Here is a 69,428-nt window from a genome sequence, read left to right as displayed (position 1 = left end):
TCGACTTGTAAACTCCATGCATATATTTTGGAGTGAGAGATCAGCAAAACTAAAAACAACTCTAATCGTGGGGAAAACGAAATTTTCCACAATGGCTGCAAATCTCTCTGATATCATCTTATCATTTTTTAACACTATATTTGTGTTATCTCTTTAATAGAGATGAAACTCAAATGTACTGATGGGACATCCTCTATTAGAGAAATGTTATAAATGTAGTATGAAAAATATAGTAAGAATAAAATTACCCAACTAAAAATGCTTACAATGAAAATTTGTAACTTGCGTGATTAAGAGAATTTATTTATGTACTTGATAACCTAGATTCAATTGGCCCCACTCCCCCTCCTAACACTATTGCTTGTACAAGAAAAACAAGTAACAACTTGAATGCAAGCTATGTGATAGGATTTTTACCATATGCAAAAGTAGGGATAAAAACACTTAAAAATACTTGCAAGAGAACAAGTAGTTGTAATATAAACAGCTCAAGTAAGGTTGTTTCCACATGGATTATTTAAAACAATTTATGCAAAACCAAAATCTTTGTTAATTATTTGAAAACAATGATCAGAAATGGTTGTTTTTGAATTTAAACATAATAAAAACGAATTTAATAAAAGTAATCTAGGAAAAACAACTAGTAACCAATTAAAAAGAAATTAGATCAAAAGAAAAGGTTTTGAGCTTAACAATCATATGTATATTTACTAATTACTTATGAATTACCTATGCAACTCTGAAGGTTAGGTTTTCCTAATGTATATTCTACTTATGGCATTCAAGTTAGAACATATATCAAACATGTAATACGTCTGTGGCATTCAGATCAAATATAAACATCCATGACTAATTACAATTTGTGAAAACCCTTTGAAAAATCATGCAACGCCTAAGACGTGGCATTCACCTTAGGTGAACTTACAACTATCAATCATAAGAAGCAATACTCAATCCTCTGGTGGCATTCTGACCGAATTGCATCCGATTATTTATCTAAACATCATAACGGTAGCTAAGCATTAAGATATAGAGACAGTTTAAATACAATGATTAATAATTTAAAGTATGCATGCATAACATCGTAAGCAATTAAATAAAGACTACATATTCATGCTAAGGCTCAAGGCATCGCCCTAGCAAACGGAAATTAGTTACGAACAACCATAAAAGAAAAGATTATTAAGAACATGAATAGAAAACACCCTGTAGGTAAAAAGTTTGAAATTCTCCAAAATAATGCATGTGTTCCCCTAATGGCTAAAAAGCCTTATTTATACTACTACAAAATAAAATCCTACCTAGAAAAGGTCATCTAAAAACTAGGAAACATAATAGAATAAGATAACTAAGAAATAAAAGATTTCCTATTTGAACTGAAATTCAGACTGCAGAGAAAATCAGACTTTTGACTGACCAGATTAACTCCAATTTGACCTCAAAAGGTCTCCTTTGAAAGCTTAAGTCATCCAAAACAAATCCTCAAGATGAATTTTCCTCAAAATATGTCATATTGACCTCCAAAAATACCCAAAACGTCTAGAAACATCAATCTGGGAAAGCTGCGCACTGGCCTTCTTTTCTTAGCCACAGTCAAACAACTTGGTACAAAAATCTGAAACTTTGATATAATCATCTTGAAAGGCTCACGAACATCCTCCAATTGGAATCATTCCAAAATTTGTTTGATCACTTTTTACTCAAGAGGAAGTCGAATATTCTACATTGAAAATATAATCCAAAGTATCAAAATCTCACAAAATAACCAACAAATTAATACTAAGATTAGGGTAAAATATATAGTATAATTTGGACTCGTCACTATGAACTTTAATTACGCCTGTATTATAATGGGACGTTTGTTTGCCCTCGCTAACTCTCACTGGACTAGACTGGACTAAAGGTTAGTCCAATCCCTTGTTTGTTACCTGTTGGGACTTTTTTTAATGGCACTAACATTCACTCGCCTTGACTAACCATGGGATTAGCCAATCTTAGCGAATCCCCTAAAAACCATGGGATTGCTAGTCCTGTTTCCAAAACTGCGTACGATGTATGCATTGCAAGTCTACAAACATGCTTCTGGGCAACTCTGTTTGCCCACCCATGCCTGGATCCGAAACCCAACGCCACCCACAACCTAAATTTCAAAAACCAGCAACCAAAAATTGAAAAAAAAAAAGAAAAAAAAGCAAGACAATAACAATAACAATCTCAATAGAAAATTCCCAAACAATTTTTCTTTTTCCCAGAGGAGTAACTTTGGGGACAAAAAGAGATGGAGAGACGGTGAGGGAGGAGAGAGTTGCTTTGGGGACGATTTTGCAGAAAAAATTATTTTGAAGTGTTTTGCAGGAAAAATGGATATGAACTTTGAAGCGTTTCGCAGGAAAAAAGAGGGGAGGAAGGGAAATAATGGCGACAGAACTGAAGAGGAAGAAAGTACTCTCTAGAGAAAGGTAGAAGAGTGTTCAGAATTTTAAGAAGAAAATAAAAAGGTTGAATTCATAATAAAATATTATTAGATATATATATTAAATATTATAATATATTAATTATTATGTTTTTTAATCCAATACTGCACCAAACGCTTCACTAAGTTAGTCTGCTTTAGTCTAATCTAAGCCAGTCCAACTTAATCCCTGAAGCTAGTCCAGTCCGACATAGTCTGGTGCAACAAACGCACCATAATACCATTGCTTACTATAACTAGTCCATATGTTATAACATGGGCGAAATAATAGTACGTAAAGGAAATATTTTTTTCTCACCACCCTTTAGTCATGGTGATGCTCAGCCCCTATTAATCATTGTCGGATGAATTTAAATTTTGAGATTTGTATAATAGATAGACATAGATTTCAAAATTAAACTCATCAAACGATGATAAATGTAGATGAATATTACTATCACTTGAGGATGATGTGTAAAAATGCAATCATGAGTAAAACATGCGTTATGATGTGACACCATAAGCATTCTTAATTTGCTACCCAAAAATTAACCATTATAATAATATGTGCGCTACTTTTACTTAACTAGCCATTCTATTGGGGCCTTATGGGCTACAACTTTTTTTTACCTTTTTCTTGATCAGATGGGTTACTACTGCTAAGGTCTATTTTACCAGATGCGCTTATGATAAATTAATTTTGCGTCGGATGCTCAATTTATCAAACTAAGAGTTTAATGTTGAATTAGGAATGTGAGAACAAGCCACGTATGTTCAACGTCACGTGAGATTGGACACACAAAAGACTATAACATTTCTACACATGCGTGAGACACGTGAAGGTCGAGTTTTGTTTTCTTATACAATGATATATTTATAGTAATAAGTGAAGGAATAAGTTGATTTCAAACTTGCCATTCACAAGATTCGAATCTAATACTCCACACTTATAAGTGAAAAAAAAATATCATTCGACCGTAGTACTAACTGACGTGTGAACATTGAGTTAACTTGATTGGAATTGAACATTTTACCAAACTTGATAATGAAAGTAAATAACAAGGGTAAAACTAACAAAACTAAAACCAAAAGGCTTTTTAGCCAAAATGATCCTTAAGATTTGCATAACTCATTACTTTGGTCCATGAGATTTGAAATCAATAGAAGTGGTCCCTGAATTTGTCCGCCATCAATCTTTTTGGTCATTCCTTGAAAACTTAATGTAAATAAGGACCAAATGACAAAAATTGAGGGTATTTTTGTTATTTTATCCTTATTTAATGAAGATTTTTCAACAAATGACCAAAATGATTGATAGTGGACAAACTCAAGGATCACTTATATTGATTTCAAATCTCAGGGACCAAAGTAAGGAGTTATATAAATCTCAGAGACCATTTTGGCTAAAAAGCCAAACCAAATGTGTCAGATATTCAGAGAGAAGGATCACTAGCCCACTCTTAACCACATCGACATTTTGCCAACTTAACCACTTATTGCTAGGTGTTGAATTTTATCACAAAATGCCTCAGTCTAATGACCCGTCTCTTTGAATATCTGTCGTTGTATCAGATTAGGCTATTCTTTCGAAATAGGGGCAGACCTGAATGGGCTTATAAATTTTATCAAAATGTACATTGAATGGTTACAATTTAGGTAAATACTTAAATGCCCATATATGGGCTAACTCCAAAACGAGGGTTTAGGTTTCATGACTCAACCAAGTAAGGATGACAAAATGCCCTATGCGTTTAGGTATCTGCGGATACTCAACCCTAATGGGGTGGTCATGGAGGACAATAATCTACTATGGGACGGGTTTGGGAGTCCTCTTTATTTGTCTTATAGTGTTTCTTATTTCCTTGTTATTACTAGTTGATTACTAATTAGCTTGTCTTGCATAATCAAATTGTAGAGATAAATTTTTCATGACAGTCAGGTTGGTGGGTGCGAATTTGGAGGATCATCCCTTATGGAGGTGAGGATGTGAAATTACCGTTTAAAAGAAGGGAGTTTTAACAAAACACTTCTGGTACTATTCATTTTTAACGAAAAACCACATTTTTACCTTTAACTGACACTATTCACTATACCTTTAAAAAGGGTTTTTCCGTTAAAAAAGAAGTTTTTTTGGACTTTTCATTAGTTTTCCTTTAAAAGAATGGTTATAGATGCGGTTATGAGTTAAAAATAATTGATGGATGTGGGGATAGAGATGGCACCCCCTAATCATGCCTGCCCCGCTGCCATCACTACAACCAAGCTTAATTATTTTGGTTGTACCATACTTAGGACCTCCGTATTTAGACCTCGTATAAATACTCAGGGGACTCAAATGTAATTATGTAATAAATGAAGGGGTAAATATGTAATAAGTGAGGAACCATTATTCTATAAAAGGACTCCTCACTCTCCTCATTAGGGGAGGTCAAGATTGAGGCCATGGGAAGAGAGCACACAGAAAATAGGCTAGAGAGCACACTGCCTCTAGCCTTCTTGTATATTCACCATTCAGAGTGAAACAATATCAACATCAGTGTGGACGTAGCCCAAACATTAGGGTGAACCACGATACATCTTGTGTTCTTTACTTTCTTACAGATTCACGATCAGATTTACATTGTTCCAAGACCCCTCCAGTTTTGTGCACCAACATATTTTATATTATTTATCGAAAAACTTTATTTGAACCTATACAATCTCTTTCTACACACAACATACTCTCTATTTTCTATTTGGTTTTTATGTGTCTTTTTTCCTACTCAAAAGCGGGATTTTTCCTTTCGAACATTAATTAAGTTGAATAATTATTTACAATGTATCAGTTTTGGGAACAAGAATAATTTCACTACCCTAAATAAACACATGAAAAGCAAGAAATTTCACATTTCAAGTAAATAAACATGTTCCTAGAGCCTAAAATGTTTCATAATGCTCACATCTTATGGTTATATTCAGCATTTCCAATCAATAAAATGTGAATATTTCATTTCATTAAAGAAAATCATGTTCGTTGTCGGTGCATGCATTGGTGACAAGGCAACATCTCCCATAAATGGATACAAAATTACAATCCGAGAAAATACAATTTTCATGTTACCTTCCCATTAAGACGCTGCGATGCGCCAAATATTTCTTTCCTAATAATGATTGGTAAATATGGGAATGAGTGACCCTAATTCATGAACCAAATGAACCCTAAGACGTTGCATTTCATACTAATGTATCAAGTGTTACTTCTCAATATATATGAATTATACCAAATAAGGGAATTGATGACTCTAAACCACCAACCAAACAAACCCTAACACTTTATGTGTCGAACTTTTGAGAATGAATAAAGCTCGACAACGTGGCAAGCGCCGAAATTCACCTACTCAAATTTACTCTTGTACCACATATTACTTTTCCAATAAGAATTACACCAAACGAGGAAATAAAGAAGTCTAATCTACAAACCAAACAAGCCTTATGGATAACTCTGATCCGCGAACCAAACAGGCCCTCAGATGTTAGAGAATGGATAAAGCCCGACGACGACGTGGCACCAAGGGGCCAAAATCCAAAGAAGAAGAAAAATTGGGGCCAGTTTTTCAATTATCTGTTTTTCCACACCTCTGTAAAAGCCTGCCCCCTGAGGCCCAAAGCCGAAACCAATTTTCCTTCACCTACATTCCAGAAATCAGATATCACAAACTGAAGCTCTCTCTCTCTCTCTCTCTCTCTAACCCAAAACGGTGACTGCGGTGGCCATCTTTTCCCACATATCAATCCCCCAATCAGCTCAACTAAGAGATCAGAAGCTGCAAACCCAATTATTCTTTGACGAACAAGTACGCCTTAGTCTCTTTCTATTGATTTTTGCCCCATTAGGGTTTGATTTCTCTGCATGTCATCATATGCATATGAATATCCTCTCTGATTCCTCTTACGATCATGGTGATTGTATGTTTAGGGTTTGTTCTATTAGATTCCCTCCAATATTTCTTCACTTCGTAATTCATTTCTTGGCAAGTTATAATTTTTTTTTAGGGTTTTTTCCCCCTTTTCTTCATTGTTTAGGCTGCCCTAGAACTATAGGAATTAGGTCAGCTAAGTTTTTTTCAGTTTCTTGGCTGTGTATTTTGTATTTATTTTGTAGTATTTATCACTTTAAATTTCTGGGTAATTGATTAAATGCTGAAGTTTTAACTGGAATATCATTAGTGAAACAAATTCAAGTAGCAGAGAATCTGAAAATATCATCATGACTAGTTTATGTTCTGGTGTCATCATTAATTGGATTTGATCATTACAATGAGAATATTTCTTTCGTTGTCGGTAGATAATGATTTAGCCTCAGATTTGGGGTTTCGATTTAATTGTTGGGGTATTGTGCCCATCTTGAAAGATAAGTTATGTTTTGCACAAATTTAGGTGATTTACATGCCAACAGAGTACATTGTTGGATAATGGCTGTTCAGACTTCTACTAAACCGAATGTATATGAAGACGAGGATGATGAACCTTTAGTTTTCAAACGGTGCAGCACGAAATCTAAACCCAATCAATTAAACGCCGAAGCAAAGAAAATACCAGCTCAGAGGCAAGTTGGACAACCAGGGAAGCAGGTATCTGAACACCGTTCTTCAAATGGTCTAAACTCGAGTGTTCAAAAAGGTAAGATGGTTCCATCAACCAAATCACCACCAGTAAAATCTCCGCTAGCAAGCCCAAAAGCTTCAACTTCATCTGCTGGGGCATCAGCAGTGTCAAATTCAAAAGCTTCAACTTCATCTAGGGCATCACCAGTACCCAAATCACCACCGTTGACTACATTAGATGGTCATTCTAAACGGTTATCAGAACAGAATAAGTCTACCACAATTAAGAAGGAAATTAATTCTATTGAGCATCCTGCTCAAGGAAATAGTGATTCTGAAGATGAAAAACCGATAGGTGCCAGACTGGGGAAAGTGAAACCTTCTGAAGATTCAGATGATGATAAACCTTTATCATCAAGGATTGCACCAAAGTCCAAGGTGGGAACATCAGGCAGTCACCCTTATGATTCTAAAGAAAGGAAGCCCGTTGTTTCAAAAGTTCAGAAGAACGGTTCCAGCACAACAGATAAAGGCAAAGCTCCATCTGTGGTCTCTAGTAAGAGGCCTCTGGATAAGGCCAATCCTTCTGAGAACTCATCAGCTAAAAGGCTAAAAGTTTCAGATTCTTCTACATCTGTAAAGAATAAGCCGGTAGCGGCCAAACAAGAACCAAAGGAAGAAGATGATGATGATGACTTCATTCCAATTTCCCAGAGGAGTAAGAAAGTTGCATCGGATAGTAAATCATCTCTGACAAAGCAAACCGTAACCAAAGTTGGTTCATTCTCAATCAAGAAAACGATCAAGAAGAGCCAAAAGGCATCAAAATTTACAAAGTATTCTAAATCGACCACGAAGCCACCGAGCTCTAATGATGGGCAGACAAAATGGACAACTTTAGAACACAATGGTGTCATTTTCCCACCTCCATACAAGCCTCATGGGATAAAGATGCTTTATAATGGGAAGCCAGTCACCTTGACTCCTGAACAAGAGGAGGTCTGCTTCGAATATTCCACAATCTTAATGAATTAAGTGTTCTTTTTAATTTAGATTACTTTCCTCATAGTTTTGTTAAGTGACTATACTTACACTTAGAAGTTTATAAGTGCAGGTTGCAACAATGTATGCAGTGATGAAAGATACAGATTATGTGCAAAAAGAAACTTTCAGAAAAAATTTCTGGGCTGATTGGCATAAGTTGCTTGGGAAGAACCATGTAATTCAGAAATTGGATGCTTGTGATTTTACCCCAATATATGACTGGTATCAGAATGAAAAGGAAAAGAAGAAACAAATGAGTACAGAAGTAAGTTGGTGACTCTATAGTTTAATTACATAAAGTTAACCTTTTGAGTTTATTACAAACGAAAACATTATTTTGTATTCTTTTATTGGTTTTACTGTTGGATTTATTTTTCAACATGTCGGAGCTAGTTTTTGTAATAAGCAACAATGTGGAGCTGAGGGTCAGTTGTTTTGACAGACTTCACAGCTGTATTCAGCACTCGGTTTTTGTTTTAATTAACAATATAGTTCTGGCATGTTAGGACTTGTAGATGAGGACGAGACAAGGCATGCCATGGAGTTAAAACTCCCAGCCGCTTCCTGAAAGCTTCCTTAATAAAGATGCTGTCAAGGAATTTTTAAGTAGCAGTAGGGATTTTCAACCCCATGTAAATTAACTAGTTACATGTTTATTGATAGATGATATGATAATCTATATCACATTTCACAAGATAGGATTGACAGTCTTTGTTCAATTGCTTCTTTTCCAAGCATGTTTGCGATGGGCTTAAAGTCTGTTGTCATAAAGAGCCACAATATTATGATAAGTCAAGATGAGATAACGAGAATTACCAGTGCTTTCCTTTCCTGATACTCAGTGGTTTCCATATGAAAGATTCTTTAAGTATCACTTGACCATCCTTTATATTGTACATCAATTGTCAACCACAGCTTCATATATAATGTCAATGGTTCGTATATTTAAGTAAAAATTCATAGGTCATCTTATGTTATGTGCTCTGCAGAAGATTTTCCCTATGCCTCCTTTTTCAAACTTGTTAAGGCATTTCTGTTGATGCAGGAGAAGAAGGCCTTGAAGGAGGAGAAACTAAAACAAGAGGAGAAGTATATGTGGGCTCGCGTTGATGGTAACCAAGAAAAGGTTATCTCTAGCATTGCTTGTTTTTCCCCTGTAACCTAGGTTTCAATCTGGTTAAACCATCTGTATTATAGCTACAAAATATATGGTTCCCTTCTGATGGTTGTGAATATGGTAGATATGATGTGTCATTGTAATTAGAAGAGAGTAGCATATCTCTATTCTTTGCCTTTTATCATTACACAAAAAGTTTACCTGAGTGATTCGTGTGGTTGCAATATTAATACAGGTTGGAAACTTCAGAGTTGAACCACCTGGGTTATTCCGAGGTCGTGGAGAGCATCCAAAGGTTTGATATTATTTTCTTTGTGATACGTATTTCAGAGTTGTCCACGACAAGATAGTTTGATATGTAGTGGCTATCTGTTCAATTGTTTACACTGATTTTTGAAATTTCTTTGCATATGTTGCTGTTAATGCTTGCTGTGTGTGGTATCAGTCGGGAAAGCTGAAAAGACGGATTTGTCCAAGTGATGTTACAATTAATATAGGAAAGAATGCCCCAATTCCAGAGTGTCCCATCCCTGGTGAAAGGTTTGTCCTTCATGATCTCCAATTTCAGATGTTCAAAAGGATGATGTTTTCTAACTATAATTTTTTTGGGTGCTTTCCATTAACCAATTTTTATTTAAATTAACACGTGTTACAGCTGGAAAGAAGTAAGGCATGACAATACGGTCACATGGTTAGCTTTCTGGAACGATCCAATTAATCCAAGGGAATTCAAATACGTGTTTCTGGCACCTAGTAGTAACTTGAAGGGTTTAAGTGACATGCAGAAATACGAAAAAGCACGGAGATTGAAGGTGCTTAGATGGAGATATGCCCTTGAGCTTTTAGTAGTTTATTTTATTTTTGGATAACAGAGTAAATGCTTGTCATCGAATTGACGAAACCCTGCTAATTTTGAGTGCAGGACCATATAGGAAAAATCAGGGCTTCATACACCAAGGATTTTACTAGTAAAGATGTAACTAAGCGGCAGATAGCAGTTGCTACCTATCTCATTGATAAACTTGCTCTCAGGGCGGGTAATGAGAAGGTATAGTGTGTGAACTTACTTCAGCTGTACATAGAAGCTTTTGGCCTTACTTTGTTATGCCGTTGTTACTGAACAAGGTTGTTTACACGGACAAGTGAGCAAACATTAGCGAGGGCATGGACATTTACATTTCGGTATTAACAGAGTGATATGTACAGTAATAGGATCTCTTTAGTTAGAGCAAGCATGAGAATCATAGTTTCAAACCAATTGTCCACAAAGAAGTGGACAGAATTTTTGTATGCTTGAATTTTAATGGTCGTTCTCCTACAGGATGATGATGAAGCGGATACTGTTGGTTGCTGCACTTTAAAAGTAGAGAATGTAAAAGCAATTCCCCCTAACTCGTTGGAGGTAATGGCAATGCTTATTTAGAAATTTAAAATCATTGTATGGTAGTTTTCAGTGTATTTACCACTAGTAAATCACCGGTCAATCTTTTTTTATAATTTCAGTTTAACTTCCTTGGTAAAGACTCAATCAGATATGAAAATACTGTTGAAGTTGAGACTCCTGTTTACAAGGCAATTATACAGTTCCAGTCTGGTGAGTAGGTGGCTTTCTAATTTTGTTATTGCATTTGTTTTTTTTTTTTTAGCTGTTTGAAGCCCGTCAATGCGCTCAACTTTCTTTTTCAATTTGCTTCAGGGAAACGTGGCAGTGATGATCTCTTTGACATGTTGGATACCAGTAGATTGAATGCTCATCTAAAGAATGTGATGGATGGCCTTACAGCAAAAGTGTTCCGTACCTACAATGCATCTATCACATTGGATGACATAGTAAGTTGATGCTTGCCTTCAATGTCTTTGAACCTTGTATTGCTCTTATATATTTTATATCCTCTATAATATGAAAATTAAGCTTTTTGTGATTCAGAAGAAAATTCTGAGTCTCTCACCTCAGGATGTGAGAAATTCTTAATCATCTGAGATTTCGTGCAGATTAGAAAAATTATTGTTCTTACATATACAACCTGTAATGCAGAGATGATATTATGCTTGATGGCATATGGTTTGGGGAAATTTTAGAAAATTCACTTCTGTTTGCTGTCAAAGAAAATATAAGTTGATCTACATGCGTGCATTATTGAAACAGAGTGATATACAAAATTTCGTGAATTGGGTGCCGTATGCAAATTGTGATTTGGTAAAAGCTGAGGGAACCTTCCTAAACTTATTTCATCGCATAAGCATTTTGGAAATTTGATTTGACTTTTTTAAAGCATCACTAAAGGTCGTACCCAGTGCACAAGGCTCCCGCTTTACGGGTCTGGGAGAGGTGAATGTCGGCTAGCCTTACCCCCATTTATAAAGCATCACTAACAAAAAAAAAATAGTTTTACATGATTCCACAAGGCATATAAAGAGTAAATGGGGTATTGTGATGATTTGTTGGCTAAAAATCATTTATATATATGATGACACTGTTATTGTGAAATATTCAGTACCGTCAAGATGAGGCACCTTCTTCGTCGTATCCTGAATCCTAGTTACTTAGATTGTGGACCTCATTTGTATGTTATACAGCATTAACAGGGATATTAAGGAATTTCTTTGCTTTTGACTTCTACCAATTTTCTGGTTAAGTTATTCTTGTGCGGTTCCCTTTTCTTGTTATCTTGCCCCTCTCCCTTTTTCAGTTTCCTGACGATGATTCTTCTTATTTTTCCTTTCCTTTGCCTGATGGCAGTTGAACAAGAAAACCAAAGACGGAGATCTTTCAGAGAAACTCGTTGTTTATCAGCATGCAAACAAAGAGGTGTAGCAGTTAATCCCTTGAGAAATTGTGCTGAGTTAATAGTACTGTTCCTTTTGACTCAGTGGCATCTACAATATTTGGCATTTCATTGCAGGTTGCCATCATTTGTAATCATCAACGGACTGTCTCAAAGACTCACAGTGCACAAATGTCCAAGTTAACAGAAAAGATTGATGACCTTCAGGTAATGACCTTATCTGGAACTTAACTGAAATGTTAGATGGCGGCATTTGTAAAGTGAAAGTAAAAAGTAGGGTGATGGTGTAACTTGCGCCTTGGGAAAAAGTCTTGATTAATGATCTGGGAGTTAGAGTGTTAGACCAACCACCCTTTCTCTATCACGTTGCTAAAAAGTATGAGAGAAGTTGAGACCAGAAACCTCTTTGTCTGAGTGGGTTTGTAGACTGATGGTCTTGAAATGCATGTCTATTTCTTGCCGTGGAACTAATTCTCTTTTTTGGTTGTAGGGCATCGTGAAAGATCTGAAAATAGATTTGGACAGGGCCAAAAAAGGAAAGCCCCCACTGAAAGATGCTGATGGAAAGCAAAAGAAAAATTTGACCCCGGAAGCGTAAGTTTACTTGTTTGCTTATTTGGACCAAGTTTCAATCATCTCCGGATATTGCCTTTGGTAGTAATTTATGGATTGACACAGGTTGGAGAGGAAGATAGCTCAAACAAATGCAAAGATTGAAAAAATGGAACTGGATATGAGAACTAAAGAGGATCTGAAAACAGTGGCATTGGGAACGTCTAAAATCAACTATCTTGACCCGAGGATCACCGTTGCTTGGTGCAAGCGGCATGAAGTTCCAATCGAGAAGGTAAGGTCTTCTCGTGAGTTTGTTCTTGAAATGAATGTTATTATCCACAGTAATTCAGCCGACGAATAGATTACTTTCCATTTTGATAAGACACCGGTTCGTTCTTTGTTCAAGCTCCTGTATGCTTGACATTTTCCCAATGATACAGATCTTCAACAAGTCACTCCTCGCGAAGTTTTCTTGGGCAATGCCAGTGGAGCCTGACTTCAGATTCTGATACTTGGAGATGTTGCTCGCATTGCCGCCTTCCCCTCCATTCCAAATGGAGAAAGAAATCGAGGCAATCGACGCGACCCTTCCTTCTTTGTTCCATTATAGAACTTGACATTTTTGTTCTTCTTTCTTTTTCGTATTTCTCTCTTTCGGCGGAAAATTCTTGTTGTATGTTAATCTAATCTAATGACTGGCTGAGTAACCTTGCCACCACCTTGACCTTTCATTTGTGTTTTCTTTTTCTTGGATCCCAGTAATTGTTTTATTTGAACTCTGAAAACCCTCTGTACTGATTCTAAAGTTATTTAAGCTACATTCAACATGCACCTTTAACATTATGTTTTTGCTATTTACTTGTTTTACAAGATTATATCCTCTACCAATTAGTATAGCACAATGCATGCCACAAGAGCCTTGAGGCGTTCAAAACTCTTTAAGGCTTCGACTATTCGGGCCGGATCATTTTGACCTATAAGAATCATCGGGCCTCCATCTAGGGCATGCTTTCTTACTCGGAATGGTAAAGGACATGAATGAGAACGATGCATGATTATAAGTATGAGATGAACATTCAACCTTGATGATTTGATACATAGTTGTTCAGGTAATTCTAACATGAGAGGCACTTGCTTTTATGTACATGCTAAATATGTTAGGAACGAGAATAATACACATTCGAATTGAATAAACTGAACGAAAACAAGAGACATGATAAAACAAGATATGTGAGAGACTAAAATAAATGTGTTTTATCATTTCTCATTCATGACTCTCATGAATGTGAGAGCCTTCCATAGAACGAATTGGCCACCATCATAGTCCTCTCTCATTCAACATTGGTGTGCTATCCACACTCTTTTTTACTTCTCACATATCTTTTCAATTTCAAACCGTCGGATCAAATGAATTAAAGAATATCAAAAGACATAAATTAATAAAAAGTATGTAAGAAGTAAAAAAAAAGTGTAGATATCACGTCCTATTGAACAAAAGTGTGTCCAATGATTTCAATGGCTGATTAAAGTGCGTACAAATTTTGCTTTATAGATATTAAATCTTCCTCATTATTTTGAGCACTCTCAAAATAAATCCATTTTCCACCCATCATGAGCGTGTCCATTACTACTCATAATATTTTTTTTTTCAGATTCCTAAACCTTTTTTATTTTATTTTTCCAGAAAAATCAGTCTTTGAATTACAAAAATTTGTCAACTACATCCCTAAATATTATATGTAAAGCTATTATATTCAATTTTTTGTCAATTTAAATCACATTACTTGCATGTGATACACATTGAATGGTAAATTGGAAATTTTACATAAAGAAATAGTGTATGGATTTAAGTTTGGAGGCTAAATTAAACATTAGATTCGCAATCTATATGAAATGTTAAGAACTTAGGTACCGTTTGGTACGCAGATGAAACGGAACGGGACGGGACAGAACGGAATGATGTAAATATTGAAAAAGATAAGGAGAAATTTTGTCATAAAATGTTATAAATTTGTGTTCCACGGATGTGGAACGGGTCATTCAGGGGGAAAAAAGGTGGAACAAAAAATCAGCCAAATTTCATCTCATGGGGCAACCCGTTCCACAGTTTTTAGGTGCACCATACGTGGGACGGAACGGCTCGTCCTGTTCCGTCCCATCCCGTCCCACGTACCAAACGATACCTTATAGACGAGAAAAGAATGACATTTACACTCTAAAGCATGTAAGTAACTTAAGTTGACGAAAAATTAGATAAAGTAGTTTTTAATTTAATAGTAGGAATGAAATTAGCAATTTTAATGTATTTAAAGAATTATTTTACGAAAAAAATAATTCAAAGACTAATTTTCACTAAGATGATAATTCAGAGACTAAATCGATATTTCACTCTTTAATTATTTAATAGATGAAATAAATAAAAATATTTTCCCTTCAAATTACAAATCTCACAGCTAAGTGGAAATAAAACTAAAAATACGAAAAAGCATAAAATTAAGAGTAATCTTCTGCCCAAATCTTAACTTCCTTTACAACAATACATTATTATACATAAAAACCCACCTCACAATTTCCCAACAGAGCCAACCCACAAATCACATAATTACACTCCACTACTAATTTACCCCCACATATTACAAATCAACCCCCAAATTTCCCAATTTGTATTCTTTTATCTTCCATTTTCACCCCATTCTAACTTTTAATTTACCATAACAACCCCACAATATTTCCCTTCCGACAAAAAGGTCATAAGTCACCAAGTACCCGCAAACAGTAGATAATTTACTAATTCACCCCCGTATTTTCCCGGAATCCCAGATCAACCGCCGTTAAAATATTCACGGAGAGATTCGACCTCGAAACCGAGCAGACAACAAAGGACAGAACCGTATCAGATCGGATCCATTCAGGATCCTCTTCTTGGGGTCCTCGGATCCGGGTTTTCCATTTTCAATCGAGCCGGAGCAACCGCCTCAGGTCTCGAGTCGCTGAGTCGTCGACGACGACCTTCGACACCTGCTTCTTCCTCGAAAACGACGGCAACGGGAGCGAGCTCGGCTCCGGCGACACCGCGAACGCCGATCCGGCGTACATGTCGGTCTTACCGCCCACCGGAGACCTCAGATCCACGATCCGAACCTGCTTCTGCACCATCTCCGGCCCGGGCCGGAGCCCCGCAGTCCCGGTCCCGGCCAAACCACCCTTTTCATTCATCTTCGAGTCCAGCGACTCTCCGCGCCGCAAGATCGTGACTTTCTCCATCTTGAAGCCCCGAAGTTCGTCGTGGGAGCTGGACCTCTTCGCGACCGGCGCCGCATCCGCCGGCTGAGCCTGCAACTGGATCCTCCTGGATTCGGATCGCACCGCCGGCTTTCTAGATCTAGGGTTAGAAACGTAATTCTGGTTAGCGATGGGGTTCCCATGGTAGTAGCTCTTCCGGCGCGAAAACGACGCCGGACGGACTCTGATCCTTTCGATGAGACAATCCTGAGGCCGTAAGATCTCAGTCCCCATACTATCAAACCCTAAAATCCAAAAAATCACCTAAAAATACCAAAAAAAACCAATAAAATTGTATAAAAAATTTTGTTTTTGAAATTTTTATGGCCTCCTCTTCTTCCTCACATGGGGGGGGGGGGGGGGGTGGGGGAAGGAGGAGGTCTTTGACTCTTTTTATAGCTCTAAAATATTTTTTCTGCAAATCCGTTTTATGTGTGTTGTGGAGAAATGAGGGTTTTATAGATAAGGACCGGAGGGAAATGACGTTTCTACCCGCCTTCGCTACTTGCCGAGTGGGGGGCCCGCCACGTTTTGATTTTCCAAAGGCTATCCGTCCGAAGCTGACTGGGTCTTTCGCACCAGTCGGGCCTACTTCAAGTCTGTTTTAACGGAGTCGTTGAGGTCCTCGGTCTGGTATCCGTCATCTGTAACGGCGTCAAGTACATGGGCAAAGTTGGTGAGGGAAATGTTAATTCTTTTATTACTTTGTAACAAAATAAAAACAAAATGATATTGTGTGGAGGGAAATATAAAAATGTCTTGGCTTGGACTCTTGGGGATATTGGCATGTTGTGTTTATAAATTATTACTCTTGTAGTGTGATCATTGGGCGCATAAGCTAATTCTGATTATTTATGTTTATAAATAATTCTACAAATAAAAAATTTAGAATTTAGTCTTCTGAAGGCAAAAGTACTTCGAATATTTTCATTATTAAGCTTGTTTGCCATCGTTTATATTCCACACGTATTATCTAAAAAATTATGGTTTTTTTTTTATCAAAAATAGTTTTTAAGGTTACCATAACTCTTTATTTTGGTCTCTGAGATTTTAAATCGATACAATAGTCCCTAAAATTGTCTACCGTTAATCATTTTGATCATTATGTGAGAAATCTCCATTAAATTGAGGATATTTTGTCAAATAAATCTCCTCCCCTTGAACTAGTAATTTTCTCAAATTAAAGGAGATTTTTTGACACACCCTGTCCCGAAGGAGGGCATGCTGGGCGTCACGTGAAAGTGACGTAACCATTTACACAGTCCGGAAGCTTTAAAGATACAATTACTAAGATGTAACACCCGAGGGTGAGTCCTACTTTTGTGAATTCTGTCAAAACACCGTGGGAATCCTCGTGAGCCACCAACACTGCTAATTAGAACCTGGAGGGGCGCAAAACAAGATTGAGTGGGTCAGTAAAACAAAGCTTTTCGAAAATATTTCAATTAATAACATTTCTAACCCCTCGCTGTAAAACCTGTATACTTTCCCATAAAAATAATATATAATATGCATATAAATCTTCAAATATCTCAATTCACAAATCTTTATCAAAACCAGAAAGTATGCCATGATATAAGCGTCAATAACAGAATAAAGATGCATCAATATAACAGGTAACATAATGAATCAACCGGAGAACCTGCAGTTGGTCCTGTACGGTTAATTCTAAAGCTCGATATCCAATCCAACCGGAGTCACCACAGTGACCTGTACGGCGCTACTCTGCACATAAATCGGAACTACCTGAAGTAGTCTGTACGATAGGAATGGTGTAAGAATACGCTCTAGTGCTTCTCTCATCAACAGCTGTATAATAATCTAAAATCACCTACAAGTCGGAACCACCTCTCATGGTCTGTACGACATGTCGGAACCCTCTAATGGTCTGTACGACATGCATCTACTTGGATCCAAGGTGAGCGTGTGGTGCGGGGTGAATAATATAAGCACTAACACTAGGGTGCAGGTTATGAGCTCTCGACACAATTCACATCATCAATGATTCACATGAATAACATAAAACTCACCTAATACTCACTTGTGCGTCCACAACACCAATTCACATATATATATGCATCAATTACTAATTCATATAATTCACAATATGCATGCATGGCATTTTAAAAACATACTTTCATTTAAATTCAATTTCTGGGAAAAATCAATAGTATATAGGTAAATACAGAAAATACTGCCCACTCACCTGGAGTTCGCCATACAACTCCCTAGCACAACACATCAAGGCGTCATGACGATCGATGCCTAGAACAATCATCAAATCAACCTCAAAAATCATATCAATAGAATATATAACTTATATAAAACACGTCACTACGTAGTTCGATCCGGAAGATCTGCAACTCATATTTCCAATCCATAACTTCTAGAGGTCCACAATATATCTCTAGAACAACATCCTAAAATTTCCTTATCATCCAACAATCGGATCTCCGTCAATTGTCAAAACCAAGTGACGGTTAACATTCTATTTTATGAACTTACAACTCCGATATCACATTGTAACATCCCACATCGCTCAGGGGAGTGATCCTTAAATGTATATGTGAACACGGAAAATTCCTGAAACGAAAGAGACAAGAACAACGTGCACAAAATAATATTTGTGTTTGATGATTTTGGGTTACAATCTCTCTCTATTTTGATCCTCTGATTCGATCTCCGTAAGGTATTGATTTGTGGATGTTTCGTTGATCCAAGGGCCGTCGAGGCTTGATCTTGGATGAACTATTGGAAGTTTCTTCAAGGGGCGGTGGGCTTGATCTTTGAAGGTGGTTTTGAGCGGATCTTCAAGGAGCCGTTAGGGCTTGATCTTGAGGATGAGTGTTTCTTCAAGGGCCGTTAAGGCTTGATCTTGAATAACGGTGATGAACGGATCTTCAAGGGCTTTTGGGCTTGATCTTGAAGAATAGTGATGAATGGATCTTCAGAGGCTTTTGGGCTTGATCTTGAAGAACAGTTTGGATGTATGGCTTTGTCGACGTTTGCTGATCCAAATGGCCGTTAGGGCTTGATCTTAGGATGATCGGATGATGAACGAATGAACACTTTCTTCAAGGGCCGTCGGGGCTTGATCTTGGAAGAACGAAGAACACTTTCTTCAAGGGCCGTCGGGGGCTTGATCTTGAATCGGTATCCTGATTGTTGATCCAAATGGCCGTTGGAGCTTGATCTTGGAAGAACGATGAACGAATAACAAAGAACACTTTCTTCAAGGGCCGTCGGGGCTTGATCTTGAATTGGTGGTTGTTAATCCAAGGGCCGTCGGGGCTTGATCTTGGAAGAACGATGAACGAAGAACAAAGAACACTTTCTTCAAGGGCCGTCGGGGCTTGATCTTGAATTGGTGGATGATTGTTGATCCAAAGGGCCATTGGGGCTTGATCTTGGAAGAACGATGAACGAAGAATGAATAAGGCTTTCTTGATTCTTCGAGAACCTGGATGCTTGAGAGCTTCGGAGTTTCAGAGCTTCAGAGCTTCAAGGTGTAATATGAATTGGTTCCTTTAAATGAATGAATTAGCCTTCTATTTATAGAAATTTCCAATGCCTAATTTTGAATATAATATTCCAGATGAAATAAGTCGTTTCTGCCAGGTGTTGACACGTGTCCTGTTTGATGACTTTTCCAACTTATTTTGATTTTTTGTTTAGACACACGCTACGTGTAAAATTTATGTAATACATGAGCGTTGAAACTTTGATTTATCGGTCAACATTTATTTACCGAAATTTCGATATCTACAGTATATTCTCATCCCTACCTAGCACGAGGCCTTTTGGGAGCTCACTGGCTTCGGGTTCTGTAGGAACTCCAAAGTTAAGCGAGAGGGAGGCCAGAGCACTCCCATGATGGGTGACCTACTGGGAAATTGCTCGTGAGTTCCCAAAAACAAAACTGTGAGGGAATGGTAAGCCCAAAGCGGACAATATCGTGCTACGGTGGTGGAGCGGGCCCAGGAAGTGATCCGCCCTGGGCCGAGATGTGACATTTTTCACAGAAAGACCAAAATAGTTTATAATGGAATAGCAACCTTAAAGTTATATAAAAATAAAAAATTTGATCTCAACTTGGGCTAGTTATGTATTGGAATAAATTTCATATTGTAATAAAGTTATAATTTTTTTGTCCTATCTTATCGAAACACGTCTCCATATAGTTATAATAGTCAATGAGCATGAAAAATTAAATTACACTTTCATCCAAGGAATTCTATTTAGGAAATACAATATTCATTAAGGAAAAATAAATCAATAAATAATATTATTTAACTACACCTCGATTAAGTAATAATTTCCCTAAACTTATAAAATTAATTTGATCCTCACTATACAACTTTAACCACTTAGTACTACTGTATTATAATATTCATCTTCACCTCTAAATGAGAGGTTGATTTTCGCTAAAGACAAATAACTACATTATTAATAGATCATTATGAGATTAAACTCATCATTTTCTCCCTTAATATAAATAATATCGTATATTTATCATAACTAAAAATATAAAATCACCATAGAAATTGTGATGTCATTTTTTTTTTCAAGATTATTGAGCTTTGATTCAGTGCCCTTTACTTTCTACTTTCACAGTTTTGTTTCGTACGAGCATCCCACTAATCCCACGTCTCTATCTGCAATATCTAATTCCATTACTGGATTCTGAAACTTTTTACCATCCCATCATGCTTTTTCTCATGATTTTATTTACTAGCAATTACGCGCTACAAAATGTATTTTTTTTTAATTAAGACGTGCTACATACGACTTATACATTTTAAATATATTTATATGTGTAAATTGACAAAAGAAAAGTCAAATATTTGAAAGAAATGAATAATCTTAGATCATGCTAGAAGAAACCCCTCATAAATCAATTAAAGCAGTTGAATTCATATAATAAAATTGGTCTCTATAAAATTTACATTAAGAATTGAGAAAATAATATTTAATAAACAATTGATTGAATTATATTATTGTTAGCTCATTGTAAGGCCAAACCCACCCCCTTCTCCTTAGTGTAAATTATATCGTTTGTTAATAAAAATAATCATTTGACAACTAATTTAATCACATTATTATCTGCGTGCGAAAGACATTTTTTATAACCAATATTACACGCCTCTTAAGATGTTTTGAACCTATTTAAAAATAGAGAAAATAATATTTAATAAACAACTGATTGAATCACATTATTGCTAACTCATTATGAGGCTAAGCCCACCTCCTCCCTCTTAGTTTAGATAATATCATTTGTTAAAAAAATCCATTTGACAACTAATTTAATCACATTATTATTTGCGTGCGAAAGACCTTTTTTATAACTGGTATTACACGCCTCTTAAGATGTTTTGAACGTGTTTAAAAATAGAGAAATTGAATCACATCTTTGCTAACCTATTGTGAGGCACTAATTAAAAAAAGGCACAAAAAATTAATTATTAAAAACATTGTTAAAATGATGAAAATGCGCCTTATTTGATACATTATTTTGGAATGTTTTTGAAGTTTTTTGTCTTGAGGGCATTTTTGTTCAAATATTTTTGTTAAAGCTTAGCGACACCAAAAACACTATTCATCTTTTATTTTCTCTTTATATATAGATTAGTTTATATGCCTTTTTCTTTACCATCCCATCAAGCTTTTTCTCATGACTTTATTTTCTATTGGTTTTATATGCCTTTTTCTTTTCCCCCTTCCAATTGGTAAGTTTAAGCATGCAGCGTCACAAAGAGGGAGCTCATGAATTTGTTCCCCTTGCAGTGCTCGAAATAATCACATGTAATGTAAATGGTGAAAAATGCAAGGCTAATTTGCATGCATGAGTGACTGTAAGTTATTGATTTGTGTGCGTTATCATGGGTGATTGAAAGTTATTTATATATGCACGTAGATTTCGTATGCATCAACAACTCACAATCACTTATACAAGAATAAACGATTCAGCCTGTCGTAAGTGTCTTAACCTTGCATTTTTCAAGTCTAATAATTATTCATCCAATAAAAACAATGAGGAAAATGAAAGAAAAAAAAGGAAACTTTATAGCTTTGGAGTTGAATACTCTTTTCTTTTCATAAAGAAGTGAATTGCAAGGAAGCAATCCTACTCCTTTTATGAAGTCTCCAATATTCATACCTTTTCCTGGTTGGGAAGTTGTGGTGGAAACCATCATCCCAAATTTGATATATCACTAAAGCTAAAGCTTTGTTTATATTTTATTTTTTTGTTTATTATCTCAGGTAAAGTTAAAGTTTTACCTAAAGAATCATGTAAGATTTAAAATAATGTTCATTTTCTAATGCTTGTAGAGATGTTTGGGTCACCCCTGAGGAATGAAACTGCTGTCTACCACTTGGTCTGGTGGCTTTCCTCCATGAGAGTTCAATAGTTGACCAAACTTGTTGAGCAAATTATGTCACCTTGGGGTGGTTTTTATCCTTATGTGGTCACTATGTGACTAACCAGACACACCAACCCTGATGTTTTGTATAGTGATACCACGATATAGATAAACATAATTATATTATTGACCCAAAATGTCACATTGATAGTGTACTCGTGCTACGAAAGTGCTTCTCCACCCGACTTTCATAAAATATTTCATCACAACCATGATTATTTTGTGGCTGTGTATTAATAAGAGTTTAATAAAAGTGAAGAACATGCTGCAAATGGCTGGCCATGTCCAATTGGGCACTCCTTTCTACTTAAGCAAGAAGTCCAATTTCTTTAGTATTCGTTTGGTATATATCAAATATAGAAGGTTTCCTCATCAAAATGATTTCTTGTAAAGCCTTCAAGGCCAGTAGAAAACCGACATGCCGACGTGTCGACTTTATGTGGTTATGAAAATTGCAATTTCCAACCACACCACAATTATCAAGTGAATTTGGTTGGCCTGTATTCAACATAACAAGTTGCAGTTTCCAACCACACAAAAAGACATAGCAGCAACTCGAGGATGCCAAGTTATTCCCGATCTTAGTTACGTACCCTCGTGACCCTACCTTAATGAGACGGGGAATATATATATGCTATTGTATTTGTTTGTCACAAAGTTAGTGATTGATTGCATTGTGGGTCGATGCTCTACATCTTGAAAATTCTTTTAGTTTAGTTATGGTGTGGCTTTGTTACTGGTGTTTTGGGGTTCGCTTATACTTAGAACTGGTCTTAATATGATTGAATGTGTTTTTAAATAGAGTGCGTTTGGAACTAGTCCTTATTAAAAATACAAGTGAATCCTAGAAAAACACTTAAAGTGCTTCTTGCAAAAAGTGCAGAACTGGTGCTTCTTGCACTTCAAGTGCTTTTGGACCCAAAAACACTTTCATCAAAAGTGATTTGAGTCATTTTAAAAACGTTTCCAAACGAGCTTTTAATTGTTAGATTTGAGTTTCACAACTGTTTAAAGATTCTATTTTCAACCTCAAGAATTAATTTTTCATATCTTATCATTAAATGTTAAGTAGTACTGAAGAAATATCCCTATTTTGCAACACCTTGTTTTTAATAGAAGCAAACTATTGCTGATAACATGATGCTCTAATTGATTTTAGTTGCCAATTAGTATTATGATCTAGTGGTATTTCACTTCACTTATAAGTGAGAGATTTTAAGTTCAATTCTCACCAAAGAAAATTTTAAACCATATTATTGTTAGCCTATTGTGAAGCTTGACTCACTTCCCCACCCCCTTAATGTGGATAATACCGTTTAATAAAAACTGATTTTGTTTGTTTTAGATGGTGTTTATTTGTGGGATATAACCATTCCTAGTGTAGCTAAAAATGCCTATCTCCTTGGTTGTATTCACAATCGTAGTGACATTCGCGGTCTTGAATTGTCCGGCCAATTCTTTTGCTTTGTGATACAATAATATTGGGTAGTGATAAAGAACTAGGATTTGTAGAGAACTCGGTTTGCAGTAAACTGGTTTTCCAGGAAAGTAAATATCGCACAAGGTTTTTCTTCATTGTATTGCATACCTTCAACAACGTAGGGTGCAATCTATTTATAATCAACTTCAAATTACATCAGGACTTTCAAAATCCTATTTACAAGGTATAATTCAAAATTCAAAAATAACAAACTATCACCTGAACACACAATGGAAACTGATTACAACAACTTTGAAAAATGAAATAATAATAATAATAACAGAAAAGCTAGCCAATCAGAATTGCTAACCAAGTAAAAAAACTCAAGAGTTTGTATTGGAAAAGGATTCACGACTCAGTCTTTCAGCCCCCCGCAAGCTAACAGACAGAGGAACGACTGGAAGCTTGGACACAAGTAGTTTGAAACGTGCAGAGGACAACCCTTTAGTAAATAAATCTGCAATTTGGTATTGCGAACATATGTAATTCACAAGAAGTTCACCACGAACCATTTTTTACCTGACATAATGGTAATCTACCTCCAAATGTTTTGTGTGTGAGTGAAAAATAGGATTGGAAGCCAAGGAAATTGAAGAAGTATTGTCACACCATATCTTTGGCCGAGCAAGCCATAGTTGCAAATCCTTGAATAAGGATCGCAACCATGATAACTCTGCAGCTGTATACACTAATTATCTATACTTAGCCTCAGTACTAGAACGAGACAATGTCTTTTGCTTCTTCGAACTCTGTGAAACCAAATTAGACCCCAAATAAATACAGAAAACACCTGTAGAATTCCTTGTATCTGGATCTCCAGCATAATCCGCATCAGAAAAAGCACTAAGTTGCATACTACCAGGCTTATACACCAACCCATGATCATAAATGACCTTCAAATACCTCAATATGTGTTTTACAGCTGTCCAGTGAGTGTTCTTTGGTGAATGCATGAATTGGCAAACCTGGTTAACGACATAAAACAAGTCAAGACGCGTGATCGTCAAATACTGCAAAGCACCCATAACACTCCTATACATTTGTGGATCAGGATGAGGGTCTCCATCATGAGCACTCAACTTATGTCCAGAAGGTACTAGAGTTGAAATAGGCTTTACATCAGTGAACTTGGTTTTCTTTAACAAATCAAGAGCATATTTTGTTTGATTGAGATGCATATGATTCTTAAAATAAGTAACTTCAACTCCCAAAAAAATAATGTAGGAGCCCCAAATCCTTCATAGAAAACAAGGTGCCAAGCTTCGTGATTAAATTCTTCATTTGAACTGGACAGTTTCCTGCTATCAATATATCGTCCACATAGATTAATAAAATCAAGTAGAATCCACAATGATTAAACACAAATAAAGAATAATCACATCTCGACTCCTGGAACCCTAGCAAAAAATCTGAAAACCGTTGGAACCAAGCACAAGGTGCTTGTTTCAAACCATATAAACTCTTCTGCAACTTGCATACATGAATGGAAACTGTTGATCAATAAAACCCACTGGCTGCCTCATGTAAACATCCTCTGCAAGATAGCCATGCAAAAACGCTTTCTGAACATCCAATTGACGGACTAACCAGTTATTCGAAACTGCAAGACTGAGAACAAACCGAATGGTACTACGTTTGACAACTGGACTGAACATTTCATTGTAGTCAATCCCTTGCTGTTGGTGAAAACCATTAGCTATTAACCTTGCCTTATAACGTTCGATTGAGCCATCAACACATTGTTTGATCTTGTAAACCCATTTATTAGGAAACAAGTTCATGGAAAAATGATAAGGCACCAACCTCCAGGTTCCACATCTCTGCAAGGCATTGAACTCTTTCACCATTACATCCCTCTATTCCTGATGCTTCACTGCTTGACTAAAACAAGTAGGTTCAAGCATTTTTTGATTAGTAGTCATATGTAATGCATACTTAGGATTGGGTTTTTGAACATCGGCTCTGCTGCGAGTTGTCATGGGATGAATTGGAGTTTGTGCAGCAAAGGAACCAGTTGATGCACTTACTAGTTCATTTTGTTGGATGGACGACACTACCTCTTTCTCATTTAGGGATTCTAGAGGTGGTCTATTGGTCGTAGGATTGGAAGACACTATGGCAGACTGTCCTAGGATTTCATGTACAACATGATTTGTTTGTGGAACTATGGGATTTGGCACGGATTTAATGAGGGTAATGATCTCAGGGGAGGCAGGTTAAAAAGATGGGATACTAAAAAACAAATCATGTGAAGAGATCGAACTTGTTTTATCCACACAACCCTCGATAGGTGTGAGTTCCTAGAAAGGAAAAGAGTCCTCATCGAATAGGACATGGCGAGACAAATAAACTCGTATTGTGGATAAATCCAAGCATTTATATCCTTAATGGTTAAGTGAATATCCTAAAAACACACAAGACTTTGATTTGGACTCAAGTTTATCCACACAACCCTCGATAGGTGTGAGTTTCTAGAAAGGAAAAGAGTCATCATCGAATAGGACATGGCGAGACAAATAAACTCGTATTGTGGATAAATCCAAGCATTTATATCCTTAATGGTTAAGTGAATATCCTAAAAACACACAAGACTTTGATTTGGACTCAAGTTTATTATTAGCATACGATCTCAACCATGGAAAACAACAACTGCCAAACACTTTAAACATCTTATAGTTAGGCTTCCTTTGAAACAATTTTTCAAATGGTGAAATATTTGAGAGAACAGAAGTTGGAAGTCTATTTATAATATAAGTGGCTGTTTGAAATGCATCGAACCAAAGTTTATTAAGGACATGAGCATGAGACAACATGACTAAACCTGTTTCAACAATATGACGATGTTTTCGTTCAGCGAGACCGTTTTGTTCAGGGTGTTTAGGGCACAAAAATCATTGAGAAATTCCATGTAGTGCAAGAAATTGAGTAAAAGCATGACTCTTATATTCTCCTCCCTCGTCACATTGAAGAGTTTTAATAGTACAATTAAACATATTTTCCACTTTCTATTTAAACGTGACAAACACTTCAAAGACTTGAGATTTTTGCTTAAGGGGAAAAATCCATGAATATCGTGAAAAATCATCCACAAAAAGCAAATAATATTTATATCCTTCAACTGAAACCACAGGAGAACACAAAACATCGGAATGTAAAAGTTCTAATGGAAATTTAGAAATAGACTCAGAGTTACTTGATTATTCATTGGTGCCATGAACTGACAAAATTTTACATCATTGGTGCCATGAACTGGCACTTGATTATTCAAAATTAAAAACTTGATTATTTGAACGGCAGAATGGCCTAAACGAGAGTGCCATTTTTGTGCCGAGGCACGAACTCCTACGAATGCAAACAAACAATGCTTGGATATTCCACCACCACTTTGAAATGGGTATAAGCTATTCTCACACCTCCCTTGGAAAAACGTCCTCTGGGTCTTGAGGTCCTTAACAACAAAATGGTATGGAAAAATTAGAAGTTAACAATGGTTATCTAGCATAAATCTATAAACAGATATTATGTTTGTTGAAGCCGATGGACAATGCAAAATATTATTAAGGTTAAACGAGCAAGAAGTAGTATTTATTTGATTCAAACCAAAGTGAGCAATAGAAAGGCCAGTGTCATTATCTACACCTTCAATGTTTTCATTACCATTGTACTATTTGAGATTTACCAAGTTCTGAATATCAGGAGTGATGTAAGCATTTGCTCCTGTATCGAGCAACCAAGAGCCATTGTTTTGGCGATTCAAAATGATCAGTGAAGAGGCCATTGCACTCAGACGCTTGGCTGGAATACGACCTTCATGTGCAACATTCATGCGTTGGTAACAATCAAGGGCTGGATGCCCTTCCTTTCCATATATCTGGCAGGTAATACGACTGCTTCCACACCCAAATCGATCACCATTACCACCAGGAGCACGCTGGTAGTTGTTGTTACGAGAACCAGAGACTCGTAGATTGACACCTCCATGATTGGACATAAAACCACCGCGTCTAGTACCACGAGAACGTCCACCACATCCTCTCGCTACTACAAAAGCAGTCACTAGGGCTAATTCAACTAGTGGGACAATTTGTTCCACCATCCTTCTCTCTATAATCAAAAGAAGAGCTTCAAGAGTTGGGTACGTGATAGGTGTATCCCGTGCCTGAGCTTCAAGAGTCTTTTGGCTGGAGACTTGAAATTCAGTCCATGTGTGGGCCGAAGTAACTAGATGTTATCTTGAACTGATGCTCGATATGAGGCGGTGCTCAATCTGAAATGATGCTCAAGTGTCACATGTTGCGAGGTTGCTCGGTTTGTGGCTTATATTGCCTTGGTTGGCTCGGCTTGTGGCGTTGAAGGTGAGGGAGTCCCTTTTATAGAATAAGGGCTTGTTCCTCAATACATAAATGATGGGCTAGAGTTGATGCTCGCGGCGAGGCGGTTGCTCAGCTGGCGGCGTTGCTCTCTAATGAAGGTGAGGGAGTCCCTTTTATAAAATAAGGGCTCACTCCTCAGTACATGAATAATGGGTGTTCTCTAATGAAAGTGAGGGATTCCCTTTTATAGAATAAGGGCTCACTCCTCAATACATAAGTGATGGGCTAGAGTCCCCCAAGTATTTTTCATGAGTGCTCTCTAAAAGTGAAGGAGTCCCTTTTATAGAATAAGGGCTCGCTCCTCAATACATAAGTGATGGGCTAGAGTCTCCCAAGTATTTTTTATGAGGCCCAGTTGAGGCCCAATATATGGTACATAATGTAGTCCCCCAAGTCTTCGGTCAATAGAGTCTGTTGGCTGGAGACTTCAAATTGAATCCATGTATGGGCCGAAGTGACGGTTGTTCGGAGGTGGTATTTGTATACCCTGCACTGAAGTTTTGTAGGTGAAGCTTTGCAAGTGAAGCTTTGAAGCTGGAGCTCTGTAAATGAAGCTTTTGAAACTAGAGCTTTTGTAAATAAAACTTTTGAAGCTAGAGCTATGTAGATGAAGCTTTTGAAGCTAGAGCTTTGTAAATGAAGCTTTTGAAGCTAATTGACATGAGTGATGCTCAAGAATGTTTATGTTGATTGACATGAGTGATGCTCATGGATGTTGTCATGAGTGATGCTCATGAATGTTAACATGAGTGATGCTCATGAATGTTGACATGAATGATGGTCATGAATGTTTATGTATGATTGTCATGAGTGATGCTCATGAATGTTTATGTATGAATGACATGAGTAGTGCTCATGTATAATTTGGAGTACTAGGCGTACTTTTGATCACCTGGTTGGTGATATGAAGGAGAGTACGGGTTGTACATTTCATCACCTGGTTGGTGACATGAATGGCTAGTTGCCAAATTAGAGTACGAGTTGTACATCTCATCACCTGGTTGGTGGCATGAATGGCTAGTTGCCAAATTAGAGTACGGGTTGTACATTTCATCACCTGGTTGGTGGCAATAGCGGCGGGTTGCCGAATAATTTTGGAGTACTGGGCGCACTTTTGGTCACCTGGTTGGTGGTAGTAGCGACAGGTTGCCGAATAATTGTGGAGTACTGGGCATACTTTTGATCACCTGGTTGGAGCTATTTTGGGCTCATGGGCCTTCGCCCTCTACACAACATTCCAGCCCATTTATTTTGGGCTTTGCCCTTTTTTTTTTTTTTTTTTTTTTTACTACCCTCTGATGGGGTTTATACAGATGTCTCCGAAAGATAAGAAAAATAAATTACATCATACATCTGCCAAGAAAAGTAAATCACATCATTCTGGTAGGGTGTTTATTTCTTGCTTTTGCTTTCTGTTTTTGCTTTCTCTTTTCCCTTTTGGCAGGTGGCAGACAATGCTTCCGTATTGGTTGAGGAAGTGCGCATGTAATTATCAGCTATCACAGCTGGGTTTCTTGGGTCATCCTCGGGAATATTTCTTTCAACCTTGCCGACAAGATCTGTACCGACATAAGCAGCTTTGGTATATATGCCTCCTCCTTTTTTCTTTTTCTGCTGTTTGAACACAAGCTGGTGTACTCCAGCTGTAAAACCCCATCAGAGCGGTTTTCTTTCTTTCCATTTTTTTCTTTATTCCACTTTTGCTTTCTCTAAAAAAAAATGATTTTACATGGCCCTGTAAAGAAGATGTAGGGACCCGGCTTCGGCCTCTCCCACTCAATCAGGAAATCGAGAGGGTTGCGACGGTTGCAGAGAGTGGTGAAGTAGGAGGTCTGCCGCATCTTAAGCTTCAAAAATCTAACTGGACAGTGCCCACCAGAAAGGGTCACCAACAAACGACTTTTGAAACAGAAGACGAAGAAAAAATTGAGTTTATGGGCCTTCAAAATCCGATTCTGAACACCCAAGTCAAGCAATCGAAGCCCCTCCGTAGCCATAAGCCTAATCTCCGTCTCCGCCCAGTGCTCATTCGGAATCCTCCCATTCCCCCTCTCCACAAGCTCCCGCAGCAACCCACCTGCCGATTCCGGATCCTCTGCATACACCAAGAGCCCATGATTGACCCGCACTGACGCAGTGTGTGGGTGTCTGTTTGGTTCTCTAGTGCTGCGTGACTTCCAGTGTTGCTGATTTCTGTGGCGAAGACTGAGTCACGGCCGAGTTTCGACTCGAGAAGGGTTAATAGCTTTTGGGTTTGTCATTCGCACTGTGGGTCGCTCTGCCACCTCCATTCTGATAGAGAGAGAGAGACTGATACAGTAGAGAAAGGAAGTGCTTGGTGAAGCAAGCTCTAGAACCCGGGCCAGGTGAGGAAGGAGATCGGTACGATGTATATGGGTAAGTAAGCTCTGGAACTCGGGCCGGGTGGGACATGCCATGTTTGGTAAGTACGTCAACTGAACATTTGCTTATAGAAAAACCTAGCCACCCAATTCAATTCCGCAACACTATAACCAATGCCAAGTTCTTTTTTTTTTTGGAATCGAACAGAAAGTGCGTGATTTTTCGACCAGAGCTAGATCTTTTGGGTTCGGGAAGTTGGTGTGAGGAAGAAGAAAACTGACTTACAAGTCTCTAAATTGGTGCTGATCTGCTGCGGTGTGCCCGATCCGAAGATCCGAATCCATGACGTCGACATGAAGAAGAAGGGCGTCGACGAGTTTCCCCTTCTGTACCCACCTCGTCTCCTGGGATCTGAGTAGGACCATGTTCGCTAAACGGCTCCGGAATCTCCAGGTCGTTCCCCGTCACGGCGTTTGGGCCTGAAGGAGAAGAGAAAAGTGGTGATGGGGATGGGAGAATTCCCATCGCGCGGAAGAGCTGGCGGACCTTGTGGACGGCGCCGCTGTTTCCATGGTCAAGGACGTCGAGTCTCTCGAGGTTAGTAGCGGTGATAGCGGCACATGAGGAGGTGTTGGTGGTGACCCACACATTATTTTTCTTCTCTCTCTTGGTCCTGCATTGGTTTTTGCTCTTCTAACAAAAACTTCAGCCCGTCCTTTTCTCATTGGTGTTTCGCTGAGTGATGACAGCCTCTGTCCAGTCCAAGGTTCGCAACTGGGTGGGAATAGTGAAAGCTGTGGTGTGGAGGAATGGCGGGTAAAGTGGTAATTACATTACCAAAGACAGTGAAGCAGCTCAGTAGGAGGACTGAGAGCTGCACAAACACTGTAGGAGAACCCATGTTTTGTTTCTTCCTCTCTGTAGATTGGATGGGTGTTTCTGCAGATTCACGGTGGTGAGATGAAAAATTAAGAGAGAACCGACATAGCTTTTTGTGTCGTTTCCCACAGATGGCGCCAAATGTTGATGCACAAAACCGGATGGTCTTGGTACAACGTAAATCCGACCGTGAATCTGCATAAAATGTAAATGACACAAGAGTTATCGTGGTTCACCCCAAGGTTTAGGCTACGTCCACACTGATTGTATTATATTTCTCTGAGAAGTGAGGGAGAGAGATAGCTCTGAGAGTGAGAGCGTTGAGAGGGGTGAGGAGCCTTAAGAATTGGCCTCCATGTTGACCCCCTATAATTGTGAGGGTGAGGGTCCTTTTATAGAATAAGGACTCTTCACTTATTACATATTTGCCCCTTCCTTTATCACATAATTACATTTAAGTCCCCCGAGTATTTGTACGAGATCTAAATACGAGGCCCTAAATATGGTATAAACAACAATCATTTCAAACGCAGGACCAAGGTTGTTCAAAATGATTTGGACAAGTTCATCATTGTCCACATGCTTACCAGCTAAAGCCGAATTGTCAACAATCGCATTCATCTTATCAAGATTATCAGCAACAGATAACTCACTTTTCTTACTTTGGAGTAGTTCATTGCGGAGGAAAATAATTCGATTTTGGGACGAGGACGCATACCTTTGCTCTAGTGCTTCCTATGTTACACGAGCGGCCCGTTTGCTTGCCACAGTAGCAAGAACTGAGGCAGTGAGAGAGCCATTGATCCAGCTGAGGATCATTTGGTCTTACTGCATCCACGTGTTATAGGCGGGATTAACATAGTTGCTCCCAACAAGGTGTTTGGGAGGGCAAACAACGGAACCATCGACGTAACCCATAAGATCACGACTCTTCAGGATTGAAAGGATCTGAGCTAACTACAGGGGATAGTTAATCATATCCAGCTTAATGTTGACAACAGTAGTCATGGAAGAATCCAAGTTGGCAGCAGGAAATGCAGGTGGGGGATTTTGGTGAGTATCACTCACATTAGCGTTGTTGTTGTTGGAAGACATTATGGGCAGAAAAAAAAAATTGGATCTTCTGTTGTTGGACTTATAAGGCTCTGAGTACCATAAAGAACTAGGATTTATAGAGAACTAGGTTTCCAGTAAACTGGTTTTCCAAGAAAGTAAATATCGCACAAGGTTTTTCTTTACTGTATTGCATACCCTCAACATCGTAAGGTGCAATCTATTTATAATCAACTTCAAATTACATCAGGACTTTCAAAATCCTATTTACAAGGTATAATTCAAAATTCAAAAATAACAAACTATCACCTAAACACACGGTGGAAACTGATTACAACAACTTTGAAAAATGAAATAATAATAACAGAAAAGCTAGCCAATCAGAACTGCTGACCAAGTAAACAAACTCAAGAGTTTGTATTGGAAGAGGATTCACAACTCAATCTTTCAAGTGAAAGGGGCAATTTTAGGTTAAGTCACCCAATGAGTAATTAGTTATCTAACTCACCATTAGGAAAATCGAAATTGAGACCTCCACCTATAATTAGAGCTGAATACCATTGGACCACTGTGTAAGTTTGTGTTAGTGATAAAAACTCATTGATGTGTTTAAAATGGGTACCAAGAATAAAAACATTTGTAAAATGTAGTAATAATAAAATGTCAACCTTCCATGCAGATTGTAATTAAAACGTATTTACAAGTAGAGAAGAATATTGCTAAATACAAACGTCCTCAAACTTTACACGTGTATCTTGTTCCCAAAATCCTATCCATTCACAAACCACATGTATCCTCCAATCAAAATCTACCAATATCTAATTAAAAAAACAAAAAAGTTGAAGAAAAAAAAAATCGAAAACAAAGAAAAAGAGAGAAAAAGTGGAGATGCTTGCGAAGGAATCGGGGAGTTCGAACTTCGATCTTCCCGAGGAAGTGTTGGAAGTACTGCCGCCGGATCCTTTCGAGCAGCTCGATGTGGCCCGCAAAATCACGTCCCTTGCGCTCTCGACACGTGTCTCGGCCCTGGAATCAGAGTCGTCCGCTCTGCGCGAGAAGCTCGCCGAGAAGGACCGGCTCATAGCCGACCTCCAATCACAGGTGGAGTCCCTGGACGCCTCTCTCTCCGAATCCGCTGACAAGCTCGCCCTCGCGAACCAGGAGAAGGTCCGACCCGGCCCAAGAATCTCAACCCGGTTCAGTTTTCAGTGAATTCGTTGACTAAAGTTGACTTGGGTTCCGAAATTGCAGGAGGGATTGGTGAAGGAGAAGGCCGTACTCGCCAACACTGTGAGGAAGCTGAGCAGAGATGTCTCGAAGGTATAACACCAATTTGAAATTTCAGGTTGCGGAAGTTAAAACGGCGCCGTTTTTCTGTTAGACTAAGCTTGGTTTGCTAACGTGCGCAGCTGGAGGTGTTCAGAAAGACCCTTATGCGATCACTTGCAGAGGATGAAGAAAATCCTGTAAGCGATTTTATTTAATTACATTTTTGTTTTTAATTATTTTAATTAATTTGATATGTTGGATTGGATTTTGTGACGCAGAGTGGAGCTTCAGACGTTGTTGCTAAGCCTGCTAATACTGTACAAGCCGAAGAGCACTCGTCTTCAAAACCACATGATGGAGATGGAGGTTTGCTACCCGGAATCTTAATTTTCAGTTTTTCGTCGTAGTTTTGTTCATATCATTGTCGTAAAACAGTGACATGCTTATGTTGTCAGACTATAAATTGCGGGAAAATATTAACCATTAGACTGTGAATGCATGTGTCCCCTTTGTTACCGTCTGCATATTTTGTTTTTGGCCAACTCCATATGCTTTATATCTTTTGGTTCTCTGCTTTGGCAACGTACAACGAAGCGATAATTTGACAGTAATTTCAGAAGGTGATGTCACATTTTCCACATTACCACCGTCGAGGTCATCTTCAGTCCAAAGCACGTTTTCTGGAGGAAGTACGTTTACCGAGGATCGCGACACAGATGGTACTGTTTGAATTAGGATCTTGGTCTCGAAAATATGGCTTCAGTTAGGCTTTAAGTGAACATCTTTTTAACATGTCAAATTTAATCTTGTTGTATTTCTTGCGCTTTCTTTTTGCAATGGCAGCCTCAAGACCTCGCATAGCACACAGCCTCTTGCTAGCATCCCAAACTAGCACACCCCGGTTCACTCCCCCAGGTTCTCCTCCTATCTATTCTGCATCCACATCACCAACAAGAACATCGAAACCTGGGTCTCCAAAGCGACATTCCATGTCCTTCGCCACCTCAAGAGGCATGTTTGACAACAGATCATCTGTGCCCTCAAGCCATCACGGCTCTGAATCTGGTTAGCTCGAGAAACCTTCTGTAGAAATTGTTTTATCACAGTTCAAATAATTTTTGTTTTTAGGTAGGATATGGTGTATCCCTGCAACAATGTTAAATAGTCTGGTCACTGTTCGTGTATGGTTATTTGATTCTCGCTTATTCTGTTTCAGGAAGAACTAGGGTGGATGGGAAAGAATTTTTCCGCCAAGTCAGGTAAAGTCACTAATTAAGTTTTGAATTTGAATCTGGTGCGAAGGAACAAGTTACAGAAATTTACGCCTGAAAAATATTGAAATAGACGAAAAAGTGCATTTTGACTAGGTATGTCTGGTTGCTTGCTTCTCCAAAGTAATAACACAGAACAATCCCAAATCGCTAAGGTTGTTTTACGAACTTTAAATCAATTGAACCAGGTTTACAATTCATTCACCGCCATGATTCACATCTTACTACCGCTATTTCTAGTAGTTCTAACTTCCAAGTAACTGGCTGTGAGACTCTGAATGCTTATGAACCGTGCAAGGAATAAGCCTGATGCATTGCCATCCCCATTTTATCTGTAACCAAATGAGGCAGTCATAAAGCATGGAACTGGTTCTCGAGTCTCGAATGCCACCTTTTAAGCAGTCACTTGTTTGATGAGCGGTTTGGTGCATTGTAGAAAATATTGAGGAAGTTCATTCTCACCGTGTGGTTTTGTATCTTTTTCTCCTGCAGGAGTCGTTTGTCTTACGAGCAGTTTGGTGCATTCCTGGCAAATGTTAAGGAACTAAACGGCCACAAGCAAACCAAAGAGGTATGCGCTTCCTTCCTTGAGTTCCTTGCATCCTCGCTCTCTCGCTCGGCGTTTGTTCCTTGTTATTTGATTTTTGTCCATTAACACTTGTTTGAGCGACTGTTCTGCAAAATTTCAGGAGACATTACAGAAGGCAGATGAGATATTTGGGCCAGATAACAAGGACCTATATGCTATTTTTGAAGGATTAATCAGTCGCAATATCCATTAAACTGACGGTTCGAGGCTTGTAAAGGCCGGTTTTACCACTTAAATCTGTTTATTTTTTTGCTGTAAATTAAATACGAATTAAACCGGTTTTACTATTCTTTGAACTCCCGCTACTTAACTGTATGAGTAGTAACTTCGACATTGTTGGAAAACAACTTGTTCTTGTTCCGAGTCCATCCTTGAAAATAAAGATAAAAATAAAAAAGATAATTCTCACTTTATTACCTTCAAGTATTGTGAAATTCGTACTTTGTTATTCTTAATTTTTTCTTTTTTGTCTCACTTTCATACCTAAACTTTGATTTTTCTAACACTTTAATACTTAGGTTTTCTGTTAAATTTTTCATTAAGTGATGACTGGCATAACTTTGACTCACCCTTTTTGCCAAAAGCTGGCACTAGACATGGTGGCTTGGACTTACAAGAGAATCTCTCATCCGTGTGGCAAATGTGGTGGGTCAAAATTAAGCCACATCACTACTTAACAGAGAAGTTGACGGAATGACTGGTAGATATATTAAAGTGTAAAAAAAAATCAAAGTTTAGGTATGAAATTGAGACAAAACAAAAAAAAGAAAAGAAAACTATGGGTAGCAAAGTGTAAATTTCACATTACTTAAGAGAAGTAAAGTGAGAATTACTTACATCAAAAAAAATTTATATGTGAATATCCAGTTTTTCTTCCATGGTACGCGTTAACGCTGAGCCCATTTAGGCCCACCAAGGACATAGGCCCAAGGAATCTTGAAAGGACCGGCCCGCGTGCTCACTCCGATCGGGACGAGAGAAGGGTTTCCTGACCAAGAAGAACACGTGGGCGCGTTGAACACGTGGGCATGTGGGCATAGGTCTCCAAGAATAGAAGTACTCGAGTGTTACTTGGACTGCTTGATGACATGCAAGCAACAACAAATACCTAGGATGGGACATAAAGGCAATCGGGGTTATGTTCGGCAAGGCAAGGCAAAGTAACCGAGGCTTGAGCAGGACGCTCGAGCTATCTGGGCAAGTCTTGCCATTCGACCACTAATACGTCACTTCGTTGACAAAGGCCAGGTCGAGTGGGTGAAAAGTTGTTAGTAGGCTGGTACAAATCGTTGGCACATAAAATGCTGTTTTGAGAGGTATCTGTGGGGAAAGGCTTATATAAAAGGGTAGAGACTTTTGTTGTGTGGGTTGGACGAATAAGAGATAATAGAGTGGATGCATTAGCCGAGTGCTATATAATCTTGAAATCAATATATTGAGAGCAACACAATGCATTGAGGGGTGAATCACTTACATCTTTGAGTCCATTCAATCTTAAATTCTTAGCCCACCTAAAATCATTTATTTAAGTTTTTTAACCTTATAATTTTGAGTGTCAACAATACGTATCACTAAGTAATTTGAAAAATTAACATATTTTTACAACAGTAAAAAAAATTCAAAAAATGGTTCCACTAAGTGAGACAAAGTCGGACTCTTGGAAAAGACTTTCTTCAGTACCAAACTTAAACAACTTGATATTACTTGAATCAGAGTCCATCCGTTGGTTCCCTGAAGATTGGCTATTCACAAGTTCACAACGACAAGGAATGGCTTTTCACAAGTTCACAACGACAAGGAATGCTTTTGAAATTGCACTTTAGGTAATTAACGTAGTACATGTTTTTTTCATACAAATGACAGACGTGACGAGTTGATATAATTATGTAGACTATTTTGACAAAATAATGGTATTAGGAGGTGATTTCTTGTATTTCACTTGGGATAAAACATTATTAAGAGTTGATTTATTTTGTCATTATGAACTATGAGGGATAAGAATGTAAGAGAATACATCGACACCTCATGCTGAGGTCAAATTAAGCACATTCTAAGCCGGTTATTAGGACAAACCCGACCCCAATAGATGAATAATAAACTTACAGAATTGTTAACAATACTTCAAAAGTCTTATTTGCACTTTAAACTTTCTATATCTTAAAAAAAAAAAATACATTTATGAGAAGTGTGGTCCAGCCCACACACAGCAGTCTGCTGAATACTCCCCCACGTTTCAGACCGTTGATTGTTAATTTTTGCCACGTGGCAAAGACCCAGAAAACGTGTAACTGTAGCAGTTGGGGAATCTCCATAGCCATACGTGCTTGCAAGCAAAGCCTTTCACAAACATGCTAAATTTACACGTTGCTATTTCTACATATTTTAGACAGATCAGATAGACTGGATTATGAAGCTAACGTTGTGCCAATAACAAATAAAAGCCGATTTTTATGCATGGCTGAATTGTCCAGAAATGCAGGAATATTTAGAGGGAAAAATCATGGCAGCCACTATTTTCCATTTCTCTCTCTCTCTCTCTTGGTTTTCTCTCTCTAGGTTTCTGCGTGTGTGGTGTGTCGTTCCTTTGGCTTCTGAAACCTTCAGTGGCTCTCTTTGGTTTGTGGCGGCCTCTGAAAATTCATGGAAGATGCCCCAGAATCTGAACCAGAAACTTCTTCATGGTAATCACCTCCGTGCCTGCTTTTCAGATCATAGCTTCGGGTTTGGCGGCTTTTGTCTCTAAGCAGTAAGCAGTCAATCTTTCAAACTTTCATCATGCAATGGTAAAAAATTTCATTTCCTGTTAGTAATATGAACGTATGACCTAGGAGGCTGCATTTACTTGTCACATTGCATTCATTAGGGTAAAATACGATTCATTCCTCCTTGCAGACAAATTGAAATGCAACTTGCGTGTAGAAACTTTTCTTGAAGTTGTTTTTATAATACAAACGATAATTTTCTTTAAACTAACTTAAATTGCATAGAGTAGCACATCCGTTCTAACCAATGTGACTACGCTCATGTCTGCATCATTTTTTGTTTTAAATGAGATATCTTTGTGTATGTGTCCAACTATGGTTTGTTTCTTACATGCGAGGATCCAAGCATTATCGTTTTGCCGGTACATTTTTCATTTACACTACGGTTTTGTTGGTTTACAATGTCGCTTTGGATTTTTGTGTGTTTTCGGATTTTATTTGTTTTGCTTGAATATTCCTGTTTCTCAAGAGATGATGTTTCAACGGTTCTTGTCTAATCCATACACAAATGATTTGTTTGATTCTATATACGTACCTTGAGATATTTCTTTATGCATGTGTCATATTTTGTGGCCCTTTTCTTCCCGTTTTCCTCCCCACATGGATGGTCGGAACTAGTACTACATCATCTTGGTTTGGCTGAATTTGCTCTTTAGGCTCTCTAACGCTGTTGGATTTTGTCATATTCTCTGTTCTTTGCTGACACAAAGCTTCGTATGGGCAGCAATGGTTCCCGCGAAACGGCCAAAGAAAATCAAGAAGCGCAGGCTACAACACCTTCTGCTCACGGAGGATCAAGAAGAGCACGAGCTGGATTCTCCGAATCTTTTTCAAGTCAAGGTAATAACTTTGTTTTCCTATTCTTCTAATAATTTTTATTGCATATATATAGCAATGTGGTACTAATTCTGTCGGGATTTTTGTCATATAGACTTGAGATCATTAAACTTGGATGAGGATGTCTCAGTACATGAGCTCTCTTCGAGAGGAGTTTCTGAGGATGAGTACTGCCCGAGAAGCTTAGGATCCGGAGCATCTTCTCCTATGACCAGCACTTCAGACTCGGATGGACGAGGCAGCCGCACTGCTACTTCAGACTCCGATCCAAGAGCCAACTATCAATGGCGCGGTTTCTTTCGTATTTTGAAAAAAGGACCCCAATATCCCTTCCCAACCTTCCCTCCTAAAGGTGCTCAGAAACCAAAACTCACCAGAAGGAAAAGCAAAAAAATAGACTTTATTCCACAGATCAACTCTCCTACTCTGAGGTCTTTCGATGCTGACTTCTGCCGCTTCAAATCTTCCTGGAAGAATTACTCACTCTTGGAGCTGGAAGCCGCAACCAACAACTTCAGCCACGGTGTGTACTCACATTTCTTCATAGAATTACATTGCATTCGTCATATTTCACGATAATTCCGTTCTTTCAGAAAGGTTGTCACTGTCTTGTATGCCGATAACATTTTGCTGTTTGTCCTTCTTGAAGAGAATTTGATTGGAGAGGGAGGCTATGCTGAAGTTTACAAGGGAACATTGGAAGATGGGCAGATTGTCGCGATCAAACGCCTGACTCGGGGTTCTCAAGAAGAAATGACTGCAGACTTCTTATCTGAGCTTGGTGTCATAGTTCATGTTGACCATCCCAATATTGCAAAGTTGATTGGATATGGGGTTGAAGGAGGGATGCATCTTGTTCTTCATTTGTCTCCCCATGGGAGCCTATCGTCTATACTTTACGGTTTGTTTATCAAATCGAATCTTATAAACACGAGAATTTATTTCAAACTTACAAATAAGTGACTCAATGATTTTGCTTCTTTGTGTCATGTTTTCTAGGACCGAGAGAGAATTTGGATTGGGACATCAGATATAAAGTCGCTTTTGGTACGGCTAAGGGCCTTCTGTATCTTCATGAGGGGTGTCAGAGGAGAATTATCCACAAAGATATTAAGGCTTCTAATATTTTGCTGGCAGAGGATTTTGAGCCTCAGGTACACTCTCATTGATCAATTGCTATGATGGATTATTGAAAAGCTGCATTGCGTTAATAATTCTCTGTTACCCCGATTTGAATCCAGATATCTGATTTTGGGCTTGCAAAATGGCTACCAGATTCATGGACTCACCATGTTGTATCGAAATTCGAAGGCACATTTGGGTTTGTTAATCCAAAATCTTTAGATTTTTGCTTTTGTACTAAAATTTTGTTTTCTCTCGATCGTTTGACATCTCTTCAACACCGAATCATGACAGATATCTTCCTCCCGAGTTTTTCATGCACGGAATAGTAGATGAAAAAACCGATGTCTATGCTTACGGGGTGCTACTATTAGAGCTCATCACCGGCAGGCAAGCGTTGGATAGCTCACATAAAAGCCTTGTCATGTGGGTACGTTCTCTTATGTATACCCGGTTGTTTCTTGTTTAATTTTTGTAGGCAGTAAGTAGTATATATTTTGAAACATTACTTTTCAGGCCAAACCTTTGCTCTCTATGAATAACATCAAAGAGATAGTTGATCCATGCCTCGGCGATGCCTATGACTTGAAAGAAATGAAACGTCTTGCACTAACTGCTTCATTCTGCATACACCAGTCTTCAATGAATCGACCACAAATGAGTCAGGCACGTCTTTTATTTCTAACCATGACTGCTCACAAGTTTATCATTTTACAGTGCCTACAAGTGATGACTTAATTAACAAGTTTATGTCGCGTATTCTGATTTGGTTTTAAATCCACTGCAGATTGTCCAAATTTTAGAAGGCGATGAAACCAGTTTGGAGTACGCTACAAAATATCACAAGTCTAAACTTCAAAGGACTTATTCGGAGGAGCTCTTGGATGCAGATGAGTACAACTCGACCAAGTATTTAAGTGACAGGGATAAACAACTGGAGTTTATCTTAGGCACTTCTAGTTCTAATGAGGCATAAACTTTTGAGACAGTTTCGGAAGCAGAAAACGATCAGCCTACGAGAGAAGGAACAGCAGACGACGTTGATGGAGATGTTAATGTACGTGCCTTGTTAATTACTTGTAATCTGTTACCATGAATGTAATCGAAATTCGAAACGACTGTGGAATGAAAGAAAGGCAAGAGGGAGAGGTGATTACTTTGTGAGCATCTATGTACAGCTGCTGGAAGAAGTGAGTAGGTGATTTCTCATGAAGGGTTAAACTTACAAGTTTAATTTGATTCAAGTTCCTTTCTTCTGAATAGTGCCAATAGTGTTTGGGGGAAAATGATTCAACTTTCTTTCTTCTCAACTTCTCATCGTTACACATGTAACCTTTACTAAAAGGAAATTCAATAATGTTAAGAGGTACCAAATTTCGTTAACAAATGATGTTGCAATGTGGTTGAGCTTCGTAGTAGGCTGGATTTTACGTCAATCAGACACCGTTATGTTATTTGGTAAGTAAATATTTAACTATATAATATAGGATTTTTTACTAAACTGATATAAAATCAAATATCAATTACATATTAATCATTTATCGATGACGTAATATAAAATTAGATCATTTCATCAACTAGAGACTGAAATTATGAGCTCGTTTGGATGTGCTTTTAAAATGACTCAAAGCTGTGGATGCAAATTTCTTCCTCCTCGATCTTGGACGATTTTGCACCTACAAAACAATTAACACCTTAGGTTAAGGCCAAGATCCTCACGCGCCCACGATGAATGGGGGGGGCTTTGGCCGAAGAACCTCCGATGCCAAAGTTAGAATTTAGAGAGAAAGAGTGTTTAGAGAATTTTGGGATTTTTGCCAAAGTGTTGGAATTGGCTTTTTGGTGAGAAATGAGAGTATATTTATAGGGATAGGAGGTGGCTAGGGTTTTTTGGGTTTGATTTAGGTTTAATTAGCCAATTTATTCGGCTATTAAACATAAAATGAATGTTTTGGTGGTTTTTTGTATAATTGGCTAATCAATGTCACAAAAAAGGAAAATTATGGTGAAAAAAGAAGGAAATGGCCGGCTCCCTTTGGAGAAGGGATAACCGGCCTTTAGGGTGATTTTTGGGCTTAATTTGGTGATGTAATTAGCCTTTAATATATTGATTATATTAATTGGTTGAGGATGTTATGGAATGTTTGAAATAAATGGCTAATTGAATAAGGAAAAAATAAGGTAAAAACATATATGGAATGAAATAGGTTTTGAATTGTTACCCATTTTGGGTACTCCTGACTTGGTTGATGGATGATTCTCCACTGCTCGCGTGTAGGAAACCCGGTATGCCTCGAGGGTATTTTTGTCCTCTTTTGTCCAAAAGTCCACGTGTCGCCTAGTGAATTTTTTTGGCTCCACAAATGCCCCCACACCTGTTAGGCTGCTCGCAGAAAAGGGCAGCAGGTGTAGAGATCTTCTTGCTTTAGGAAACTTAAGACTGCTTCCTATTTTGATGTTGATTCTCTCTTTAATAGGAAATTAGATCCTTCTAGGAAAAGGAAATAAATTTTTCTCAAAGCCTATTTAAGTCCACCTTAAGTGGGTTATTAAATCAACTTTGGAGAGCGATTTATTCTACCCTACAAGAGAGAGATAGCTTAGAGGATATTTGGTCCCCCTCCTCTAGCAATCTTCTACATCTTGCCCGTGCAAATGACCGTCTTTCGTTGCTTTCTTCGTCTTCTTCGTGCCGCACCAATGTAAGAAAAATTTAATTTTTCTTGCCTTATTCTTGGATAGTGCTATTGCGGGGTAGCCGTCGGGGTGGTGCGGCACGTCGGCTGGCAGGGGCCAGGAGCTGGCTCGGCATGGGTTGAGGAGATGTCGTGGCAAGGACCACTGCTTGGGTAGATTGGCTTGGCTTGAGCCAAGGGCAGCTTGTGCAGCTGGGGTCGAGGATTGTGGCGCTGGGGCGCAGTGCTAGGCGAGCCGCATGGCTCATGTCCTTTGGGCTCTTGGACCTGACTCGGGCCAGGCTGGCGATTGAGAGAAATAAGGAGATTGCGGGTCTCATAGGCTGCTGGAATGTTGGGCATGCAGGCCTTCTGCCTGCTGGAATGCTGGGTTGAGCTCCCCTACTGAGTACCATGAATGTCGTTGGCTGCTTAGTCCTCTTTGCTGAAAGAAAGGTGGGCTTCTCCAGAAAGAGGAGGTAAAGAGGATCAAGGCGGATGCATTGGCTCGTCTGATCGCTGTCGTGGAGCTTACTATGAATGAAGATGGAAAGAAGAGATCTTCCCCGCCTGCTCATGAGATGCCAGTTAAGAAAAAACTAAAGACTTCTTCTGCTACTCATGAGGGTTCGCTTGCTACCGAGAGGTATGTGATTGACATGACTTCTTCCAATGGGAAGAAAAATAAGGCTGCTAGATCTGAGCATATGGCGTCTTCCATGTTGAGAATGGCTAGTACAATTGTGGATAAGATTGCTCAGCGTAAAGGTTTTATCATGCCCCCAGTGCCGAAGTCTGTACCAGGACGTTCTTTGGGAGCCAAGTCTGGTTCACCTTTGTAGAGACTTGCTATTATGAAGAGTGGTAAGGTGGACTCTGCTGCTAAAGTGGCGCCAAAGCCTGCTCCCTTTGCTGCTGAGATTGATTCGCCTCAGATTCAAGATCTTAAGCTTGCAATTTCTGAGCTTCGTTTTGCTGCTTATGCTAAGAAGGGAGTGGATGAGCTTCTCTATTTCTCCAGAAGACTTGCTTGCTTTTATTTTTAAGGCTTCCATTGGTGAAGTAGTTGGAGAAGTTAGTGTCCAGACTGGGGCAGCCGGGGGTGAAGCGTTGGATGATGCCGCTGCTAAGAGCGTTATGACTGTTGAAGGTGTGGCGACCGAGTAGTCGTGAGATGTCCAAGCTGCTGTAGTGTAGTATTTTAGGTAGCCTTTAGGATTTTCTTTGTTTTTCCTTGTAGCTCTTGTTTTGCTTGAACTCCTTCGGCCTTTGCTAGTTGTTTATAAACATGTTTTCCTTTGTTTTTCTTCATCTTCACTTCTTTTGTTCATGCCCTAACCTTTAGACTTGATAGACCAGTGGCAGGCATGCTACTTTTTTATAAGCAGACAAGCTCGCGTAGCCTATGCAGCCGTAGGTGTTGGTGTAGAACTTTGCAAAGTTGTTAGCCATAGGGTTGGCAGCCGGATGCCTTACTTACAGAAGCAGACAAGTCCGCGTAACCACTAGGTTGTTAACCTTGACTTTCTTCAATTTCGTAGGTTGCGTAGAAAGTATCACAACACTTTAGGACTTGGTGTAGGTTGTTCCGCGCTTGGCAGAGGTGAAGCTTATTGACTACGTAGCATGTCGGCAGTGGATAAAACTTCGTATATACGCGCTAGCTTGTTTAACCTTTCACAAGAATGTGCGGTTGCATAAGTCTAGCGCGGCTTTACTGCTCAAAGGGCAAGCCGTAGGCAATCTTCCGGAATCCGTAGGCTACCTTAGTGCACTCGGTAGCATCTTTAGGATTCCAGGGCAGCCGTCCATCGGATGTACTGCGTAATGTGCCCTCTCCGTCTCTAGGGCCCGGTTCCCCACGGATTAGGCCAAGAGACCCAAAATCCTTCAGTTAGCTAAGCCTTGAAAAAGACCATTGCGGCTACTTCTAGGAATCCCGGCGCAAGCCATTGTGCATCTAGTTATACTAGGGCAGCCCGGCTCATCCACGTCTGGATATTCAGAGTGTAGAGTTTATCCTCTCGTTCTTGGAGAGCTGACTCATGTGGGTGTCGGGGAATTGGTTTACCCTCTCGCGTTTGAGAGCAATTAGTTTACCCTCTCGCACTGGAGAGCATGGTTGGTCCCTCGGGGGGCGCAATTCTTGCGGTAAGTCCCTAAGAAGGGTGTGGTCTTCTTTTGAAGTGCATGAGTGATCAGTTGTTGTAAGCATGCAGCCAAGCCAAGTCGTGATTACTTCTGAATTCCTCATTGAAAAACGAGTTAAACGAATGAGAACTTAGATGTAAGGTAAGAACTGCATAACAACTGGATAATCCTCAACTGGTGAGGTAGTGCCCGTCGAGCTGCTTGAGTTTTCGGGCTTTGATGTAGCGAGAGGTCACACATGGTACTTCCTCATATTGTAGGCGCTCCACTACTTTTCGATCTTTTATCATTTCATGGTAGCGGGGGTATAATTACTCTTGCCGCCTATTCTGCTGAGCTTGTACAGACCTTCCCAGATGAGATCCATCTTTTTGGATGTTTCGGCCTGCCAATTGCCTTGAGGATATCTCGGCATGGACATATGCTGCTTGATGCCATATTTTTGGAAGAACTTCGCCAAATCTTTGCTCACGAATTGCAGGCCGTTGTTGGTGACGATGGATTAAGGGATGCCAAATCGGTAAATGATGTTTCTCCATATGAAGCGCTCTATGTCCGTCTGAATCGTGGTCGTCATAGGCTCTGCTTCCACCTATTTGGTGAAGTAGTCGGTTGCCACGAACCACGGCTGCTCGCGAGCCTTTGTAGTTGGATACGCCGTTGACATGCGAATGCCAGAAATCTCCATTGAGGGAATATGTGCGGCTAAAGTGTGATCGACTGCCTTCGGGGCATCGTTGGGCCGAGTTGTTACGTTCGTCAGAAAACTTTGCATCTGCCAGGGTCTACGCCTTTATCGTCGCCGGTTTGGATTTGGCGGAATAGTGCGTCATGATGATGACTGCAGGTAACTGTATAATATAGGTAGTCGGGCCCCCAGCTTTTCTCGCATGATGGTAGAGCTTATTGCTACTTTAGATACCGTCAAACATGCGAATAAGTCCTCCGCTGCTTCTAGGGAGGTGATGTCGGGTACTTCTTCAAGTCCTTGAATATGCATTGGCGAGCTTCATCCCAAAGTGCATGCTTCTCTGCTAAAGCAAAAGAGTCTGCCAGAGTTAGATCTTCTTTCATGATCAATTTTTCGAATAGCGGGTGGTCTGCTGGAAGTCCTTTTTGGAAGGCTGCTCTAGCTATCGAGTTGTTGCATCCGACTATTTTTACCTTCTCTACTTTGAACCTCCTCACATAGTCACGAAGCGACTCCTTTGGGTTCTTCTTGATGTCGAACAAATGGTCAGACTTCTTTTTGATCGAGCGATAGGATGAATATTCTTTGGTGAAAACCAAAGAAAGTTCGTAGAAATTTCGGATGGATTGTGGCGGCAGGGTGTAGAACCAATCTTGTGCCTCGCCTTGTAGAGTGGTGGCGAATATCTTGCACATGAGATCATCGTTGTTTCGATAAAGGATCATTGCACTTTGGTAATGTTTTAAGTGTCTATCCGGGTCTTCATCCCCTTTAAAAGATGTGAAATGTGGCATGCTGAACTCGCGTGGAGGCTCTGCCTGCTCGATCTCCTCCGTGAAGGGTGACTTGCTTATGTTGGTTATATTCCGTCTTAGTGCCTCGTCGGTGACCTCGTTGCGTTGGAAATCATGTAATCGCTTGGTCAATAGTCTCTCTACTTCATCCTGAATTTGCCTTTGTTGGGGTAGCGAAGCTCTCGGCTGCCCCCAGTCATGACTTTCTGGTCTAAGTTGCTCTTCCATGTGTTTGGCTCGTCTATGTCGCGGATGCAGTGCATGTGGTGCGTTCCTAGTAGGTGAGCGAGTTCTTCGCAGGCTGCTGGTTGAACTTGAGCTGGATTGAGTGACTGCTTATCTCCGTCCGTCGTGCTTCCTACTCTGATGTGAGGTGGAGGACGCTCATTGTGGGCTTAGCTGCGAAAAGACACTTTGCCGGAAGGTTGTTCATGTTGACTATCGAAGTATAACCCCAACCGTGAATGTATGCTCCTTCGTGGGCCTAGTCGAGAGTGCATGCTCCTTCGCGCTCTAAGACGGGAATGTACACTGCCTAAACGTTCGGCTCGTGGCTGGTCGAGTGGCTGCTTACCGGGACGCTGCTGGAAATGTCTGTCTGCCCTTGTCCTACTTCGGGATACCTCGTCCGGGGGCACGTTGGATCCCGATGCTTTGCAAAAGTTGATTCACCAAGGTTGTCTATTGTGCAAGGGCGCTCGTCAACTCTATGACTTGTCGAGACAAGTGTTGTTCGCCATTTGGATTGGAATAGCTTGGAAGGAATGCGCCTCCTTGGGCAGTGGAATAGTGGTAGACTCCGGGCGCGAGATTTGAGTTGGGAAAATCCGCGAAAAAATATGGTGAGAATGCTCCCGGCTCGATGGTAGGTCCAGATGGTTGAGATAGTCTTGGGCCGACTTGGGCTGCTTGGAAAGCCACGGGAGCAGTCTGGGCCTTGAGAGTGGGCTGCTCGTCGGGAGCAGGCTGGGTCACGAGAGCAGGCTGTTTGGCAGGAGCAGATTGGGTTGTGAGAGTGGGCTGCTCGACGGAAGCAGGCTGGACCACGGGAGTGGGTTGCTCGTCGGGAGCAGGCTGGGCCACGAGAGCAGACTGCTTGGCAGGAGCAGGCTGGGCCACGGTAGTGGGCTGTTCGACTGAAGCAGGCTGGGCCACGGGAGTGGGCTGCTCGTCGGGAGCAGATTGCTTGGCAGGAGCAGGCTGGGCCACGGAAGTTGGCTGCTCGACGGAAGCAGGCTGGACCACGGGAGTGGGCTGCTCGTCGGGAGCAGGCTGGGCCACGAGAGCAGGTTGCTTGGCGGGAGCAGGCTGGGCCACGGGAGTGGGCTGCTCGTCGGGAGCAGGCTGGGTCACGAGAGCAGGTTGCTTGGCGGGAGCAGACTGCTTAGAATGTGATGCAAGCGAATGCGAGGCTTGGGCCCGGGCCCGTGCAAACTTGGATGGCACGACTTGGGCCGTGGCTTTGGTGTCGTGAGCCTTGGATGGCACGGCTCGAGCCGTGGTGAAGGCACCATGGACCTCGCCATCGTGGTGGTTACCATGGTGGAAACTCGTGGTGGTGGTGCTGCTCCACTTATTGTCGCATTTAGCCTCACGGATCTCCGCAATCCCATTTCTTGAACATTAGAATTTTCACTCGTGGAATTTTCTAAATTTCTAGCCATTATATTTTGCTTATACGTTTTATCAAAGAACCTTTGCAAGTAAAAAAATTCTAATAATAAGAACGTATGAAAAATATTCAAATGGACTAGAAAATAAAGAAAAAACCTTTTTGTGCGAGAGTCTTCTACGAGTATGGATTTCAACTCTCAATTAAAGCACCAATTTGTGGATGCAAATTTCTTCCTCCTCGATCTTGGACGATTTTGCACCTACAAAACAATTAACACCTTAGGTTAAGGTCAAGAGCCTCACGCGCCCACGATGAATGGGGGGGGCTTTGGCCAAAGAACCTCCGATGCCAAAGTTAGAATTTAGAGAGAAAGAGTGTTTAGAGAATTTTGGGATTTTTGCCAAAGTGTTGGAATTGGCTTTTTGGTGAGAAATGAGAGTATATTTATAGGGATAAGAGGTGGCTAGGGTTTTTTGGGTTTGATTTAGGTTTAATTAGCCAATTTATTTGGCTATTAAACATAAAATGAATGTTTTGGTGGTTTTTTGTATAATTGGCTAATCAATGTCACAAAAAAGGAAAATTATGGTGAAAAAAGAAGGAAATGGCCGGCTCCCTTTGGAGAAGGGATAACCGGCCTTTAGGGTGATTTGTGGGCTTAATATGGTGATGTAATTAGCCTTTAATATATTGATTATATTAATTGGTTGAGGATGTTATGAAATGTTTGAAATAAATGGCTAATTGAATAAGGAAAAAATGAGGTAAAAACATATATGGAATGAAATAGGTTTTGAATTGTTACCCATTTTGGGTACTCCTGACTTGGTTGATGGATGATTCTCCACTGCTCGCGTGTAGGAAACCCGGTATGCCTCGAGGGTATTTTTGTCCTCTTTTGTCCAAAAGTCCACGTGTCGCCTAGTGAATTTTTTTGGCTCCACAAAAGCGCTTTTGATGAAAATCTTTTTGGAAACAATCCTTAGTAAAAATGCTAATAAATCCTAAAAAAACACTTAAAGTGCTTCCTGGAGAAGCACATAACTAGTGATTCTTGTAGAAAGCACTTAAAGTGCTTTTGGAACCTAATAACATTTTCTCTAAAAGCGCTTTTAATCATTTTAAAAACACATCCAAACGAACCCCAGATCATTTCATCAACTAGAGACTGAAATTAAATCATTTCAACCAAAAAGTCCTATAATATATATGGCAAGTAAATCAAAAAAAATATATGGCAGGTAAGATCTACTCATTACATTAATTATTAACTTCACCAATTAATAGACTTGCCACCTAAATGAGATTAGAAAATATGGTCCATCTACTTACTCATAAAATTATTTATTTAAGTAACCTAATCACTACGTGGCTACGATTCTTGATAAAATTATAAAATTAAATAATTAAGTACTCTAATCATTACTTAGCAACAATTGTTGATCAATAAATATAGACTTCGTTTGTTAAGCTCACACCGAATATGACTAATTATTTGTCCGACGGTTAACTGTTGTTACACATTTACATCTAACGGTTACTTATTTTTTCAAAATTAAAAGAGATTCTAAGCTCGATTTTTGAATTTTTTGAAATAAAATTTTAACTTTTATCTCGAAAACAAAAAAGTAGTAGAAGACATGTAACAGTGAAGTAAAAATCAAGATGAAAAAGACTTGGCGCCACGGTTAGTTAACAACAGCAGCAGCCACCGCAGTGCACTGAGATTTGAGATTAGGATTAGGATTATTCCAAAACAACAAACAAATTCAGTTGACAATTTGACATTGACACATTCTCTCTGCATCTGAGAGATTTTGAGAAAATCTGACCCAGCTCTGATGACTAGGGTTTGCCTTCACCTCCTCCTCCTCCTCTTCTTCTTCATGCTCTCAATCTGCTCCACCTCCTCCTCCTTCTCCTCTGCTTCCCGCACCTTCACCGTCAATCCGTCCAAAGTCAAACAGATCTCATGGAACCCTAGGTCTCTATCTTCCCCTTCTCTCTCTAAAATTAAAATTTTCTTCTTTTTCTTCTTTTTTTGTTTTTTTTGTTTTCGGCGATTGGAAGTGGATTGATGTGATTGAATGATCAATTGCAGAGCTTTCGTGTACGAAGGCTTGCTGACGGACGCCGAGTGCGATCACTTGATCTCCATCGTGAGCTTTCCATTTTGCGCATTTCAATTCTGATTTTTTTTCTTTCACGCTTTTATCATTGTGTTTGATTTTGTTGTTGCGAATAGGCGAAATCGGAGCTCAAGAGATCCGCCGTCGCCGATAACTTGTCCGGTCAGAGCAAGCTCAGCAAGGTGCGGACCAGCTCCGGCATGTTCATTCCCAAGGCCAAGGTCTGCCTTTTTGCTATCCATTACTCATCATTTCTAATTATTTGCCACTTGCCATTCAATTTTATGTTTTTAGCCCAAAATGCATTGATTGCATTATAAATGTGGATGTTCGATTGTTCGCAGATAATAATTGGTCACAAATCCGGTTGCAAGTCGCCGCAATTAATGTATGTATGATGTTTTTGACGATTTAAATTCATTGTGTAGGATCCTATTGTTGCTGGTATTGAGGACAAGCTTTCAACATGGACATTTCTTCCAAAAGGTAAACCCTTTGCAGAAGAATACTGTTTGTATTGTTCTTTTCTTATCACCTTCAACAGGTAGTTAACCTTGAATAATACAATTAATATCCACAGTCATACCTTGTCGATTCAAAAATCAGGGATCAAAATTGTTGTCCTTTTATTGAGGTCCTCATGTGTTGCATTGACGGGGCCATATATCTAGATTCTAGCAGCACGACCTGTTTCTCTTCTCTCTTTGCTTATAATTGGATGTTTTGATGTTCTGATGAAGAAGATTGAAGTGAAAACTGAGTGTAATTCAGGGAAGATAATCAAAATACGACAAGCATAACTTTTGGTATAGATAGAAAAATTGTTATTGCTGCTGAATTCGGTGAACATGGGAAATGCTAACTCAAATGTTTGGTGAGCCATGTTGGTAAGATTTCAGAGGTTGTCTATTCTTCCAGTATAAAAAACTGAGCATTGAAAATATAGGATTGATAAAGAAAAATTGATGTGATGAAATTAAAAAAAAAAAAAAACCAGTTCGTTTTTGGGGCAAGCTTACATGTGATTTGTGTTTCTCGCCTCTCAGAAAATGGAGAAGACATACAAGTATTGAGGTATGAGCCTGGGCAGAAATATGAACCACACTACGATTACTTTGTCGACAAGGTCAATATTGCCAGGGGTGGACACCGCATAGCAACTGTACTGATGTATCTTACTGATGTGGCCAAAGGTGGTGAAACTGTGTTCCCTGAAGCAGAGGTTAGCTAAACTATTCACCTCCTGCGTTCTATAATTTCTATTGAGCTAACTCGAGCACCATTGAACAGATTAGTGTTACCAGAATTTCCATTTGGTAGTTCTCTGCCAACATAGAGAATAATCTTTATTCTGATGATTTCCCTGGCCGCCCTTGGATTGGTAATATTGGCATGACTGACATGCTTGTTCATCTGCATTGGCTTGTTCTATGTCGCATTTGAATGAGCAGAACCCTTGCCATTGCTTATAGTTATTTCAACAACTGTCTATTATAGAAATCATGAAAAACTAGAAGGATACCGAGCCGCAGAAAGTAAGATAAAAAATGTCAGTAGTTTTGTTATTTGGTTGGGTAGTAGATATAAAGAGGTTTTTAGTTAATGTTGTTAATAGTTATTTTTGTAAACCACTCTGGCTGCAGATACCTTTACGCCGTAAGGCTGCAGAAATAGATCACAGTCTCTCTGAGTGTGCAAAGAAAGGAATTGCAGGTAAGCTCTCTATAAAATTATAAATCAATACAGCTTTTATCAAAATATAGAAATTGTTGAAAAAGTTGATGTTTTCTGTTGTTTTCTCACTTCACCTTGGAAATATTCAGTGAAACCACAACGTGGAGATGCCCTTCTTTTCTTCAGTCTCACCCCACAGGCTGTTCCAGACCCGAACAGTCTCCATGCCGGTTGCCCAGTGATTGAAGGTGAGAAATGGTCAGCAACAAAGTGGATTCATGTTGACTCATTTGACAAGAACTTGGATGCCAGTGGGGACTGTGGAGATCTGAATGAGAGTTGTGAGAGATGGGCTGCCCTTGGGGAATGCACCAAGAACCAAGAGTATATGGTTGGAACTCCTGAGCTTCCTGGCTACTGTAGGAGGAGTTGTAAGGTATGTTAGAATTCACTTCATGATTTCCATGTGGAGCATCCTTTGGAGGCTTTCTGTTCCTGTTGTGTTCATTCATTACTTTTTTGGTCGATTGTAATTTTATTTTTATTACAAGTACTTTACAGACGTATATAGCTGAATTGACCCATTACTTGGGTAGCAACTCTGTCCGTCTTTGCTAATTATATTGGTTAAAACTGTACCCTTGCTTTTTGAAACGAAATTCGGCAATAGAAACCCACCAAAAGAAATGTGGCCATGTATATACTTGAGACCTGAAATAATGATTTGAGTAATTACACACTGTTTATAATCTAGCTGGTTGCTTGGAGTATTGTGCTATGTTTATGTTTATAATTTTTCACAGTTCGACTATCCTCTTCTCCGTTAGGAATCATTAGTTGTAACATCTTCCATGTCACTCTCCATATGCTTGAAGTTTGAGAACTGAGACATGTGCACAAGCGCATGGCTATTTATGTGCGTTATTGCGCGTTTCATGAGAAAAAGAGATGCAAGTTCTCAATTATTTTACTGCTGATGGTGTGATGAAAGATTTAAGAGTTTTCTTTGATAGTACATATATATTAGATTTAAGGGGAAGAGTGTATAGGATACAAGTATACACCAGATCATAGTAGAATTTTCACTGGGACCAAGCAGCCCAGATTTTAGTGGTGTCACGCATTGATTTTCTTGTAATTTTGTTAGCCACACAAATTAACGTATGTACTTTCCTATATGTGTTTGATTGGGGGTTGAAATCGTCGCATGTCATGATGTCTGCAAATTGGAAGGACCTCACTTGGATTCCCAACAAGGTCAGAAGGGGAGGCCCCTCCCCCAAGTAAGAGTGGTGGTCCTTAATCCTTTGCATGTCTGTCCTACCATTAGGTCATTTTGGCAGCTTCCGATGCATGCTGTGATTTGGTAATTCATAGCAAAAGCATGGCACACACATGCATCAGATGTTTGTGATCCAGCATCCCCCTCCCCAGTTCTCAAATATTCGAGAATTGAGGTTGTAAACAAACGGAATTTTTTAGTATGTGCCGGTGTATACCGTACACCAACATTTGTAGCCGTTGGGTTCTGATTATTGGATTCTTAGTTGCACATTCAACGCTTCATTTATTTGGTGCCTCCATATTAGATTTATTGGTAAACTGATTTTGGGCGCCAGTAATAAGACATTTGAATAGGATGGAAAGAAAGAAAGGTGCTTAATTGCTAGTTGTGGAATGATGGTGATGCTAATGATTCCGTATCTTATTGCTTGGGGTGGTCAAGTTTCCAGAAGCTAACGCACGTCGGACAATGCATCAACGGCTAAAAGTCACCCTCTCGCACGTGAACAACTAACCTTTTGGGTTTTGCAATGTCCAAGCATATCAATGGAGCACAAATAGCTACATCCTTTGAAGCATTAAACAACTAGTAGGATATGTTCCTTTTATCTATAGGAATATATAAGAATATGTTTCCACCCATATAGTACAATTTTCATTACCAATTATTGAAAAAGAAAAAAAAAAGAACAGGAAGACACCTTACTTTGTCTTTTTGAGGGGAAAAAGTGACCCTTCTTGTGACAAAACACAATTGATTTGGGTGCGTGGAATTTAAAGATTTTCCTATATTGGGTATTGTTTATTGGACCAAGAAATAAACAAATCATTTTTCTTTTAAATGCAAGCGACATCATGTGCATCAAATATAACTTCGGTACAAGCGTGAGTGATTTAAATTACTTAAGTTATAAGTCTTGAGAAATAAACAAACATTCATCAAATATGACATGAAGTCTTTATTTTTTTAAGAAAACTAATGAAAAGAGCTTGAAAAGTTTTTGTTTTAATAAAAAATCATGTTATAATTTTTGTTTAATGATTAGTACAATGCCCATATTAAAGTAGTCCAACTAAAAATGGCTCAACTATAATAAATTATGATTTGTGATTTTACCCTTAACTTTTTTAGGTTGAGTTCCAGATTTTCGTCGTTAATGGAGTTTATCGTTGTTTTGCAGACCTTCTTCTTTTTCTTTGAAATAAAACTATAGACCCTTATGCTATTTAATTTATATTTTGTATTATTTCGTTGAAATGTGATTGTCATTATTATTCATAATGTATTCGAGGTATTGTTTTTCAATTTTTCTTCGTCAGTGGAAATAAACACTCTATTTCTTAAATGTAAGCTAGAAAAGAAATAGTGAAATTTACTGTATTTGGATTCAAAGTAAAATAAGCATCCTGCTTCTTAAATATAATCAACTGATGCTTGAAAGAAAAGAAACAGTTAAAGGTTAAAACATAGATTGTTTCTAAAATCTAAGTCATTGTTTCTGAAATTTAAGTCATTGTTGCTGGAATTTAAGTCACCGTATTTGGATTTTGGTTCTTTTCTTTCCATATACAGTGTTTGTTTGTGCACAGACAAAACAAACACTGTGTCAGATTTTTTTTCCAGAAACAGTATTATGTTTTGGGCTCTCCAGAAACAGTTTTATGTTTTTGTTCTTTTTTTTTCCAGACATTTTTTCGCCAGTTTCTGCCATTAAACTTCTTTGAACTTGTTTAGGCGGCTTTGTTCTAATGAATACTTCATTTTTTCAACTTTGATTTGGTTGTTTTTGAAATGGGGGAATTTGATTTGATAGGAAGGCAGGAAGTTATTATGGCGGTTTCGTGCTGGGTTGAGGTTGGTGAAGAATCGGGACAATATCAAATCATTTAAGCGTATTTACGAAAATGTAGATTTGTAGCGGGTTTGGCTTGTAAGTTTTACTCGTGGACAATAGTTTTGGATGATTTTTTATTAAACTTTGAGCCATTTTGGTTAAATAACATTTTGAGATAGTTTTTTGTTAAATATTTGTTGGACCAAACCCTTTTCATTAAAGCTCTTTTTTTTTTTTGGTTTATTGGAGAGCTTATGACATGAAGTTTGGATGGTACATTTAACAACTTCAAGTCTTGAAGATGAGGTGATGTTGCCAAAACCTACTTAACCATTTTGGCAAATGATAATTCTGCCACGTGAGATATTGGGATGGGATGTCATTTGTTTAGTTGGGGATTATTCTAATAATTATCTTTACTCGAAGTGGGTAAACAAACAAGGGAAAATCCTTAACAATTTGGCTCTTGTTTACTTCCGACCAGCACGACCGCTAACTTTTTATTTGTAATAGTATGTAATACTGCCACTTAGTAATATGGTTTATTAGTATTTATTTTTATTTGTAAGTGATATGTTTTAGGATTAATTCTCGCCAAATGAGAATTTAAATCATATTATTGCATCTCCATTGTGAGGTTAAGCTCACCCCCTCCGCATAGTGTTGTGTTGAATATTTTTTGTTCTCGCAATTTTTTTTATTAAAAATAGTATGTAATATTGAGTGGTACAAAATAAATGATTGAAATTGAAAACAAAAGATTTAATGAGATGTGGAAATCAAATCTTAATGAATAATTTTTTTTTTTTTTTGTAAAATTTGAATAAAATTGGACCGGTTGGTAGAGCCAAACTCGATGAAGTCGATTGACTGCAAAAAGTATACACAAACAAATCTAACTCGAATGAACTCAAGCCCTAATAAACCTAAATGATCCAAAACTCGATTGACCTTCCAACTCGTCTGGGTTGCACCCTACACTTTATAATCTCGTGATTTCATTTTTCAATTAAAAGATTATAACCAATTTTATTTCTGTTTACTAGGGCTGAGGTTCTTAAAGCCCAAAAGATCAAATGGGTTAAGGCCCGTTTAAAAAATTTGATTCAGTTCACACTTTTTAAGCGTAATTTGAACTGAACCACATCGTTTTCAACTAAAAACAACTTAGACATGAAATAAATCAATCGTCATTGTGAAGTCTCGATCCACACAAGTCCTTCTCCATTTTTAAGGTCATTTTTTTTAAACAACCCTAGGGTTTATTTACCTAATAAAACCCAAATACTTTAAAACGATGTGGCAAAAAGCAACGTGGGACTTGAAAGACATGATCAGCTGTGGATTCTCACATCACATCCACCACTTTGAAAAATGAAGAACAAAATTACAAGAAAATCAAAGAAAGAGGGAGAACGTGTGTGATAATAATAAATTTAAATGTATAAAGGAGGGCAACTGGTGGGGTTTGTGATTCTATGAGAAAAATACTAAAAACCAGAGCACACATCCAGATAGAGATAGAAACCAGAAAGGGGGTCAAATACCCCAAAGCAAGCAGCTTTTGGATTTTGTTTTTTCACATTGAATTCACAAACCTTTTTTCTGGCTTTCCCAAAATTTTATAACTTTATAGTCTCTGATTTGTGCAATAATTCCTCAAGATCTGCAATTCAAGGCACAAGCTTTTCTCTGCTGGCTCTCTTTCTCTTACTCTGTCTGTGTGGAGAGGAACAAAAGAAAAGACATGGAGGTGGGGCAGATGCAGAGACAGTGGGTTGACTACACAAAATCCTTGTTCCTGGAGGTAGAAGCAACAGAAAAAAAATGTGAAATTTAAGCATAAATCACAGATGGGGTTGTTTTGATTTTGTTGTTTTTGCTTGTTTTGTTCCTGATGTTTTTATATTTTGGAATTTTTTTTATTGGTTGGGTGAGAGAAGGGGTTTCTGGATGGTCAGTTTTTGCAGCTCCAACAGCTGCAGGATGAGAGCAACCCAGATTTTGTTGTTGAAGTGGTGTCTCTTTTCTTTGAAGATTCTGAGAAGCTTCTCAATGATCTCACCAGAGCTCTGTAAGAATCCAGGATCTTTCTTTTCACTATCTTTTTGTCTCTGGGATTGGATTGGACTGGACTGGACTGGATTGATTTGTGTGGTGCTCATAGTTTGCTATGGATACTTTTTAGGAGTGCATGATTTCCCTTTTTTTGTTTGCACAGAGAACAACCAACTGTAGACTTCAAAAGGGTTGATGCCCACGTTCACCAGTTCAAGGGTAGTAGCTCCAGGTACACTTAAATGTTGCTTCTTTTTTTGCCTTCTATGAAAAAAAACATGAAATAAAGTAGCAAAAGTTGGTTATTTATTTTTAGTTTCTCAGTTGATTTCATAGTTTGAACTCCTGGTTTTACGATTTAGAACCCCTATTTTTGTAGCTACTTGGACAATTTGCATTTTCTTCAAACTGAGATAAATCCAATTTATACACCCTTGGATAGGTTAAACTTCAGGAAGAGAATTTCGCACTTCCCTCTTCTCCCTCTGGACTCCTTCCTTTCGATTGAATAATTGAAAGAGAATCAAGGGACAGAAGAAAGGACAGAAGGAGAAAACGGGGGTGTGATCATTATTCATTACCGTAAACTTAATCTAGTTTAGATATAGGGACATAGGTTTGAGAGCTAATTGCTCTTCATGTTTAGCTGAATGTTGTTTGATGAGAGTTTTTGTGGTTGACAGTATTGGTGCTCAGAGAGTTAAAAATGCCTGCATTGCTTTCCGCAATTTCTGCGAGGAAAAGAACACTGAAGGGTGATTTTACTTTACTCTTTACTGTTATTTTTTCATTTAATTCTTTCTTAATCAGCTCCCGAAGCTGTGAGGTCTTGAACCATGAAAACTGAAAGACTTCTTGTTAGCAGGTGTGTTAGATGTGTTCAACAAGTAAAGCATGAGTACTACCTCGTGAAGAGCAAGCTTGAAACTCTCTTCGTGGTGAGTAGAATTGTATAGACACTTGATGTTGCTTATTAATATAACTTATAATTTTTCCATTTACTTAATTTTTTTTTTCCAAAATTAAATATTGTTGATGATTGCAGATGGAGCAACAAATTATGGCAGCTGGTGGGTCGATTCCTATGTTGGAATTGAATTTCTAAGCCTACAATTGTGAAAAGAAAACAAGAAGGTTGGGGTGGTTGGAGAGATCTCGTCGCACAAGTATTGTATAACACCTCTCTTAATTGATTGAAAATTCTCTTCACTAATGAATTTGTGCTTGTATGAATATTATGAGGAGTAGTTTTTCCATCTGGTGCCACTTCTTGATGAACCTTTAACCTTTTTATTTATGAAAAGGTGTTTCCCATCCAGTTTTATCTGGCGACATGCTTCATTGATTAATTACTTTACCCTGTTCATATATATGGGTCGTTGTGATTGAACTGCGGCTGTGCAAATGGATCCCAAGTTTTGTACCGGACTAGGGTTTTGATCATTAGAAATCTCCAGCCTGCAGTTTCTGCTTTGTGGAACCTTTGCAATGACTCAAGTTTGTGTTGGTTGGTCTTGTATTAGGGAAATGATTTTTACACTCTCTTTATTCTCTTGCACTCCCCTTCTTATTTCTGGCCATGCGATTGAATAAATCGAGGTGAATCGAGGACATAAACAAGCTGGGAAGTACGGGAGGAGAAAGGGCGCGCGGAAATAATTTCCTTTGTACTATTATTAGTAGGATTTCATGGCCACCGTTGGTATCACTCCTTAGTTGTCATCCATGCTAGCAGAGATTAAACAAATGATCATGCAGTCTTGTTTAGTAAATCCATATTATAAAATAGATGTGAAAGATTTGGTTCTTTGAAGCTTTAATTGTCAATCTTGATCTGCTTTGCTGGCCATTTGTTTGCTTCTAAAACGTGCTTCTCTCTTCAAATTCTTTCTTTAAGGAAAGGAGAATCTATGAGAAAGGGTCAATGATCACCACTGCTGGACAATAACAATTTGTTCCCTTTAACAAAATTATCCTTGTTTGTTTTCTCAGAATAAAGAAGAAAAGGGAAGATTATATCCATATTAAGTTTTTTTTGGTTATGCATTATAACTTACGTGAAACCGGGATATAACGTTTCTCTTCCTTTCTCACATTGATATACATCATTTTCTTCTTTTCTCACACGTTGCGTGATGTGTGAGAAAGGAAGAGAAGCGATGGACCCCATTGCAGAGAATTATCACTCTTTGTAGCGGGCGGTTAAATTGAGCTTCGACGCAAAAAGGGATAAAACTTCCAACGCTTGCAGGCTTGAGATGGTGATATTATAGTTACTATCAAATATGATCTAGCAGGTTAGCCTCTGTGCAAGTATAATAAATCAAAGAACAATTTACCTTGTTAAACAAATAAGGCCAAGAACAATTCCAATGGCATTTTCCGATTTTGTATTCAATGTTTTTTACAAAGTCTTAAAAGACGCTAGGTGCTAGTTGAGCGACGGAATGGGGTCTATCACCTAGGCGGATTTAAGCAAACTTTTTTTTTATTTTTAACAAACAATATTATTTATACTAAGTGGGAATGGGCTAGTAATAATGTGGTTCAAATTCTCTTTTGGCAAAAATCGAATTCAAAACCTCTCACTTACCAGTGAAAAGGAATATCACAAAACCGTAGTACTAAGTGGCTTAAGCAAACTCATTTTATATTGTATAAATAAGTGCATATTTATACTTAAAAATATATGTGTATTGGGATACATAAACCTTTTTTATTTTAATTTTATTATTATTAAGGGGACGGGAAGAGTTTGAAACTATTACAATAATATAGGGAAGAGGGGAGTTTCGAACTGTAATGCTGGGTAGAAACCCAACACCCTATCCACTAAGATATTGGACCACATGCAAAATTGAGATACATAAATTGAAAAATAGAATGATATATAGATTAGAAAGTTTTAGAACATATTGAAACATGGGGAATCATATATAATGAGTGTTCATTCAAGTATTCAATAATTATCTTACAAGTTATTAAAATAAATAAAATGCAAAATTAGAGTATCTATTTTCTATCTAGGTGAGAGTTGCGAGATAAGTGAGTATCTAGGCGCTCTACTCTACTTTTTTCGTACAATATAACTCGTACAAATTTCTACGTCTTACGCTGCGGTCTCGGTTTGATTCGGCGGTTTACGCCAGAATTTTACTTGTTCTTCAAAACTACCCAGTATAGCTGACTGGTTTGAATCGCTAAGCCGGTCTACAAAAAGATTGTAATAGGCCTGAGGATTTACACTGTCCAATACCCTGACCAGTTTCCGTTGATTTTCGTCAATCAAAAGCTGTCCATCTCTGGATTCAACACCTTCGGCATAAACATTGATGGGCTTCGCTTGGAAGGTTTGATTCAAACGGGAATCACCAGCTAGGAGAACTGCACCAAGAATTTCCCCCAAGAAAGTTTGCTGCAGCAGAATATAATATATGAGAAGTGAGAAAGTAAGTTGTCAGACTGTAAATCTAGACCGTTAATCAGGTGGATTGTTGCCCGAATGTGCAAGTCTGGCAGTACAAGTCCGGCAAAAGAACATTACCCATTAAACCAGTACAGACATATAGAAAAACAATGCATGAGTCAGGCATGTATGGTCTTAGACAAGAAGCTTAGTTACCATGTGATGATATCTATGGTGCAATTGCTGCAACCGGTAGAGCCTTGACAGCAACCGCCGGACAAAAAGGGCCTCGGGTGTCTTCTTCTTCCGGCGCATCCGTTCTAAGATTTTGGAAAACGAACCAACTTCGCGTTGGATGCCGAGGGGAATGAGTGTGATGTTAAGTGAGGACTCAAACACTGCCTTTGCAGCCAAAGGGTCAAGAAACATATTGAACTCTGCATATTCATTGGAAGGAATAGTAAACACATTTCCTTTGTCCTTGTCATTGCTGCTGATATGCCCTCCAACAATATACACATCCTGCAATTAGCAAACATTGGCATCATTGCTGCAAATATTGACGTGATAAAATTACTTTAGTCTAAAGAATGATTATCAATTGCACTGTTCAAATAAATAGTGATTTGGGGTGAATTTCAACTTTTTACATAACTGCTGCTAATCTTGATGCACACGTGTTGATGATTGTGGGAAGGGAAGAACGATGGTAAATATGACAAAGTTCAAGGAACTTACCTGTATTAAAGAGACGGTGTTCTTTTTGGACGAGATCATCTTAGCTAAATTGGTCAAGGGTCCATTGGTCAATATGGTAATCTTGGATCCGGGTTCCAGTGTTTTCACCAGAGTCTCACAAACCTCCAATGCCAGTGGTTGTCTGAGCTCAGGGTGATCTGTATCCTTCGGGGCTCCGTGTTCTAAAGAATTTTCTGTTGTATACCTGGTAAAAAGTACTTATGATTTCAGTCTCGGTCTATCTAAAGAAACACACGATTTTTCCTAGAGTATCGCTACACTCACCAAATTCGCTTACCAAGTTCTGTTCACTACTCAAATTTGGGTCCACTTTTAACCTCATTAGATACTGACATGTATACTGACACAATATTTGATGAATGACCGAAAAGTAATACCTTCGTAGGCTTCGTGGCAAATCACGAGCAAGGCCGTAGAGAGTGTCTGAGTCCAGCAATCCACCGTTGCCATGAGGGATGGCCTGTTGGTATTTGCAGCCTCCAACAGCAGGGAAAATTGGATCAGACTGGTTCGTAGCAAATACATCTCCAAGACCTACAGGGATGTCATCACGGCCCATCATATGCAGCAAGTCATAAATCACATCTATTGTTGCAGCATTTGCCCAGCCTGTTGGGCTCACTATTATTGCCTGGAACCACACACAAACAGGTTTTGCTCATAGTATGGAAATCAATGACAAATTAAGCTGCTCTTTTGAGTTTTTTTGGGCCAATATAATGTTCCGAAAAAGTGGGGGGTTTTTCGAAAATAAGCCCCTTTATTCACGCTTTAAACATTAGTAGTTGCTGGCGACTAAACTAGTTAAGTTACAAAAAGAGAAGAAGCAAAAAACTACCTTGAGATTAATCACTTGAATAGGTACTTTGAGGAGGTAGAAGAGAGCTGCAAAGTCTCCAGCACTCATATCCATGTCAAAGACAACAGGTTTACCAAGTTTTTTGTTCCCAAATTCTGGTTTATATGTCACTTCCTTGTAAAATGGAAATTGTGTAGTTAAATTGAATCTCCCTTTCTGTTTGGGGTTGTTCAGAACCTGCAAAACCAATTGGAAAAGAGTTGACATTTTGTCGAAAACTTTCAACAAAAAAAAAAAAAAATTGATTGAGAAAAGGAACTTTTACTGGGGTTAATTACCTCCAGGAAGCTTACGAAGAATTCTCTGTTAAGTGGGCTTTGAGGGTCCTGATTTGGTTTGGCTTTTGTAGCAACAAGCACAGACACAGCCTCTGATCCTGTTACTTCATCTGTATAACCATCCTGTTGGATTGTGTCGAAATTGGAAGTTAATCACCATTTCACGAAAATCATATGTGAACATGAGAGTTGTTGTTAATTAAATGAATATAGGAAAGAAAATTATAGCTTACCCTTAATCTAAACACTCTTAAGATTTTAAAACAAAATCAAGTTTATAAAGATTATAACATAGGCAAGCAAATTTTTCTCTAGTGCAGTTATCTGCATTTTTTTAGAACGTGGATATATCATCAATAAACTTCACTGCACTTTACCTTAAATGAGAATTGTGTTAGTTAAACTTATAACCACTAAGCATCTCCAAGAGATGCAGTAAAACAAACCAAAACTCTTTTTTAAATAGCCAAACTAAAAAATTCATCTCTAAGAGATTTTGTAAAAGAGTCACTATTATATAAAAATAACTAGTCACTCTTCAAATTTAGAGAGCAACTATTCACTTTCTACATATTACATAAGTAATAAAACTCAAGGGTGGACCCTGGAGCATAAAAAGAAGAGAGAGAAGGTTTTTCTAGAAAACGAATGGGCTGGGTTTGAATTGTTAATAATAAATTATTCAAAGTCGAGAGTGTTGTTTGAGATAAAAAGTTAAACTGAGTAGTTAAAATAGTGTTTTGACACTATTCACTTACTAGTCTAACAAAAAATTAGAGTTTCTCTTGGAGATGCTGTAAGGCCTCATTTAGTTTCTATAATTGGATTGAATGAAGAAATCGACGCCAAATTCCAAATCTTGTCCAAGTTATAAAGAAGATGGATTAGTCATGAAAATAACAAATTTCTTCGAATCCTCACAAAATGATTGGTCTCAGAAGGATAGTTTCCTTCATGGCTAATCTCTATCTTCTACCTTGGACAAAAACTTAGAAGTTGGCACCCATTTCTTCATTCAACAAACATTAAATCTAGTGAATTTATCCAATCCAATTCAATCCCATACGCCAAATGAGGAATAGGAGATTATATTTTGGAAGCTGTAAACTGGAAGGCAAGTTACCCTGCATTTCCCTTTGCCATTCTCCCCAATGCAAAATGGATCTCTTAGTCCCTTTTGAACATGACCACTATGCACACCATTTTTGTCTAAGTTGAACTTTGGAACTTTGAGGCCATCAAAGAAAGGATTAGAGCCATCAGTTACTCCATAAGGTTCATTTGAAGTAATCACAGTTATATTCATATACTCCATTTCCGCAAATTCATTTTCTCCATTAGGGTTATTCAAGTTGTTTCGCATGATTGATACCGCCACACCAGCTGTAAATGAATCCCACATGAAATAGCTCTGAAAATAGTCACATTGTATCATATCAGATCATTTGATTCATTAAAAATAGATACAAATTGTGTTAAACACAGAAAAATCTAATAATCGTGGATGTACCGTGTAGAATTGTTTGTCAAACCAAGTATCACAAGCCATTTTCAAGGACTGGAAGACATATTGTGCCTCATATGTGTTCTGGCTCTTCTCAAGGGCCTCAAAGAAGTTTTGACTAATGGGAATGGTGTTTGTTGCATCCAGAGGAACAAGGGTGACTGGAATCCCAGAATGTATAACCTGAAATATATATTAATTTCGTTGTCAAAAAATGCGACCACTTACAAACCCGGAAAATGTTCTCTTCTCAAAGTGTCAAACAACATAAGTATTAGACTAGAGTGTGAATCTGAACCATTAACCAAGTTAGTTATTGCCCGAATGTGTGAATCTGATCACAATAATTCGTCTACTATACATACTATATAAATGTTCTCTTGTCAAACGGCTCGGCAACATAAGATGTTTATGTTGTCAGACTATGAATTTGAACCATTGGTTATGTTGACGGCCATTTGCTAAAATGTGAGGTCCAAATTCACCGTCTGACAATGATTTCGCGGCCGAAAAAATATATTGAACTGTAGTACAACCTGGTATGCAGCAAAGGGATCACCAAGGAAATTGAACTCAGCATAAGGATTACTTGTGTAGTCTGTGAAGACATTGCCAGGATCACCACACTGCCGAGGAACACACGACGTAGAATTTTCCGGGCAACAACCAGTAGGGTTTTTCGATCTCACACCACCACCCATGACATAAATGTGCTCAATATTCTTCTTTAGGTGTGGATTGTTCATAAGGAAAAGGGCAAAGTTTGTGTGTGCTCCTATCAGAAATACAGTAATGGGACCTGCAGATATGTTGTCAATCATCACTTGCTGAGCAGTAGGTTGTCGAAAGGGAGTATATCTCCTGCTCCCCTAATTTCATTTACGAAAAAGAAAAGAAAAAAAGAAAAATTCCTGAGCAAAATATAGAATTAATGTAACACCAAAAATGAACAAAGGAAACAGTTCTTCACTTGTTCATGTATGAATTTGTCAGACAAGCTATCATGTAACACCATTACTATAGTACTGTTCTTCCATAACCATAACACTATAATTGTTATCAACTAGTCATATTATATCGATACTATCTTTATATGTTGTTGATATATATCTATATCCTTTATATGTTGACGATAAATATCAGTATGTTAAGAGCCTCAGAGAGTCTTTATGTGATATAAATCAAGTATCGGTATGTTGTTGATATTGTTGATTTAGTACAGTAATATAATGCTCATCAGAATTTCTCCCTATTAGCTTAAATGTAGAACTGTTTTTATTTTCAACGTGAAGCCACTTGGGTCACTATATTTCAAGCCAAATATTTAACTTTGAGAAATGATTCTTAAGCGCCATTTTTTTATCTCATTCACTTCATTCTATATTAGAAAAATAATTTTAAATAGGTATATGCAGAAGAAGAAAAATGGTTTAAGAAACAAGGAGTAACACCACTTCGCAACAAGTTCTACAAGACAGACTCAAAGTGAAGAAAAAAGAAGCAGAGAAATATATAAGAAAAATACAGCTTAAAATTACTGTCTTTACATTATTTTTACCTGGGGGAGGAAAGATTTTCTGAGGCCAAAATTAGAATCAATATCCAACCGACCTCTAGCACCTACAGGAATGGCTTGTCTATATCTGCATCCTCCTGCTGTCGTAGTCCCCTGAAGTTAATTATTTTTAAAAGTAATATAAATTGGTGTCAATAAACATGAATTTTACATGATTAATTAAGCATAATTATGATTTATATATGAATTTAGATATATATAATTTGTTCATGCCTGTTCAATAATTGGAAGATATCCACCGACATTTGGCAAAATTGTACCATCTTCTTTGATCCCACCTTCACCACCCACTCCAACTGCCACGTCATCACGCCCCATCATGTATAAAATGTCATAGATTTGATGCACAGCATGCCCAGGATTGGTCCAAGCATTTGCATTTACAGTCACTGCCTGTGGTAAAACAAATCTACAGTGCTATAACTACCAAAGTTACAGGAAACAACAATGATTTATTTATTTATTTTTACTTTGTTCAATAAAAAACTTTTCTGATTTGTGTAGAAAGAGACACTAATTTAGGTGCAAGGAGTGGAAACTGTAGGAATATATTTTTAGTGATTCACTTTTACATAAAGGAAATAAAAGTTGTTACATGTCGTTTGACCAAAAATATTATTTTTTTAATTAATTACACATATTTTCAAACACAGAATCCATTCAACTATATGAATCATTTGACTCGGTCCTCAAGGACTCATAATGGAATCAACTATAACTTTTGCTAAAGCCATTAAAAAGAAAAAAACAAGTTCTGCATCTTCAAAGCCAATTATATGAATTAAATCAACAACATTAGTTCGACGAGTTAAGCTGGTGATCATCACTTGCTTAGATTTATAAGGCAAGAAATGAATATAATATTATATATGTATATATATTTTATTGCTTATATAATATCATTCACATATATATATATACATGCATGCCTGCATGCATGCATGCATATATGCATACATATACAGTTAATTATTCTCTGGATACATCGAAGAGACGTGTAGAGAGCTCTAAGCATTTGCAGATTTGGAAAGCTTAGCTTTGACAAACCCAACTTATAGCCTTGAGTACTTTTTGGCCAAAAAAATTTGGAGCATGAATGACCAAAACAATTGATGATCATGGATATTGGATGATGAACTCACCTCCAACTCAAACTCTGATCTGTTAAGCTTCAAGATGTACAAGAGACCGAATAAATCATCGGTATCAACATCTGTATCGAAAAGAATCCGGTGAGGCCTGCCTTCCACAGTCCGCAAATTGGTAGCTCCAATCACAACTAATACTGATCCCACAACAACTAGCATCTGCACCAACCAATCAAAACGTTTCTGCTTCTGGAACAACATTTCTGTTTCTTAATTTCAAACCAAACCCAGAAATATTTTTCCCTCCAAACTACAAAGATATGATACTTTAATACTGGTTGGAGCTAATCCTGCAACTTAACTATGGGAAGAGATTTACAGAATCAGAGAGATACTGGTCGAGAGAGTTTTAGAAATATTAATGATGAAAGTATATATGTATGGGATGGAACACACGTCACACACGCCGGAGGCACGTGACGAACGAGAAGTGTTAGAATAGTCTTTAATTAATTTGGAATCGTCTTCGTAATTATTGTATGTATTATCAAAATATAATTTCTTATTATAATTAGTATAAGATTCTTACTGATTTTATGTAACCCTATATGTATTATAATATTTTGCACGAATTAAATTTCTTACTGATTTTATGTAACCTTATATGTATTATAATATTTTGCATGAATTAGATAAAATAATCGTATCTATACATAGTATCACTCGTCTAGATTTTCTCATGTACTAGGGTTCTTAGGTTATCTCTAACTGAAGGGTTCAGAGGGCCAGATGGTCGAAAATAGCTCGAAAACCGTTTACAACTGAGGGCTAGACCAAATGGCTCTTGGACCCCACTGGACAAAAAAGGGCCAAAGGGCCAACTAGCCAACCCCGAGCTGGGCCACATGCTGACGTCATATTTGATTTTTTTTTTTTAACAAATTTTTTTTTCCTATAACTTCCTAAGTCATTAAATAACATTAAGTAACATGAAACAACATAAAAAAAATTTAACAACATGAAACTTAAACAACATTTTTAAAAATATTTAACAACATGAAAATTATTGAGGTAATTTAATTTAAGTAACCATAGTAATTCAATTAAAATAATAAATTATGTATGACCCTATGATCCTTTAGCTCTCGGTTGGAGATGGTTTTTTTTTCACAGGGCTATGTTTGGCCTATGACCCTCTGGCCCTTCGGTTGGAGATAGTAAGAAATATGGCCCTGCATTGGTCATTAAAATATTAATTTATTGGAGGGACAAATTGCTAAAATGAGCCATCTGGCCCTCTGTGACGACCCGTCCTTAGTTCTCACTGTAATTTCTTTTCCGTTGGTGTAATTTGACGATTTTACCCTTCTTTAGACAAAAGTGGAAACTGACGTGGACGTAGTTTTTCGACTATTGTTTCTTTTTCCTAGTTTTGTACTTAAAAAGTACTCGTCGTTACGAATGCGTGAGAGCATGTTAGACTCGAATCGGATTTGTAACAAAAAAGTTACGCACCGTTAAAGTACATTAATCACGGGTAATTTTGTACACGCACGCACAAATTTACAATGTCGGAAACACTATCAAAGATGTAGATATTGTACATTAAAAATTGTACAAAATCCATCCCTTCCCTAATTGGTGATCCAGTCCCTCTATCTTCAACAACCAATCAAATTATTCAATTTGATTTTTTCCACCAATCCTTCACACCATTCATTTTTCCCTAATTTTCTTCTTCACCAATCAATTTTTTCCCTCTCTCACTCACGCCCAATCAGAAAACAAGTTCCATTTTTGTTCCACCAATTAGAAATTGAGTAAACCGCTCTCTCTCCCCGAAGACCCTCTTTCACATTCTCACTCTACAACTCTCTCAAACATGCACCAAAACACACAAACGTGGCTTGAAAACCACACCTTCGAACTCGTCTCACCTCCACAAACATAGCCGTACCCCTAGATCATGATTTGGACGAGTTTTGACTTGCCAACTCAGAAGGTTCGACTTGGCTCAAATTTTCCTCGAATAGTTACGAGCAAGTTACAAGTTTTTAGGAAGTCTAAAGGGCCTCCACTCAACTCCCTGAGGTCTTTAGTGAAGGGTTGAAGAAAAGACAACCTCGAAACACAAGGTTTGGAGAAGACAGAGTTTAACCCGAACCTTTTGAGCCATTTTCAGGCCACCTTCGTCCACTTTTTGGACTTCCAAAAGGTACAATTGTGTTCTACTCATCATAAGCTTCATTTCCATTTAAATTTTGTGAAAAATGGTTGAGAAATGAGCAAGTTATGAAGCTTTGAAATTTTACCCAGAAACCAGCAAAGATTTACAGATATTCGGCTAGTTCAGACAGTAACGACCGGAAAGGACCATCGGAGAAGACGACTGAATATTCCGTCAACTCTGAAGGAATATCCTAATGGCGTCAGGTAACACCGTTACCATTTAACGAAATATCGCGGCACTTTAACAGAATATTTTTAACGACCGTTAGGGCCTCCGTCAGTCTCTACCCGCACGTGGTAGCGCGTAGGGTTGTGCCTTAGGCGGCGCGTCCGGCCTCCGATTGGCTTTCTGTCAATTTATGTAGGTTCATGACATTGAGTAGATCGATTTCATATATTTAAACCTATGTTTGAGCAAACTATGAGGGTTTTATTTAAGTTTCCGTATATGTGTTATTAAACTAATTGAATTAGTAATTTCACGTATAGGGGAAACGTATTCCAAGGACGTATGAGGTCAAATAAGGCTCAGAGGCTTTGTTCCTACTACGTATCTGTGAGTGGGCACTTTGTTTTTGTGTGTGTGTATATATATATACACACA

The 69,428-nt window shown here is 38.3% G+C and overlaps 7 protein-coding genes across 17 annotated transcripts; 5 read left to right on the top strand and 2 right to left on the bottom strand.

The window, feature by feature from the left end:
• Positions 1-6,083: 6,083 nt before the first annotated feature.
• Positions 6,084-13,380, top strand: LOC103453036 (DNA topoisomerase 1 beta-like). Of its 5 annotated transcripts, none has more exons than XM_029091086.2 (16): positions 6,084-6,285; positions 6,869-8,034; positions 8,150-8,344; positions 9,125-9,205; positions 9,432-9,491; positions 9,642-9,736; positions 9,852-10,008; positions 10,119-10,244; positions 10,518-10,598; positions 10,700-10,790; positions 10,893-11,026; positions 11,937-12,005; positions 12,100-12,189; positions 12,473-12,576; positions 12,661-12,829; positions 12,978-13,380. In XM_029091086.2, the coding sequence occupies exons 2-16, from the start codon at positions 6,904-6,906 to the stop codon at positions 13,044-13,046; spliced, it is 2,652 nt and encodes an 883-aa protein (XP_028946919.1). In that variant the 5' UTR covers positions 6,084-6,285; positions 6,869-6,903; the 3' UTR covers positions 13,047-13,380. The 5 variants fall into 5 exon arrangements, with proteins under 5 accessions (XP_028946919.1, XP_070666430.1, XP_028946920.1 ...); XM_070810329.1 differs by having other exon boundaries at positions 6,094-6,285; positions 6,888-8,034; XM_029091087.2 differs by having other exon boundaries at positions 6,102-6,285; positions 6,981-8,034.
• A 1,662-nt stretch (positions 13,381-15,042) lies between these two features.
• On the bottom strand, positions 15,043-16,249 carry LOC103453019 (uncharacterized). The gene has a single exon (XM_008392552.4). It carries the CDS (start codon positions 16,051-16,053, stop codon positions 15,490-15,492), a length of 564 nt encoding a protein of 187 aa, XP_008390774.3. The 5' UTR covers positions 16,054-16,249; the 3' UTR covers positions 15,043-15,489.
• A 16,928-nt stretch (positions 16,250-33,177) lies between these two features.
• Positions 33,178-35,914, top strand: LOC103430809 (uncharacterized protein At4g15545). Of its 5 annotated transcripts, none has more exons than XM_029091450.2 (9): positions 33,178-33,536; positions 33,621-33,689; positions 33,779-33,835; positions 33,917-34,004; positions 34,256-34,357; positions 34,482-34,703; positions 34,855-34,897; positions 35,402-35,480; positions 35,599-35,914. In XM_029091450.2, exons 1-9 carry the CDS (start codon positions 33,258-33,260, stop codon positions 35,689-35,691), a joined length of 1,032 nt encoding a protein of 343 aa, XP_028947283.1. In that variant the 5' UTR covers positions 33,178-33,257; the 3' UTR covers positions 35,692-35,914. The 5 variants fall into 5 exon arrangements, 3 of the variants coding, with proteins under 3 accessions (XP_028947283.1, XP_028947282.1, XP_028947284.1); XM_029091449.2 differs by having other exon boundaries at positions 33,188-33,536; positions 34,247-34,357; XR_011574437.1 differs by having other exon boundaries at positions 33,189-33,536; positions 34,855-35,005; positions 35,098-35,480.
• Positions 35,915-37,944: 2,030 nt separating this feature from the next.
• Positions 37,945-41,479, top strand: LOC103453020 (receptor-like cytosolic serine/threonine-protein kinase RBK2). Of its 2 annotated transcripts, none has more exons than XM_008392553.4 (9): positions 37,945-38,244; positions 38,985-39,100; positions 39,192-39,620; positions 39,747-39,998; positions 40,097-40,251; positions 40,339-40,418; positions 40,514-40,649; positions 40,736-40,885; positions 41,007-41,479. In XM_008392553.4, the coding sequence occupies exons 1-9, from the start codon at positions 38,177-38,179 to the stop codon at positions 41,193-41,195; spliced, it is 1,575 nt and encodes a 524-aa protein (XP_008390775.1). In that variant the 5' UTR covers positions 37,945-38,176; the 3' UTR covers positions 41,196-41,479. The 2 variants fall into 2 exon arrangements, with proteins under 2 accessions (XP_008390775.1, XP_028947794.1); XM_029091961.2 differs by lacking the exon at positions 37,945-38,244 and adding an exon at positions 38,259-38,281.
• Positions 41,480-49,785: 8,306 nt separating this feature from the next.
• On the top strand, positions 49,786-52,586 carry LOC103424024 (probable prolyl 4-hydroxylase 4). The gene is made up of 7 exons (XM_008362087.4): positions 49,786-50,129; positions 50,247-50,304; positions 50,391-50,495; positions 50,703-50,760; positions 51,321-51,496; positions 51,918-51,987; positions 52,098-52,586. Exons 1-7 carry the CDS (start codon positions 49,987-49,989, stop codon positions 52,391-52,393), a joined length of 906 nt encoding a protein of 301 aa, XP_008360309.1. The 5' UTR covers positions 49,786-49,986; the 3' UTR covers positions 52,394-52,586.
• A 3,629-nt stretch (positions 52,587-56,215) lies between these two features.
• Positions 56,216-58,443, top strand: LOC103424025 (histidine-containing phosphotransfer protein 1). Its single transcript, XM_008362088.4, has 6 exons — positions 56,216-56,874; positions 57,011-57,141; positions 57,289-57,357; positions 57,809-57,880; positions 57,991-58,063; positions 58,171-58,443. The coding sequence occupies exons 1-6, from the start codon at positions 56,815-56,817 to the stop codon at positions 58,228-58,230; spliced, it is 465 nt and encodes a 154-aa protein (XP_008360310.3). The 5' UTR covers positions 56,216-56,814; the 3' UTR covers positions 58,231-58,443.
• A 1,595-nt stretch (positions 58,444-60,038) lies between these two features.
• Positions 60,039-67,004, bottom strand: LOC103424026 (nucleoside hydrolase 3-like). 2 transcript variants are annotated; one of them, XM_008362089.4, is made up of 12 exons: positions 66,650-67,004; positions 65,721-65,900; positions 65,490-65,600; positions 64,468-64,800; positions 63,938-64,114; positions 63,551-63,838; positions 62,428-62,550; positions 62,129-62,326; positions 61,668-61,921; positions 61,270-61,474; positions 60,748-61,053; positions 60,039-60,540 (listed from the first exon to the last, which is right to left on the bottom strand). In XM_008362089.4, the coding sequence occupies exons 1-12, from the start codon at positions 66,854-66,856 to the stop codon at positions 60,235-60,237; spliced, it is 2,688 nt and encodes an 895-aa protein (XP_008360311.4). In that variant the 5' UTR covers positions 66,857-67,004; the 3' UTR covers positions 60,039-60,234. The 2 variants fall into 2 exon arrangements, with proteins under 2 accessions (XP_008360311.4, XP_028947775.2); XM_029091942.2 differs by lacking the exons at positions 65,721-65,900; positions 66,650-67,004 and having other exon boundaries at positions 64,468-64,730; positions 65,490-65,603.
• Positions 67,005-69,428: the final 2,424 nt, after the last annotated feature.

The sequence above is a fragment of the Malus domestica genome, chromosome 13, assembly GCF_042453785.1.
Source record: "Malus domestica chromosome 13, GDT2T_hap1".
Lineage (NCBI taxonomy): Eukaryota > Viridiplantae > Streptophyta > Magnoliopsida > Rosales > Rosaceae > Malus > Malus domestica.
Note: the sequence above shows the minus strand (reverse complement) of the source record. Positions and strands in the feature narration are given on the sequence as shown.

Bases quoted from the DNA above. Each gene is read 5' to 3' on its own strand.
- LOC103424025 (XM_008362088.4), top strand. From the start codon at position 56,815: ATGGAGGTGGGGCAGATGCAGAGACAGTGGGTTGACTACACAAAATCC. The intron at 56,875-57,010 runs GTAGAAGCAACA...GGGTGAGAGAAG, and splicing joins CAAAATCCTTGTTCCTGGAG to GGGTTTCTGGATGGTCAGTT. The intron at 57,142-57,288 runs GTAAGAATCCAG...TTGTTTGCACAG, and splicing joins AATGATCTCACCAGAGCTCT to AGAACAACCAACTGTAGACT.
- LOC103453036 (XM_029091086.2), top strand. From the start codon at position 6,904: ATGGCTGTTCAGACTTCTACTAAACCGAATGTATATGAAGACGAGGAT. The intron at 9,492-9,641 runs GTTTGATATTAT...GTGTGGTATCAG, and splicing joins GTCGTGGAGAGCATCCAAAG to TCGGGAAAGCTGAAAAGACG. The intron at 12,006-12,099 runs GTGTAGCAGTTA...ATTTCATTGCAG, and splicing joins ATCAGCATGCAAACAAAGAG to GTTGCCATCATTTGTAATCA.
- LOC103430809 (XM_029091449.2), top strand. From the start codon at position 33,258: ATGCTTGCGAAGGAATCGGGGAGTTCGAACTTCGATCTTCCCGAGGAA. The intron at 34,358-34,481 runs GTACTGTTTGAA...TTGCAATGGCAG, and splicing joins CGAGGATCGCGACACAGATG to CCTCAAGACCTCGCATAGCA. The intron at 34,898-35,401 runs GTAAAGTCACTA...TTTCTCCTGCAG, and splicing joins GAATTTTTCCGCCAAGTCAG to GAGTCGTTTGTCTTACGAGC.
- LOC103424024 (XM_008362087.4), top strand. From the start codon at position 49,987: ATGACTAGGGTTTGCCTTCACCTCCTCCTCCTCCTCTTCTTCTTCATG. The intron at 50,130-50,246 runs GTCTCTATCTTC...GATCAATTGCAG, and splicing joins CAGATCTCATGGAACCCTAG to AGCTTTCGTGTACGAAGGCT. The intron at 51,988-52,097 runs GTAAGCTCTCTA...GGAAATATTCAG, and splicing joins TGCAAAGAAAGGAATTGCAG to TGAAACCACAACGTGGAGAT.
- LOC103453020 (XM_008392553.4), top strand. From the start codon at position 38,177: ATGGTAATCACCTCCGTGCCTGCTTTTCAGATCATAGCTTCGGGTTTG. The intron at 38,245-38,984 runs GTAAGCAGTCAA...TCGTATGGGCAG, and splicing joins GCGGCTTTTGTCTCTAAGCA to CAATGGTTCCCGCGAAACGG. The intron at 40,252-40,338 runs GTACACTCTCAT...ATTTGAATCCAG, and splicing joins CAGAGGATTTTGAGCCTCAG to ATATCTGATTTTGGGCTTGC.
- LOC103453019 (XM_008392552.4), bottom strand. From the start codon at position 16,053: ATGGGGACTGAGATCTTACGGCCTCAGGATTGTCTCATCGAAAGGATC.
- LOC103424026 (XM_008362089.4), bottom strand. From the start codon at position 66,856: ATGTTGTTCCAGAAGCAGAAACGTTTTGATTGGTTGGTGCAGATGCTA. The intron at 63,839-63,937 runs GTACATCCACGA...GACTATTTTCAG, and splicing joins TTGACAAACAATTCTACACG to AGCTATTTCATGTGGGATTC. The intron at 62,327-62,427 runs GTAATTAACCCC...TTGGTTTTGCAG, and splicing joins TCTTCGTAAGCTTCCTGGAG to GTTCTGAACAACCCCAAACA.